General features: G+C 39.6%; 1 pseudogene; it reads right to left on the bottom strand.

The window, feature by feature from the left end:
* Window positions 1-40,366: 40,366 nt before the first annotated feature.
* On the bottom strand, window positions 40,367-40,843 carry LOC102412018 (annotated as a pseudogene).
* Window positions 40,844-72,089: the final 31,246 nt, after the last annotated feature.

Here is a 72,089-nt window from a genome sequence, read left to right as displayed (position 1 = left end):
ACCTAGGTAATTACCTTTCCCATTAATGCTAGAAAATTCTGTGCTCCACTGAGAAGTGATCGTGGTGCATAGTGCCTTCTGTGCTTTTACATTCAAACTGCAGGGGCCTTTATTTCATCAGCACAAACTGCAAGGAAACAGCGGCAGCTTTCCAGGTGTACTCTGCAAATTGGGGTTTAAATGTGGAAAACATCAAATTAAAATTCAATATTAATTATTTTGTCTTGCTAGGAGTCTGAGTGGTTTAAAGCAGCAAGGGTAATTGTCTAATTCATTGTGTGTGTCTACAGTGAACTTAATCATTATGTCAGCTTCCTAATAAAAGGTTATTATAGAAACAAAGATCCCAATTTTACATATGGTAGGCAAGGGAGGATTCGAAGAGCTGGTCTCTAAGGTAGACTTGAGGATCTTGACAAATGATGCCCATGCTGTGATCAGATACTTAACAAGAAATCTCGTTATTAACTAGGCCTGTACAGATAATTAGCACTTGAGCTTCAAATTTTAAATCTGGCTTGAGATGTATAATTTATCAAAAGCCTTAGCTTGCTGTCAAAGTCTGATAATAAGGTAGTGTTATTGATGAATTGAGATTAAGAGTAGATTGAAGAGAAAATTAGGCCACTGGTTAGCCTGAAAGGTCTGATTTCAATATTTACAGTACTAATTTGGTATTATTTTGGTAAATGGATGTGGTCCCCAAGTGCTGCCTGGTATAAAGGAATAAACTATGCATCATTATTCTAACAGAAAAAGTATTGTTTACTGTATACTGGATTTTGCAGCACTAGCAGTCTGGTTAATAGGCTGCTTTATAAGATGAGTGTACCTGTTTTTTATTGCATGCATTTATTATAACCCATTCAGCACCTAGGGCTTTTAGTGAAAATTAGAAAATGTAGCTTCTTTACATTAAAAATGATATTACATTAGACTAATTGCTTCAGAGCCTGTCTTCCTGATTTAACTCACTTTAGTTTATCTCTCAGCATTGTCTTCTAAACATTCTTGCCACTGGAATTTAGATAACTGCCATTTTATACATTCAAGCTACATAAAATGAGCAATCTTTTTTTTAATGAACTCTGGTAGCACTTCATTGCAAGTGATCTTGAGGGTGGGAGAAGGAATGGGATGTTCAATAAACCATCTATCTGCAGTGTCTCTTGTCTTTGAAGCATATTCTGAGTACACTTATGTGACCCTTAGCAACTTAAATCTTTTTGATGCATGTAATAAAATGTTGTTTAGGGCAATAGCTGATTTCCAAAATTATATTAGGCATAACATAAGGCTGTAGCAAATTGTCTCCCTATTTTTCCTTGCTCGAGCTCACAAATGGGATTGGAAAGTGTTGGGGTGTTTTATTGCATATCATATCAGGTATAAATAGACAGTGCTCTGCACCATAATATAACTATGTGTAGCTCATAGCAATATCTGCCCGTGAAATAATGGAGCACAGGACTATTGGTTTCCGGAAAATTGCTTGAAAATCCCTTGTAATGTATTATTGGCAGCAGCCCCACTTCTCCAGTCTCCAGCTGTCCAGCGGGGTGTGCCAAGTCACAGCAGGACCTGAGGACTGTTTGCGTTGAACGGTGGCACGGAGCTTTGTGGTGAATTTCCTTGTGTATTGTGCGCTTGCAGACAAGCAGGCTTTCTGAGACTCAGCAGGAGCGTTCTACTGTTTATGCTGAGGTGGTTAGCTAGTTGGCAAATTGCTATTATTCAGAAATGTGTGGCAGAGGAAAATGTATTGCATTACATTTTCTATCAATATTGCCTTAATGTTGACCAATAACTGGCCTCCGTTCAAGCTGACCCTTCCTTTTGACTTTTATCTTAGGCATGATTAGATTGAGTGGAATTTAGTGGGGAGCTTTTCTCTGGAGGAAGAAAGAGGGTTTTTTTTTTTGCCCCATCTCAGTTGCATCTCCCCAGCCTACCCCCACCTCAACTCAGCAAAACCCCCCCGCAAACACCATGCCCGCCTCCTAACTCCTGAAATAACATTAGTTTAGGATTCTGCTTTTGGAGGAAAAAGATTTGGTGTTTCAGCTGTTCCAATATATGTTGACTACTGACTAATGGATATTTATTCCACTTTATTGCTTTCTATAGGCAAAATTCAAACAAAAGGAATTGGATTTTGCTAATAGCAATGAACAGCATTGGCATTTTTTGACAATAGTCAGTATAACAATAACCCCATTCATAGAGAGAGGACTTAGAGCTTCTCATAGCACTTTTACTTACATCAGCCTCCTTGATCCTTACATATGACACAGGGAGAATAATGCCCATTCGATAGACGAGGAAAAACAAAACAAGGAAAAGGTTGTAGATTTAGCTTATAGCACAGCTGGGGACATTTTGGTCTTTGAACTTTCTGATTTTTGCCCTCTTTCCATTCCTCTGAATAAATCAATTCTATTCTTTATGATAATTTTTCTTTTAATCATAAAAGGTTGCAGAAATACTGACTGTATAGCGCATTCTTCCTGCATTTTAGAGTTTGAGAAAACAGTTGTCAAGAGCCAAGAGAGTGGGTACAGGAATGTGTTACTGCAGGTCTGTTCTTTGTAGGATCATTAACTGGCTCCAAGTGTGCATTCTAGAACTGTATTTGTGGGGCTTTTCCCAGCAGCCCGCAAAGGTACCACGGTGAAGCTTCATTCACTCTGTACCTACAAATCACAGTTTAAGAGGTACAAACTTCGAGTTACAAAACAAGTCATGAGGGTGTGATGTGCAGCATGGAGAACACAGTCAACAAAACGGCATTAACTTTGTGTGGTGACTGACTACTTGTGGTGACCATTTCCAACGAATACAATTCGAGTCACTAGTTGTACACACAACACTAACATAATATTGTGTGTCAAATAAACTTAAATAAGAGTTATACATCCAAAAAACAGTTATTAGTTCCAGATAGTTTAGGCAGCACATAAATTCCCAGAAAATCACCTTTAAAAAAAATTCAGGAAAGGTGGTGACAGGCAATAGCACTGGGATCAGAACTCAGGGTTTCCCTTCTCTGATGTCTACATCACTAGGCCTGTGGTTTTCTGACCTTTTAAAAATTCCAACATCCCACTCCCCTCCCCACCCCAGTCACACACAGAACTCAAGGCCAGGAATGCACTGTTTCCGTGCTGGTTCTATCAGGCTGCATTTACGGGGAACTTTGGAGGCAGGAAGAGGAACGTGTTTCCCCTGAAGGAGAGCTCTCTTCTCCAACACCCCCTCTCCCGCTTCAGCTTGCGGGACTGAGTCTGAGCTTGTCAATAAACTGTGCCGAGCTGCTGCAGCGGCAGTTCCATGTAGAGGAGTTAAAATATTTCCTTCCAGTTACATTGCACAAGCATGTGGGACAGGTTGGTACACATGGCAAAGAAATAAATGATCATCAATGATCACAATGTGAGAAAAGGAATTTGTATTTTATACGGAACTCACAGGTACTGGATTTTTATGCTCCAGACCCAGGCTCTCTCCTATGCTTGGAGCTTCAGCCAAAGGCAAGGAAAATATTGTGTTCTCAAGAGAAGGCTGTGTGTGTGTGTGTGTGTGTGTGTGTTTTGGGCAGGGGGAGAAGAGGAAGGGAAAAGCAGGAGAAATAGCAATTTAGCTTACAAAGGAAAATGATGGGGAAGAAAACAAGTATGAAAATGTTAATAACACCAACAACAAAGATGAATCAAGAACTCAATGTGTCTGTAAATTTTTTTGAAGTTTTTTTCCCCCAGTATTTTTGTTTAATAAGATGTATTATTAATATGCCAGTTAAGGGATATTTCAAGTCTCAGCACAAAGGCATTTTTTACCTGATAAATGACAGATTTTGCTTTTTCAGGGCAGTGTGGACAGCATGTGAGTTTTTAATCTTTTTAAAGCAGGTATTTGAAATAAATAGCTATCATACTCATGTTACCATTGTTCTCTAAAAAATTTTAAATGTAGATGTAAAAATAAAGAGGAAAAACACCAACCCATTCATGAACTAACATTCTCAGACAATCCTCCATCCCAAATGAATGAAGATTTATGGTGCATTTGGCATCATACAACACCTTTTACATTATAGGAGAAATTCTGTAGATGTGAAAACTCTATCTGTTGCCTGTTTTAAGCTGTCAAACTAATTTCAATTACACATTGAAGAATTAGTCTAGATGTTTGAGAGGTAATCATTTTTCATTATAAATTAATTTGTCCTTTATGATTTGAAATACAAATTTTACTTTAAGCATTCAGAGGTTCTAAACTAGTACCTTTTAAATTAAGCAGTGTATCTTTTAAGGGCTCTGCGAAAGCCTAGTTATTTCTTAAATTCTTATCACAGGAATACTTAAAGACAATACAATACTGTTTCTAAAGTTGGACATATGAAGTATGTAAGTTACTACCTAACTCTCAGGGAGGTTGGGACTTTGTGGATGCTCTGCCATATTTGATCAATATGTACTTATATAACAGCGATGCTGCATTTATCCCTGTTGTCTATTATCTACTAAAAATGAATCGCCCGAAAATTGCAGGAGGTCACACAGTGTTTTTCTAGTCATTTGTACTGCCTTCTTATTTCATGATGTCTTCATACAAACGCAAAGTTTGGTAAACACACACACATTTATTTTCACAAATGGATTAATCAGTATGCAAAAACTGTCCATGGCATTGCTTTCAGCTCTACTGGAACCCAAAGGAGCTGAATAGAAGCTCACTCAGTTTCTGCTGTGGGGCGTGGGGCTAGGCAGTCACTGCCTGCGTCTCACCAATAGGGGTCTCCGGTGTACCACAGAACTGTTTTTATAACTGCTCCATTATGATTATTTACAGTATGCTGTACATGCAGACAGAGGCATGGGGGCAGAACAGATTTATATGGGCTGGGCTGATACTGATTTATTCAAGGAGTGAAAGGATGACGTCACAAGTAATGAGGAGAAGCAAAGACATGTCTAGGTTTGGTGTGAGAACACCTTCAACTTAACAGCGCAGACACAATCTGACTGTTCCTCAAACGGAGGAAAGAATAGCCAGGCAGCTCTGCTGGTATTGCCAAATATCTAAGTATGTGTCTTTGTTTAGATGAAACATCCAAAAGAATGAGTGAATTTCTCTTTTCTCATTTGAATGTCTTGGAAATGAGTTGACTGTCTAAATCTCAACCCTGAAATTAGTTCCTAATAACATTTTATAAAGTTATTCATATTTTAGGAAATTGTCAGTGTGTTAACTTGTCTTTCTGCTCCTTTATTATTGATAATTAAAGTAAGAAAATTCAGAAAGGTCAATTATGATTTACTATAATTTAATGTTAAAATTTAGGTCATATTTAGAAGTAGGTTCATGATATATAAAGCGTGTCATAACATTTTTTCTTTTTATGCATCACGGAATTCCTTTGTGCCATCCATTCTGTGAAATTTTAGTTTTTTAAAACTCCCTTACCAACAAATTAAGATATTTCTTCATTTTTGGGATTAGATCTATTTGTGTAGAAGGCAACAGGTATTCAAAATGCTTTCCTCATTCATTCATTTAACAAGTATTTGTTTAGGTTGTGCGTTGTAAAGTCACTCAGTGTCTAAAGGAAAATCTCTCCCTTTAGGGAGTGCAGTCTAGTAAATGATAAATAAAAAAGAAATCCTAATAGAAAAACAGACTGAGGAAGGAGCTAGCATTGAGGCAAAAGTAAGACAGTGAGAGAGAAAAGAGGATTAAATGATTAATTCTGAGAGAGGGGGTTGTGTGTGGTTAAAAAATGAGTTGGCCTTTGAGATAAGTTGTGGATAGAGTTTAGGATTGTGGTGGCCAATGCAGGAGAGAAGATAATTTCATGTGCAAAGACTGGGAGGCTAGTCATGCAATGACAAGTAAGTACAGAAACGGAGTAAACAGTAAGAGATGTGTTGGCTTTCTCTTCCAGACAAGGGAAGATAGGTGAAATTATAAAGGATAAAGACAACTTTGGTGAAGGTGAATTGAATTCAGAATTCAAGGTTGTGATGGGATGGAAAGAAAACCAGATAAATATAGAATATTAATTTCCCAGAATCAGAGTCAGGAAACTTAGGGGACTGTCAAAAGTGACCCCACTGGAAAGAAGTACATAGCTGTGTAAAGGCTGATTTAATAAAACCCCATGTCACAGCACCACCTGTTTCACTTTTCCACGTTTAACTGTAGCCAATCTGCTTCTTCTCAGGTTTGGGGAGAGTAGTGGTTGCAATCCATTTATGTGACCCTAACTAGCTGGGTTAATCAGTTAGGGGGTAGTCTCTTTAGTCTTTTCCAGATTAATTTCTTAAAATTAATTTTCTATAAAATAATTTCTATTCAACTTAAATTAATAGATCATCTTCTGTAAAATAAGATGTATCAGCTTATAGCTGAGGTCCCCACCAGCTCTCAAGGATCCTGGGGATCAAAGTAAGACTGAAGACCCAGTAAGGCATTATCCCAAAGAGACACTGATGTATAGAACAGTCTTATGGACTCTGTGGGAGAGGGAGAGGGTGGGAAGTTTTGGGAGAATGGCATTGAAACATGTAAAATATCATGTATGAAATGAAAAAAAAAAAAGAGACAATGGAGTTCAGAAGAGCTGTGTATTTTAAAGGAAATATCAGTAAGGACACAGAAAACTATCTCATTGTTAATGTGAGAAAGATAAATGCTACCAAGGTACAACTTGACTTGACTAAATGAAGGCCAAAGAGCTCAAGTTTAGAAAACAATACTGTAAGATCTGAAAAATGAGACTAGGATATTAGACACGAATATTACAGCAGATTCTAAGTTTCCTGGGATCAACTGAACAAATGCAGCAAAACCATTCTTGGGCAAAACTGATTTCATATATAGCTTCCTTTCAGTGACTCTTCTTTTGATTCAGTTAAAATTAAGTGGCTAACATAAGGAAACACAGGAGAGGGCTGAGTGATTAATTCTAATTTGAGGAACCATGGAAGGCTTCCCAGAAGAGATGACAACTGGGCTGATTACTAATAGTGAATTCTGATTTTTATAGGATGAGAGTGGACAGAAAGGCACCTTGAGTTAAAGGGCTGGTATGTCAGAAGACAATTGGAACCACTGAGACTTCTTGGAATTGACAGGTTACATTTCAGAAACAGAGGAAACCTACCTGGGTGAATAAAAACCAAAAGTGAAGATTCTTCTAACTTGCTATTAGCTAGGCAGATGGTATTCCTTAGGTGCCAACTATTGATGTGCAATCTCTCTGAAATTCTTGGGAACTTAGATAATGGAATGGCACCAAGATGATGAGATAAAGTGACAAACAATTTGAAATCTAATAACCTTTCAAGCTGTAAAAATGGCTAGTGATAATTGAGACAACTCTTTATCGGAATACAATGTATGTAACGTACATGGGGAAAGAAACCGCAGATGAAATTTAGAAAATGATTCACTATGCACATTGGACAGGAAACAATGGGGTATAAAGTTGGACATGAATCAATAATACAGTTATAACCCTACGGGTCATGCTTTGAGGTCTCTTAAAAGGTGAGAGAGCTTTGAAAGAAGATGCTTCTGCCTCAGCAGTTTCAGATCCTTTAACTTAAGGCGTATGGTGGGCATAGCACTTACAATTTCCATTCTCTGGTAAACACCAATATGGAGAAACATGGATATCAAGCCAAGTTATAAGTTTGTAATTCAATTCGTTTAAGCCAAACATTGATTGTAAATATCACAGATGCTCTTATAAAATTTAACATAGTATTTAGCTGGGGATAAAGACGGAGTTGGAACATGGTGCAAAATAAGAATTAGGTTATCATTCTACACAAAACAAAAAGATGTCAACAAATGAAAATATTAGAAATTTTTCAAGGCACAGAAAATAGGTCCTCTGAAGGAACGTTATACTCACTGAGTATGTAATTCAGATGAAAGAGAAATGAAGGGTGTCTCAGTAGCACTCTGAAGGAAGACTTTTGAGAAAACTAGTGATCAGTTTTAGGTCTTCACCTGATTTAACTTGAAACACCCTCAAATTACAGGATTACAGTTATTGAAATTAGTTGAAAAATGCTGTTTTGCTAATAGAAATGATTATTAGATGTAGAAATTGGCCCAGGATAAGGGCTGGATGTCAGACTGCCTTGCTGAACTATGGCTCTTCTACTTGGTAGCTAAGTACTTAACTTCTCTGAGCAAAGTTACTTAGCTTCTCTGGGCCTCTATTTTTTTCAGTAAGATCAACATAAAAAGTGGCTGCTATCTCAAAAGATTTTGTGTGGATTAAAAGTACTAATGTAAATGAAAGAACTGAGAATAATTCTGGGATATAGTAAATGCTCAATAATGATTAGCTCTTATTACTACTACTTGAGCATAATTGGTGCTCATTGACTATCTATTGATTATCACAGCTAAGGTTGCCAGATTATCTATCTTGAACAATAAAGGCAGTAACTTTATGGGGGTGTGGTTTCATTAGAGCCCTGCTCGCTTGAATTATATACTGCCCTGGTGTTTTTCTTTGCTAAGCAGGTGTGCCATAGATGTGTACAAAATACTTCCGGATGTTAACAGGCAAGATTAAACAACAAAATGCTTTGACAACTCATTGTGAAAACAGGTTCTGATAATTAACTGAAGGTGCTGAATGCATTTTGAGGGGGTAGCCCTATATCTCCGATTGCAGACATGAGACAACTCTGCAGAGAGAGACAACTGTCCCAAAGCTTAGGACATTCTGAAACTGGAGCCCAGCTCCATAGACTGTGACAATGTGCAGTGGTTGATGAGTTAGTTCTAGAGGCTTCTGAATTTTAATGATGCTGGAGATGATATTGTGTGTCCTTCAGCTTGTTAGAGTGACACCAACACTCCATAAATCATAATACCTGTGTATTGCAAAATCAATAGCAAAGTGCTATTTCAGCGCTAACCCTTAATAAGTTTTTCAGTGCTCTAACAGCTTAAACTTTGCTGTAATGCCATTGGACCTGTAGGTTAGGATCAGAGCATGCTTAATTTGTTTCGTAATAGAGACTTTTCACTAATGAAGGACCGATTAGTTAAGCTTTGGTTGCCACTCTGGTGATCAGTTGGCAGAACAGCCTCTGCAATTAAACTCGTGTATCTCTGTCCTGAAGCAAAAAAGCAGGCTTAAACAGTCAATAAATGTTAATCCAGTCACAACCTGTCTCTCCCTTTGAAGGCTGCCCAGGAGGGTTTCCACCCTCCCCACATCACATTTTTTTCATCTTGTTTTAAATGTGGTGGTCCCCATGGAGTCGGGATGTGCGTACATGACCTCCCACGGTTCTGTAATAAGATCTGGCATGCTAACAACATTGTCTACAGATCTGTCATCTATAGGTCTGTCTGTCCCTCCCCCTCCCTTATCTCCTCGTCTTTTTATCCAAGGTTGAAGAGTAAATGAGCAATTGAAGCTCACGAGACTTACAGAAGAAATTGAGTAAATATGTATGCTAAAAGGAGGGTGTGCTTTTGTGTTGCTAGGACAAATATTATGGCCTCTCTCACTTTCACTACATATGTATGGCTGGGATGACGTAGTAAAGCCTCTTCCTTGTTTGCTTTTATTGCAGTGAATGTGGGTTGTAATTGTCACTGATGCTAGGAATGGAGGGCTTAGGGCAGAGCCAGCAGCCAAGTGGAACTACAAAATGATTTGCAGCATCTGGGAGGAAGGAGAAAAAAAGAAAAAACTGGGACATAAAAAAGTCTTCTAAAAACTATTTAGTATTCCGATGTTATCTCTGCTCTAAAGCAAAATTCCAGATATTTTTCATTGTTTAATTACTTATTTACATAAGAGAGAGAAGTAAAGACTGACGGCCACAGAAGAAAGTGGCTGATATAGACTGTGGCCCAACGACTGTGGATGAAAAGAGTGATCTGAAAACATAAATGATTTCTGTTAGATACGAGACCACATGCTTTGGGAGTCTAATGACATTTATTTTTCTTCTCTAACTAAGAACTTGCATTCCATAGGGTGGCCTTGGGGTCCATTTTACTTTATATAGTTTAACCTGTGTTCTTGATTGGAAGTTTCAAAGTTGTGGGGAAAGGAGAATGAGTGGGCGAAAGCAGTGGAAGTTAGTTTTCTAGGAGTCACAGGTATTGGGGTAGCAGTGCTGAAAATTGATACATGGTACAAATCAAAATAGTGGGAATCAAAATAGGGAGCAATAGGATTTAACTTCCTCTTAACCTGGTTGTGTAAAATTGTTCTTTGGTTGGCACTTAATTTATGATAAAATTTAATCATTTAGAATAAGGTAAATTAGCACTCAGTATTAACTTGATCTAACTATGCTTTTTAAAAACTTTCTGAAGCTGAAGAGCTCTTTTACAAGGGTCTTCTTCCTGAAATGCAAACAATATAAGATCTGATAGCTGTGCAGTAGGCAGGAATTAATCATGTCCCTATAAACTCATTTATTTTTTAAGAATCCCCAGTCAGTTCTCTGTGACTCATTGTTTTTTCGGGGAAAAGAGTTTCAAAGCACAGCCACAGAATATACATAAAAATAATATTGTTTTAGTAAAGGCAGACCCTTTCAATTATTCAGTTAACAGATATTTATTGTCTACTGTGTATTCCTCATTAAGCCAGGTACAGAAGAAACAATGAAAAACAAGACAAGAAAGGTCTCTGCCCTTGATCCTATGCCCACTGTTGGAAACTCTAAAAATATGCAAAGGAATACATTTAAAATAAAAAAGTCAAGCACAAATCATGAGTACTGGCAGCAAAAAATAATCAGTGTTACTCAAGTAATTTATGACTCTAATGGACACTAAGCCACATGCTGCAAGCCTTGTCATTCTTCCTGAACTCTCATTGTGTAAAAAGCACTATTAGATATTGCAGGTAATTTTCAAGAATGTTAAAGAAATTCAGCTCTCAAACTTTATAATTTTATTTTTCTCCCTCAAGAACATAAGATGAAATATGTTTCAGAAAAAAACTGTAATCAATTAAAGAGAGGTAACATCTATATTTAGACTTCATTTCCTTGTTTTACATTATAGACATGTTGTTGAAGTGGTGGCTATACAATGGTATCATTTGAAACACACATTTAAGAAATCCTGCTGTGATTCTTTTTACTAAACAGAGGAAAACCTTTTTAACACAGATAAATCACTAGATGTTTTTTGTCCTCTAGGTCTGAGTTTTGGTAAGTTGGGTTTTCCTGATCAACGGACGTGTGTTCATGCACGTATAAAGCCTCTCAGCGAGTCTGAGTAACCAACAAGGCAGGAAATGCAGGTAGACCCTGCCAGGGAATATTTAGGTAGAAGTGATTCTGCAGTTTGTGATCGGTGGGAGCCCCTTGCTCCTGGACTTTATGCACCCAAACACCACAAGCCAAGGACAGTCCATCTGAGTCAGCAGCAGACAGCAAGCAGGAACCAAGAGAAATAAATCGATATCATCATCAGTGTTGTTTAACATTTCTTTGTTAAGCTTTGCAGCCTAACAAATATTTTACAACTCTTTTGTTCCCTAGACTGGTTAACCAAGAAACAAATCCGGAAGGAAAGGAGCTCTGTTCCCAAGCTTCTGGGAGGGAACTTACTGTTCTCTTTAACCAATTAAAGGCCATTAAAAGCATGTGGTTTTTCCCTTAAGGCTTTAATTTAAATAGACAGACGCAATGATGTTGCTAATGGAGGTGCCTCTTCTTTCTTTTAAGCGTAGATGGCACAAATACCATCCCTGTGGTGAGGACTGTGGCCGGGATAGAAGAATGGTGTATGTTGAAATGCAAAGGTTAGTGGCAAGAGAGGAGCCTCTTGGGTCTCTTGGTCCTGCCCCACAGTCTCTTCCGAGCCAGAGAAGCACTTAGCTTCCCAGTTCATTCCCATTCTTCTCAGTATATGCAGTAGGAACAGCCAGAAGGAGTTCTCATAGTGCATTGGTCTCCAAAGAAGCAGATACAGATTGTGTAATAGATAGGCATAGCTTAGTGGCGGATTGTAAAGAAGGATAAATTAATCTCAGGGCAGAGCCTCTGAGGTTAAACAGACAGCGCAGGTGCAATGCACCTCAGGAAACTGAGACCTGTTTCTGCTCTCTGTAAAAACACTCATGTGGTTTTGGGGATGAACCTCTTCTGAAGAGGATCCAGAAACTTGCATTTAATTCTCAATTGTGTAAATCTGTCTAGACAGTTCTCTTGGAACGGGCCCCTTGCCTTTCTCTGGTAGAACCTTTCTGATACGTCATACTGTAAGGGTTGCCATGAGGTTTGGGCATACTGGGAATTGAATGTTTTGGATATTAAGCTCCATTCTCACCATTTTTTTCAGGATTAGAAAGTTCTTCCAACAACAAGCCAGGCTAATTTGAGAGTTGTTGTGGGTAGAAACTGAGAAAAGTATGAAGCAAACTTCCTGTAGTCCAATGAGTGAGGGAGGGGAAAGAGTTGACTACACCATAAATTACAGCAAGCAGGGTAGGATCTGAGGTCTGACACACTGCATTTGAATATCTGCTTTGCCATTTAACTTTGTGACTCTAGGTAAACCTCCTGGAGCCTTATTTTCATGGGATTGCTGTGAAATTTTATAGAAAACGCATATATAAAGCACCTAAAACAGCAGGCACAAAGAGCTGCTGCCCTAGACCTATTGATTTCCCTGTAGTTTTACTTTCTTTTGTTTTTTGGCTAAATTCAACTACTCATGCTTTTAACCTTTTAAGATAAAATGCCTACAAATGAGACAACACAATAATTAGAAAGGTTAAAACCTAAAACTCAAGGAGATATTTAAATTCATTTGTATATGGGGTGTGCTGTAGTTAAGTACATGGAGTTTGTGCATTTCCTATTTCCTCTTGCAAAGATGTAGAAAATGAAATGGCCATTTGTAAGGATTAATGGATAATTTGAAAACACTGGTATTGTTGAAAAGCTTCCCTCTCAATAGGCCCTGCTAATGTTTAGGATTTTATTCCACAATATGATGGTTAACATGCGCTAATCATGAAAAACCATTATTAATGACCCTATGATTGAAAGCACTGTATACTATTTCCAAATCGATTTGAACCACACTAAATCCTAGACCCACACTGAAACAAAACTGGTGTGTGGCAAGCAATTGTTTTTCCTAAGTCCCAATAACTCAAATATTTTCATTAAAATACACAAAACCCTGGACTTACTTGAAGCCTGGAAAGTGCATTTATTTTTTTTCCTTTTTATTTTAAACAAAGGAGCTGAAAACATCAGAAATAATGAAAGTGGCATATTTTTATTGCTCTCTTCTTACAAGAACTGATTTTTAATGAAATTTAGTTTAAAACCAAAAAAAAAATCCCGTTCCTGTGCTGAACCTTTTTGCGTGGCACATTCCAGCCTGGGGCTATCTTTTATTGGCCAAGTTATAAACCCCAGAAAAGGGGGTTTTATAGTGGAAATGCTGACAGAACCCGAATAGTGCTACTGGGTGCCTCTCTAATTAGTCTGAAATTCTGAAAGCCGAATTCCATAATATGTGGCCTGTACTGTAGTGAGATTACAGTGTGGGCCAAACCCCAAGCTTAACTGGACGTTTCATGTGCAGTCGGGGCTTCATATAGACTATGGTGGAGCCTTTTACAGTTGTAAAATGCTAGTACTTTTAAGCAAGAGAAGTCTTTATTGGTCCTCTTACTTACTTAAATGTTAAATAGGAGTGTTTGGATATTTTTTGATAATCTAGGAGTCCCTGGCCTGCAGACCCCACTTCCCAGACAAGCTTCCACCTGGGCCTGGATAGTTGGATTTCTAGGGATCCATTTTAACACTTATTTAAACACCTTCCATAAAGCCAGTTTTCATTTGTGCTCAAGTGTTTGGTGCTAATGTTGACAGAGAAGCATCCTTCCAGGGCGCTGAAGTGAGTAAACAATAGGACTTGTACAGCTTTATACACAGGAGTCCATTTTGGCTTGTCACCCTCTCTGCCCTGCCCCCATCTGACTCGCCTAGTCTTGGCTCCTTTGCCTGGAAAGATTAACAGGCGCTCAAACTTGCCCGGCACCGGTCTGATAGGACCCATTTTTCTTGCAGCTGTGAACCCCAGCCACAAGATCCCTCAGCTAAGGTGCCCTGGCCCTGGCCTTGAGCTGGGCCAGCTCTTCCCCCAGGGCCCTACCCAAGAAAAAACCAGGAGTTCCAGAATCACTTTAAGAGGGAGTGCCTGTTAGACAGGCCTACACCTTGTCAAGCACCCTCCCCCTTCCTCCATTGAGACCCTGATTTCCCTCTTATTTCTCCTTAGTCTTTTAATTGACTGGGTTCCTCTCACCATGGGTTTCAGTGTCCAAAGGTATTCCGCCACGTTCAAGAGATTAGGGGACACATGGAATGAGTCTCCTGTTAGCAATAGTCCAAGAGATACATGTCCCCAAAGTAAACAGCAAGGCTAACGAAATGTCAGAAAGACTGAAGTTCTTACAAGTACCATCCTGGACTACAACCTTGGTGCCTTATAGCTAAAGGCTCTACAGGCATAAGTTTGTTCACCCTGAAAACCTAGAGAACATTTTAAGTTTTTAAAATTTATTTTTAATTGGAAAATAATTGCTTTCTAATGTTGTGTTGGTTTCTGAGGTACAACAATGTGAATCAGCTGTAAGTATCCTATTTTAATGAAACTGGCAATCAAACTGCCTTTCTCTCGGAACTTGTTATTCCCTTGCATAGTATTTTTGGTCCAGACATTACTCCTTGTCAATTTTCAGGAACCAGGACTCTGCTTTATCCCTGCACTCTTGTTTCTTGACTATATTTCCCTTATTTCTACATTCCCTCACTTCCCTAATTAGGAATGTTTGAATCTACCCTTTGGAACCCAAGGACAGTCAAGGAGCCAGAAGCCTGTTTTCCTGCAAACAAGGGGCAGGAATCACAGGAAGGTTTTTCTACTACCCAGGAGCACCCCAGAGCCCTGCTTATTTGTGAACCCTATTCCCTCCCCACCCCTCACTCCTCTCTGTTCTAAAATTCTCCTTAATCTTGAGAGGAAGGGACATGAGACGAGAAAGAGAATAAAGCTTTGGAAAGAGAAGTTAATCATAAACTCAGCAGAGAAACTTAGCTTTAGGCACTGAACCAGGTTTGGTTTGCCTGTTGCTCAGTAAGTCAAAATGCTGAGACACCAAAGGCTGCCGCAAAGAGCGGAGACGGAACGAGCCTCAGAGCTATGTCCCTGAGGGCAAGGGGCTGGGGTTTTATAGGATGACTATAAAGAAGCAGGGCAGTCTGGGGCATGGGGGGCATGGGAGTGCAGGGAAAGGTGATTGGATAAAGGTGCGGTAGTCATCACTCTGCACAGGTGTAACTGAGCTATAGGCCTTTGCATCTGCTTAGCATGAGCTGAGGGTGGAGTTTTAACCCCTCTGATGTCAAAAGGTTACTGAGTGGACACTTGTGCATGCCCAGTTGCATGGTCCATGGTCCTATCCAGCCTTAATCAGCTCAGCAGGAACCGGGCATAGCTGACTCAAAGTTCCTGGAAAACAACTTGGGCAAACATCTTTTTGTTTAGGCTCTGTGCCGTTTGGAGGGCATGCAACTCTTTTGTACTGACGATTAAAACAACCTTGGTAAATGAAGGCAGGTTAAATGGATTTTGACTAATGATTAGCCACGGTTTCAAGAAGACATTTTAATAAAGAAAAGTTTGAGTAAAATAAGATTGACATCTCTCTAAGATTTAGCTGATTGAACTTACAACCAAGTAGGAAGACTCCAGGAAAGGCACTGGAGCAATGGCATACTAGTGGACTCATTTTCAGTGGGTAAACCGCAGGTAGAGGAAAGAGAGTGGTTGGAAGGGGACAAGCTGATCCCAAAGCTCGCATGAAAGATAAAGAATCAAAAATCATCAAGGTACATTTGAAGAAGACAGGAAGTGAGAATTCATCCTAGAAGATATCAAAGCTTCTTGTAAAGTCACAGTAATGAAGACATTGGGCTCTTGGTTGCAAGACAAGTAGACCAATGAAAGACATCACAAAGTCCCAAAATAGACATATGGGCATTGAGCAGTTCTAGAGATAGCATGAGATCTCAGTGACATGACCTTTTTTAAAATGATGCTTGCACAAATGGATAAAGAGGTAAAAATGTAGATTTCTTATTGCATATCATATATGAAAATGCATTTCAGAAGAGAAAAGGAAAACATTTAAACTTTAAGTATTAAATATGGAAAATATCTATATAAAATGGGATAGAGAAAGATTTGTTAAATAAAATGCACAAACCATAGGAAGAGATTGATCAAGTAGGTTAACTGAAGTTACACTGAGAAGCTGCAGACTAGAAGATATTTGCAATGTATATAACTGATAAAAAAGTAGACGCTGTGTGTGTGTGTGTACATGTGTGTATAGGCACACTTATTTATTCATGAGTGCTGGGAGTATAAATTGTCCAGTCCCTTTGGATAGAATTTGACAATATCCAATGTGGTTTCGGAGAAGGCAATGGCACCCCACTCCAGTACTCTTGCCTGGAAAGTCCCATGGACGGAAGAGCCTGGTAGGCTGCAGTCTATGGGGTCGCTCAGAGTCGGACACGACTGAGTGACTTCACTTTCACTTTTCACTTTCATGCACTGGAGAAGGAAATGGCAACCCACTCCAGTGTTCTTACCTGGAGAATCCCAGGGACAGGGGAGCCTGGTAGGCTGCCTTCTATGGGGTCGCACAGAGTCGGACACACCTGAAGCGACTTAGCAGCAGCAGCAGCAATGTGGTTTAAGTTGAGTATACTCTATCACACAGCAATTCCCAGTCTAGTGTAAGAAACTTTTGCTGATGTGTATAAGGAGTCACGTGTAAGACTATTCAATGCAGTATTGACATGACAAAGAATCAGAAACAATGTAAATGTTTATCAAGTTTTTAATAGAAAAATAAATTGTTATACAAATTTTGGCAACTACACTGTTGGTGGGAATGTAAACTGGTGCAGCCACTGTGGAAATCAGTATGGAGGTTCCTCTAAAAACTAAAAACAGAACTATCACAGGACCCAGTAATTCCACTCCTGGGTATATATCTGAAAGAAACAAAAACACTAATTCCAAAAGATACATGCACCCCAGTGTTCATAGCAGCATTAATTACAATAGCTAAGATATGGAAGCAACCTAAGTGTCCATCAACAGATGAATGGATAAAGAAGGTATGGTATATATAAACAATGAAATACTACTCAGCCACAAAATAGAATGAAAAACTTTCCATTTGCAGCAACATGGATGGACTTGGAGGGCATTAAGCTAAGCGAAGAAAGTCAGACAAAGAAAGGCAAATGCTGTATGATAATATTTACATGTGGAATCTAAACATAACAACAAACTAGTGAAGGTAACAAAAAGCAGACTCACAGATACAGAGAACAAGCTAGTGGTTACCAGTAGGGAGAGAGGAAGGGCAATATAGGCGGAGGGGGTGGAACAGACAAACTATTGCGTGAAAGATAGGGTCAAGGACGTATCACACTACAGGGGGATATATCCAATATTTTGCAATAACTGTAAATGGAAAGTAACTTTTAAAATAGTATAAAAAATTAAAGAATAGCTAAAAAAAGAGAAATTGTTGTAAAATCATAAAGTGGAATTTATACTATATAATGGTTAAAGCAAATGAATTAGATCTACATGTATCTCCACGGATACATCTCAAAAACATATAGTTAATTGAAAAAAGCAATTTGCATGGATATATACAGAATATATACACTTTGAAACTATTAATAATTTTTAAAATTCACTAGATACTTCTGTTATGGGTAAATATATACATTGCAAAGTAAAATGATAAAGTTATAAAGGCAATATTATATCTTTCAGATCATGATTTCCTCTGGGGAGCAAACAGGAGGAATAGTTAAATCTATATAGTTTTATAAGCTTTATAAAAATTTCTATTTGTATTTTAAATCTCATCCTCTTACTATTTTCCTTTTAATGTATAATTTACAATGTACATAGGCTACTAGTATATTAGAACACATATTATTAATACTTATGCAATCATTATACAATCACATGCAATCTTATGCAAAATGCTTGAGATACTTTTTCACTTATATATAAACAACTTATTATATCAATAAATCATTTTCTTCAATATTATTTATTTAACTAGCACCTTTTTGTTATATTTTTTGTAATATTTTCAATCATAACATTTATTTCTGATTATAAAAATAGACATTTGTTGTAGAAAATATAAAAAATACAGAGAAAAGTTTAAATCTCTCATTATCCTACCACTCAAAGAGAATAAAAATTAATATTTTTGTGAGTGTTTTTCTCCTTTCTGTGTGTTTGTAGATTTGCAATATGTAGACTATAATTCTAATTTTGGAAAAACTATTAAAAACTAGCATATGTAGCTTGGCCTTTTTTAACTTTATATTTTATCATAAGCATTTCTCCATATCATTAAATATTCTTTAAAACCTTAAAATTTAATAGTTATATAGTTTCCATCAAATAGATTGACCATAAATCACTTAGCCAGACCAACTGTTGGCCATTGATCATATTTCCAATTTGTCACTGCTGTGAATAGCACTGTAATAAATGCTGTTATATAGAAGTTGTGGTAAGCCTTGGCGATGATGGTAGACTCTGGGTCAAAGGATAAGAACTTTTGAAGGCTCTTAATACATATTGCCAAACTGCTTTCCAAAAAGAATCAGACAATATTTTATACCTACACATAAGTGATATGGGGATATATTAAAGACATTAAACATTTTATTTTTATATAATCTAAGTGGGCATGTTAATTCATGGGATGAATCTGTTCTTAAATTTGATAGAAGAATCTATACTTATGATTTAATTTGCTTGCAATCTGTGGAAAAAAGTAGTTCTTATAAAGATAAAATGTTTTCATAATCGAAACATTAGTCATCGAACTTGATAAATGTTCTTTTAGGACATACTGGAAACTAAAAGAAAAAATTCAATGTTTCTTTTTTGGTATAAAAACAAATGAATACATCTGGAAATACTATAAATTTACATATAAAGTTGCCTCAAAAATAGAGAAAAAATACACATGGAAGAGGAAAAGATTCAATGTTTTTTAAATAATATGTACCATAATTGGAGCTTATTTATAAAACATTTTCATTATTAAAACCAAAACATATGGTTGTTTTTCATGAGAGTTGGCAAGTGTTTTTATTGCTTTATAAAAAATTATTGAATTATGCTCTATAAATCTAATCGGCATATAGATTTTTAATAGTATATATTCTCTTTCATTAACTTAGAGCTGTTTTCCATAAATTCCAAATAGTCGTTAAAGCTCAAAATGAGAGCTTATGAGGTTAAATCTAGGTGTTAAAAATTTAGACAAATCAAATTTTGAAATATAATTTTAGAACATGTTCTAGGTCTTTTCAGATTTTCGTGGGAGGTGGATTCGAGTGATTTCTAAAGGAATGCTTTATTCTAACACCCACTATGAAATATAAATGCTATCAATAGAAAAGCAAAGACTTTGGGATATTAAGTATCTGTCAATTTCAGAAGCCAATAAAGGTCAGAGCTCTTTGACTGCAAAAGTGGGTTGTGTTTACTGCATTCATTCTTTTTAACACTCAGACAGACATGAAATTTCATGGATAATTTTTGCCAGTTTCAATCCAAGAAGGAAGACTGTCATGTAGATAAAGACCAAAACTCTCACATTTGCGCCTTAGAATGTGACAACAAACCAAAGTTACGTCGTATTTTGTTGAAGTTTGGAATTCAGTTCGAAACAGTTCCACTTAAAAAGTTCAGTCTATTAAAATAGTTTTTGTTTGTCTGTGCCACTTCCTGGGCTTCCCTGGTGTCTCCAATGGTAAAGAAACTGCCTGCAATGTGGGAGACCCACATTTGATCCCTGGGTTGGGAAGATCCTGTAGAAGGGAATGGCAATCCACTCCAGTACTCTTGCCTGGAGTATTCCGTGGACAGAGGAGCCTGGTGGATTACAGCTCATGGGGTTGCAAATAGTCAGACATGACTGAGCAACTACACTTTGGCCACTTTCTGCCTTTCATGAATGGATTTTGAGTGCTTCCAGGGATCAGTGACAATGCCTACCAGGCTTCTTTGGGAGATGGCTGGGGAAGGTGCACTCACCCGCTAGGGAGATGGGCAGTTCATGGGAAGGGATGGATGATTATTCTTCTTGGAGTTCCTAGTACCTACTGCTAGGCCCTAGGAGATCAGTGGGTGTCACGAATGTGCCAGAGGTAAAACAGGAATATTGTAATTTATTGAGTTTATATGATAACTTTCATTGTTGAGAGAAAAAATGAGTGCAAGAAAAAATAAAAGGAGTTTTATACAGACCCAAAGATAAACTCTTCACTGTTAATTCTAAACCAAAAATACACTGAACAGAGCAGAGTAGGTAAACAAGTCCAGATTTCTTTGTTTTTATTTTTGTTTTCTGGAAATAAATTATAATGCTGTTTCATTAGGATAAGATCAATTGGTGGCTCTAGTGGTAAAGAACCTGCCTGCCAACGCAGGAGATGTAAGAGATGTGGGTTGGTCCCTGGGTTGGGAAGATCCTCTGGAGGAGGGCATAGCTACCCACTCCAGTATTCTTGCCTGGAGAATCCCCATGGATGGAGGAGCCTGTTAGCCAGGCAGGCTACAGTCCATAGGGTCACAAAGAGTTGGACACAACTGAAGCAACTTAGCATGCATGCATGCACAATTTATTAATTAATACACATTGATTATGAATTTGAGCAAACTCTGGGGAACAGGGAAGACAGGGGAACCTGGCATGCTGCAGTCCCTGAGGTCGCAAAGATTCAGACATGACTTAGTGACTAAACAATGGCAACAATATATTGATTACTTACTATGTGCCCAGCTATGTACAAGTGAGACAAAGAGGCATAAGCCATGGTTTCCTGCATGTAAGGAGTCAGTTTATTTGGGGACCTTAAGGCACAGGACTGGTAAAGGTCAGTTTTCATTCCAATCCCAAAGAAAGGAAATGCCAAAGAATGCTCAAACTACTGCACAATTACACTCATCTCACATGCTAGTAAAGTAATGCTCAAAATTCTCCAAGCCAGGCTTCAGCAATACGTGAACTATGAACTTCAAGATATTCAAGCTGGTTTTAGAAAAGGCAGAGGAACCAGAGATCAAATTGCCAACATCCGCTGGATCATTGAAAAAGCAAGAGAGTTCCAGAAAATATCTATTTCTGCTTTATTGACTATGCCAAAGCCTTTGACTGTGTGGATCACAAGAAACTGTGGGAAATTCTAAAAGAGATGGGAATACCAGAGCACCTGACCTGCCTCTTGAGAAACCTATATGCAGGTCAGGAAGCAACAGTTAGAACTGGACATGGAACAACAGACTGGTTCCAAATAGGAAAAGGAGTACGTCAAGGCTGTATATTGTCATCTTGCTTATTTAACTTATATGCAGAGTACATCATGAGAAACGCTGAGCTGGAAGAAGCACAAGCTGGAATCAAGCTTGCCAGGAGAAATATCAATAACCTCAGATATGCAGATGACACCACCCTTATGGCAGAAAGTGAAGAGGAACTCTAAAGCCTCTTGATGAAAGTGAAAGAGGAGAGTGAAAAAGTTGGCTTAAAGCTCAACATTCAGAAAACTAAGATCATGGCAGTTGGTCCCATTACTTCATGGGAAATAGATGGGGAAACAATGGAAACAGTAAAAGACTTTATTTTCTTGGGCTCCAAAATCACTGCAGATGGTGATTGCAGCCATGAAATTAAAAGACGCTTGCTCCTTGGAAGGAAAGTTATGACCAACCTAGATAGCATATTTAAAAGCAGAGACATTACTTTGCCAACAAAGGTCCGTCTAGTCAAGGCTATGGTTTTTCCAGTGGTCATGTACGGATGTGAGAGTTGGACTGTGAAGAAGGCTGAGTGCCGAAGAATTGGTGCTTTTGAACTGTGGTGTTGGAGAAGACTCTTGAGAGTCCCTTGGACTGCAAGGAGATCCAACCAGTCCATCCTGAAGGAGATCAGCCGTGGGATTTCTTTGGAAGGAATGATGCTAAAGCTGAAACTCCAGTACTTTGGCTACCTCATGCGAAGACTTGACTCATTGGAAAAGACTCTGATGCTGGGAGGGATTGGGGGCAAGAGGAGAAGGGGACGACAGAGGATGAGATGGCTGGATGGCATCACTGACTCGATGGACGTGAGTCTGAGTGAACTCCGGGAGTTGGTGATGGACAGGGAGGCCTGGCATGCTGCGATTCATGGGGTCGGAAAGAGTCGGACATGACTGAGCGACTGAACTGAACTGAACTGAACTGAAGGCTCAGGGGAAAATGAGACTGGATGATTGCATCCTTCTTTTGAAGCTGACATTGCCATAGGAACTCATTCAGTTGATGACTCCTATGTGTTTGTAGGGTCACTGAACCCTTTCTACTGATTATGAAGCCAATAGTACAGATAGTTCTAGGCCCCACATCAGACTTTCCAACCTGAGGATCTGGCAAAAAGACTGGGAATCCATAGGGAACTTGACTTTGAAGGCCAGTGGGAGGTGATTACAGAACCTCCACAGGACTAGGAGAAACAGAGACTCTGGGAGGGCATAAACAAAACCTTGTGTGCACCAGGACCCAGGGAAAAGGAGCAGTGACCCCACAGGAGACTGAGTCAGACCTGCCTGTGAGTGTTTGAGGGTCTCCTGTGGAGGCATGGGTTGGTAGTGGCCTGCCCTGGGGACGAGGGCACTGGTAGCAGCAGTCCTGGGAGGTGCTTGCTGCCATAAGACTCTTGGAGGTCACCACAAGCCCCACCACAGAGTCTTCAGACTCCAGTACAGGGTTGCCTCAGGCCAAACAGCTAACAGGGAGGGAACACTACCCCACCCATCAGCAGATAAAGATTTACTGAGCATACCCCTATCCACCAGAGCAGGATCCAGTTTTCCCCACATCCAGTCCCTCCCATCAGGAAGCTTGCACAAGCTTCTTATCCTCAGCCATCAGAGGGTAGATGGAAGAAGCAAGAACTACAGTCCCTCAGCATCCAGAATGAAAATCACAATCACAGAAAGTGAACCAAAATGATCACATGGATCACAGCCTTGTGTAACTCAGTGAAGCTATGAGTCATGCTATGCAGGACCACCCAAGACAGATGGGTCATGGTGGAGAATTCTGACAAAATGTGGTCCACTGGAGATGGCAATGGTAAACCACTTCAGTATTCTTGCCTCAAGAACCCTATGAACAGTATGAAAAGCAAAAAGATATGACACTGGAAGACAAGCCCCCAGGCTGGCAGGTGTCCATTATGCTATTGGGAAAGAGCAGAGAAATAGCTCCAGAAAGAATGAAGAGGATGGGCCAAAGGGGAAATGACTCTGGATTGTGGATGTGTCTGGTGGTGAAAGTAAGTCTGATGCTGTAGAGAACCCTGTTGCATAGTAACCTGAAATGTTAGGTCCATGAATCAAGGTAAATTGAACATGGTCAAGCAGGAGATGGCAAGAGTGAACATCAACATTTTAGGGATCAGTGAACTAAAATGGACAGGAATGGGTGAATTTAATTCAGATGACCATTATATCTACTACTGTGGGCAAGAATCTCTTAGAAGAAATGGAATAGCCCTCATAGTCAACAAGAGAGTCCGAATTGCAGTACTTGGATGCAATCTTGAAAACGACAGAATGATCTCAGTTTGATTCCAAGGCAAACCATTCACCATCACAGTGATTCAAATCTATGCCCCAACCATTAGTGCTAAGGGCTTCCCTGGGTAGCTCAAACGGTAAAGAATCTGCCCACAATACGGGAGATCTGGGTTTGATCCCTGGATCAGGAAGATCCCCTGAATAAGGAAATGGCAACCCACTCCAGTATTTTTACCTAGAGAATCCCGTGGACAGAGGAGCCTGATGGGCTATAGAACATGGGGTCACAAAGAGTCGGACACTACTGAGCGACTAACACTTTCACACTTTTGATTAATGCCAAAGAAACTGAAGTTGACTGGGTCTATGAAGACTTACCATACCTTCTAGCTGCTGCTGCTGCTGCTAAGTCACTTCAGTCGTGTCTGACTCTGTGCGACCCCACAGACGGCAGCCCACCAGGCTCCCCCATCCCTGGGATTCTCCAGGCAAAAACACTGGAGTGGGTTGCCATTTCCTTCTCCAATGCATGAAAGTGAACAGTGAAAGTGAAGTCACTCAGTCGTGTCCGACTTTTAGCGACCCCATGGACTGCAGCCTACCAGGCTCCTCCACCCACGGGATTTTCCAGGCAAGAGTACTGGAGTGGGGTGCCATCGCCTTCTCCAATACCTTCTAGAACTGACACCAAAAAAGATGTCCTTTTCAACATAGGGGATTGGAATGCAAAAATAGGAAGTCAAGAGATACCTGGTATATAACAGGCAAGTTTGGCCTTGGAGTAGAAAATGAAGCAGGGCAAAGGCTAATAGCTTTTAATAACTGGTTGTAGCAAACACCCTCTTCCAACAACACAAGAGACAACTGTAGACATGGATATCACCAGATGGTTAACACCAAAATCAGACTGATTATATTCCTTGCAGCTGAAGATGGAGAAGCTCCTTGCAGTCATCAAAAATAAGACCTGGAGTTGACTATGGCTCAGATCATCAGCTTCTTATTGCAAAGTTCAGACTTAAATTGAAAAAAGTAGGGAATACCACTAGGCCATTCAAGTATGACCTAAATCAAACCCCTTATGAATATACAGTGGAGGTGACAAATAGATTCAAGGGACTAGATCTGGTAGACAGAGTGCCTGAAGAACTATGGACAGATGTTTATTAACATCATACAGGCAACAGTGACCAAAACCATTCCAAAGAAAAATAAATGCAAGAAGGCAAAGTGACTGTGAGAGGAGACCAAGAAAAGAAGCAAAGGACAAAGGAGAAAGGGAAAGATATATGCAACTGAATATGCAGAGTTCCAAAGATTAGCAAGGAGAGATAAGAAAGCCTTCTTAAGTGAACAATGCAAACAAATAGAGGAAAACAATAGAATGGGAAAGACTGGAGATCTCTTCAAGAAAATTCGAGATACCAAAGGAACATTTCATGCAAAGATGGGCACAATAAAGAACAGAAATGGCAAGTACCTAACAAGCAGAAGAGATTAAGAAGAAGTGGCAAGAACACAAAGTAGAACTAAACAAAAAATGTCTTAATGACCTGGATAACCATGATGGTGTGGTCACTTACCTAGGGCCAAACATCCTGGAGTGTGAAGTCAAGTGGGCTTAGGAAGCATCACTGTTAACAAAGCTAATGGAGGTGATGGAATTCCAGCTGAGCTATTGAAAATCCTAAAAGATGATGCTGTTAAAGTGCTGCACTCAATATGCCAGCAAATTTGGAACACTTAGCAGTGGCCACAGGACTCGGAAAGGTCAGTTTTCATTCTAATCTTAAAGAAAGGCAAAGTCAAAGAATGTTCAAACTAGTGTACAATTGTGCTCATTTCACATTCTAGCAAGATAATGATCAAAATCCTTCAAGCTAGATTTTAGCAGTACATGAAAAAAGAATGAATTAATGCCATTTGCAGCAACATGGATCAATCTAGAGAATATCACACTAAGTGAAATAAGTCAGAAAAAGACAAACATAGTATTATATCGCTTATATGTAGAATCTAAAAAGTGCTACAAATGAACTTATTTACTGAGAACTTCCAGATGTACAAGTTGGATTTAGAAAAGGCAGAGGAACCAGAGGACACATTGTTAACACCCACTGGATCACAGAAAAAGCAAGGGAATTCCAGTAAAACATCTGCTTCAGCTTCATTGACTATGCCAAAGCCTTTGACTATGTGGAACACAACAAACTGTGCAAAATTCTTAAAGAGATGGAAATACCAGTCCATCTTCATCTGTCTCCTGAGAAATCTGTATGCAGGTCAAGAAGCAACAGTTAGAACCAGACATGGAACAATGGACTGGTTCAAAATTGAGAAAGGAGTACATCAAAGCTGTACATTGTCACCCTGCTTATTTAACTTATACACAGAGTACATAATGTCAAATGTGGGGCTGGGTGACTCACAACCTGAAATCAAGATTGCCAGGAGAAATATCAACAATCTCAGATATGCAGATATATCACTCTAATGGCATAAAGCAAAGAAGAACTAAAGAGCCTCTTGATGAAGGTGAAAGAGGAAAGTGAAAAATTGGCTTAAAAGTCAACATTAAAAAAACTAAGATCATGGCATCCAGTACCATCACTTCATGGCAAATAGATAGGAAAAAGTGGAAAGAGTGACAGATTTTATTTCCTTGGGCTCCAAAATCACTGTAGATGGTGATTATAACCATGAAATTAAAAGATACTTGTTCCTTGGAAGAAAAGCCATGATAAACCTAGACAGCATATTAAAAAGCAGATATCACTTTGCCAACAAAGCTCCATAAAATCAAAGCCAGGGTTTTTCTAATAGTCGTGTACGGATGTGAGAGTTGGACCATGAAGACTGAGCACCAAAGAATTGATGCTTTTGAACTGCGGTGCTGCAGAAGATCTTGAGAATCCTTTGGACTGCAAGGAGATCAAACCAGTCAACTCTAAAAGAAATCAACCCTGAATATTCATTGGAAGGATGGATGCTGAAGCTGAAGCTCTAATACTTTGGCCATCTGATGGGAAGAGCCAACTCACTGGAAAAGACCCTGATGCTGAGAAATATTGAGGGTAAGAGGAGAAGCGGGCAACAGAGGATGAGATGGTGGGATGGCATCATGGACTCAACTGACATGAGTCTGAGCAAACTCTGGGAAATAGTGAAGGACAGGGAAGTCTGGAGTGCTGCAGTCCATGGGGTTGCAAAGTCCAATAGGACTTAGTGACTGAACAACAACAACAAACAGTTAAGCATCCAGAAAACACAGCTAACACATGTACAACAGTCACTGAAACTTTTGTGTAGGAAAGAGTGGGAAGACATATAGCATAATGGTCAAGAACTTGGCATTGGAGTTGCCAAATTAGAATCAAGATCAAGCACTTCGTGATTCTCCTAGCTATATACTTTGGGGCAGGTGACTTAAACATCCTGAATCACAGTTTTCTTATCTGTAAAATGCAGTATCTAGGTCAGAGAACTGTTGCAACAATTAAATGAGAGATGTATGAGAATGTCTGGGACATAAATATTAGATTTCCTTGACTTGAAGATGTTATCACCTGGACACTACACCACTGGCCAAATAAGAACTTTGGAGACAGAAGAAAGAATATTGAACACAAACATTAAAATAAAACCTGTTGGTAGTATATATATTTATGTACTCTCTTGTTATCATACTCTAAGTCTACAGTTTAGCTTTCTCCATTCTGAGATAGAGTCTGCTGAATCACTTTGGGTAATTAACAGCTATGTGTATGTAGCAAGTTAGTGACATGTGGCTTTCCCTAGCTGACACCTGTGATCTTCATCTTTTTAGCATCTCTCAGACTGAAAATAAAACTTTTGCGGGTTAGGGAAAAACCAGATTTTCACCTGCATTTCCTGTTTGGTTAAACATGTGGCATTTTCTCCTTAGCTAAAGAAGTTAAATAGCTTTTCTTGAAATGCAGATGCTTGAGAGATAATCCCTCAGGATGCGCAAATCAGTCACACTAGTCTCTCTCAGTTTTAGTAATTCTAAAGTGTAATCTGCTAGATTCAGCAAGTTCTATTGTCTTTGGTTCTAGTCCCAAGCGCATGACAAGCATTCTTTTCTGTTTCCAATAACTTTTTCTTTCAATGCTGCATCATAATGTAATGTTTCTGAAGGTATTTTCAGGACAATTAAGTATACAACTTTAAATAAAGTCCATCTACTTGTGGTGCTATCAATGCAAATAACTTATTTGAGATGATAATCAGGATAAAACAGATACTTCCTAAGCAAGCCTGATTTCAGATATACTCAGGCAATAAAACTACTTGCCTTGAAGCTAACAGTTTTCTTCTGACAACAACTGTAAGATTCCCACTTCCTCAGAAACATTAAAATGTGCTTCAGTGAAGGCAGGAGATGACCAGGTAGAGAAGGAGAGAGAGCACTTTCTAGGCAGAGGAGGCAGCATATAACAACAGCCTAGAGAGGAGGATGTTGGAACAATTTGGTGTGGGGAGAGTTTAGAGTGTTGACAAGAAACCAGAACAGATTGGGAGCTCAACCACATTTGCTGAGACACTGGCTTGCCACTTGTAGCCATTTGGAATTTAATAGTCTGAGAATCTATGAAAGGTTTCCAAGCAAAGAAGTGATACAACCTGGGCTTAGAAAAGACATTCTTTTGATGGGAAACTGCAGTGAAGGACAGCAGTTATATGGATCTATTGAGGCCTGGATAAGAGAAAATGCAAGCTTCAACTAAATGAGAGACATTTAGGAAGGAGAATTGACAATTTGATGACCAAATGCAAGGACTATTCGACTAATTAATTAGGTAGTCATCTAGTAGGATTTCTAAAACCAACATATTTTAGTTTCTGGGTGTGGGAAAAATAAACCAAAATATTTTAACAGGATGGATTCCTGTTCCAGGAAGATTCCACATGCCACAGGTACTCATGTGCCGTAGCTACTGAGTCTGTGCTTTAGAGTCCACGCTTTGTAACAACAGAAGCCACCACAATGAGGAGCCTGCACTGCAACAAAGAGTAGCCCCAGCTCTCTGCGACTAGAGAAAGCCCACGCACAGCCATGAAGACCCAGCACCCACCCCCTCCCAGTATATGTATATACATGATTTTAGAAAACAGTAACACTGGGTTTGTTCCACTTATCCTAGAACCCTGGATTCCATGTCAAGAATCTTTCTGATTCCCCTCAAGAAACAATGACTTTGGAGTTGATGCTTTTCATATACATGAGTTTATAAGGTCACTCAGAGCAGCAATAAGAATAAATAAAGTTTAAGAATACTGGGATTTTCCCTGAATTTTATAACCTCTGGATACAGCAAAGCTATGAAAGTCCCATGGACGGAGGAGCCTGGTAGGCTGCAGTCCATGGGGTCTCTGGGAGTCGGGCACGACTGAGCAACTTCACTTTCGCTTTTTACTTTCATGCATTGGAGAAGGAAATGGCAACCCACTCCAGTGTTCTTGCCTGGAGAATCCCAGGGACAGAGGAGCCTAGTGGGCTGCTGTCTATGGGGTCGCACAGAGTTGGACATGACTGAAGTGACTTAGCAGCAGCAGCAGTGTTGGGTTGGGAAATGTGTAATTTTAAGCAAATACCTAAGTGTAATGAAACATTGACATACATACCTTCTGAAATCTATTCATAACATGAAACCATGATGAGCTCTATTTCTATTCCCTATTAAGTCATTTGTTCTTTATTCTATAAATAGAAACCAATCACACAATTGCAATTATAGAGGCTTATAGAAATGGAGGCCTCAAAGGCAAGAGATGAAAGATGGTAGTATCTGAAGAAGCAGTGATGAAATTGTGATTTTTTATTTGAAGTGGAGGTCATGGAATGACAGACAAAATAGGTTAAAGAATAAAACAAGAGGCTGTAGAACATCAGAATCTTGACAACAACCAAGTTCAGTATCTGTGAATACAGCTATACAGTTCTTAAAAGAACCAGATTAGAGAATATTTATTAGAGTGTTTCGGAGAAGGCAATGGCACCCCACTCCAGTACTCTTGCCTGGAAACTCCCATGGATGGAGGAGCCTGGTAGGCTGCAGTCCATGGGGTCGCTGAGGGTCAGACCCGACTGAGTGACTTCACTTTGACTTTTCACTTTGATGCATTGGAGAAGGAAATGGCAACCCACTCCAGTGTCCTTGCCTGGAGAATCCCAGGGACGGGGGAGCCTGGTGGGCTGCCGTCTATGGGGTCACACAGAGTCGGACACGACTGAAGTGACTTAGCAGCAGCAGCAGCAGCATTAGAGTGTTTATGAACCATATAGCACTGTAGAAATTCATAATTATTTATATTATTATATTTTAGAATGAGAAAGAAAATACTTGGTAACCAATGTCCTCACACACCATTTAGAATCTTAGACTGATCCTTCAGGGCTCTAAGGGATCTTTTCATTCTTCTTACTGTTTTGGTGGTTTATGCATTTCCAGTTCTTACTGTTTCTATCATATATTCTTGAGAAAGAGAAAAGCATAAAAATATGATATGAAGGTAACATTTTAAAGATAGAGAGGGAAAAGGAATTATGAATATAAGGGAGAAAAATAAAATGGGAGACAGAAAACTAAAATTCAAAATGATTTATCATTCAGTGAGTTTAATCAACAAGTATTTAGTGAGTTAAATGCCTGTTAAATGCCAGGCATTGCTAGGGCTAGGGGATTCAAAAATGAAAACACAGGAAATTAAAAGTGTATTGTTGTCCTGAGCTCCTTGAAGGAAAATGATGCTTATCAGAAGCAGACAAAATTGACTATGGCTGGCTCAGAGTATCCTGACTAATATATTTTCTAGTACAGGGGATTCTTTCCGCTTCATGCGTGATCTTGAGACAGTCAGAGGTACTGTTTTCACACAAGATGTGATCTGTTAGGTCATTGGTCAAATGGTTGATCATGTGTCAGTAGCAGCACTTAGGAGTAATTTTACAGGCTTTTTTCTCCATCATGACAAAAAAATACACAGTGTTGAGAAATACACAACATTATTTATTTTGAAAAATGGACAACCCGGTCCTAGTCAATGGACTGAAGTAGTGGCATCAGGAATTTAATGGTGGCTTACTAGAAGAAGAGGAGATATGACAGAAGCCATGCATTTGTGAGAGCCGCAGAACAAGTGCAGACTGGGACTCTGCTGTCACTGGTCGGGGGTTGTGAAACATGCTTACTACAACCAAGCTGAATTGAGAATAGCTGAGGAATGCCCATCTGTGATTGATCTGTACTTTCAGGAAAGATTTTATTCAACAAAGATGTGAATATCAAATGTACGAAGTTCCTGTCTGGGTAACTGAGTTTTAGAAAGCAACTGAGTTTTAGAAGCAACTTAAAGGGGCAAAGGGCCTCGCAGCTCTATAAATGATACACACGGAGTATGCATCTGCCTAGGAAATTGCTGGCTTGTTTGTTTACACAGCATGGAATGGTACTCATTACCTTGGTGGATTTACCCGTCCCGGGGATGGCTTCTCAGTTTTACAAGCTTAAAATTGGATTTTTATTGGCTCACCAAGAGTGAATTCATCTCTCAGGACTGATTTCATGGTAACCAAGTTCATGAGACTGATGTATAAAACCATAACTTACAATTTACTAGCTTTATTAATAGTGAAAATGTATCTGTCCGTGGAATCAACCTATTCTCAGTCCAGAGATAAACTCCATTTTCCCTCTAGGCAATCAAATTGTGATTAGAAGCTGACTCCGTGAGTGTTGAAGAAAAACAAAGAGTTCAAAGAATCAAATGTTTAACTGTGTCAGATGAATGACATTTGATGCAAAAGCTTACAATAGAGGTGGCCCTGCCCAAGAGTTTTGGAAATCCAGTTTTTGGCTTGAAGCCCTTCTGCCATGGATACTGTCATCGAATTTCTATCTCTGTGATATCTCATATTCTTTGTTTTCACTGTTAACCAAACCCCTCTGGCTTATAAATTGTCAGATGGCATCACTGACTCGATGGACGTGAGTCTGAGTGAACTCCGGGAGGTGATGATGGACAGGGAGGCCTGGCGTGCTGCGATTCATGGGGTCTCGAAGAGTCGAACATGACTGAGCGACTGATCTGAACTAAACTGAACTGAGAGAACTGCAGGAGAATTAGATACTGTTTTTTTTTTTTTTTTAGAGGAAAAACTTAGGGTACTGTGGAAAGCATGTGAGGAACTATTATATCATTTGGAGGTGATTTTGTCAGCACCACCCAATTTCTTTGAATTACTCTGCATGTGTAGGTCACTTGGCAGCTGGTACATGGATGAGGTAGTGGTGATCTAGAACTGATGAAAGTTTCTGCTGCTGTGACTGGAAAACCCTGAACAGCGTGTCCCACACAATCATGCCTTCCGTCAGGCAGACACTATGCTCAAGTTAGCACAAAAAAAAAAAAAAAAGCAATTGAATGAAAAAGATTATGGGATAAAGAGTCTGTCACTATTAATAAAGGGTCAGGTGTCTCAGCAGAAAAGTGTCTTCCAAAGTGATGTTCTTTGGTTCTTGCCAAGCATCTTTTGAACTCCTTTCTTACCCTGCACCACCTCAGCCTCTGCAGTGCAGAATCCTCAACACAGTGATAAACCTGTGGCGTCCTTCATGCAGCTCACTCTACTCAGAGAAGCTGAGTTGTAAAAATGACTCTCTGAAACTAGGACAATGGACAGTGAGGAAGAATGCAAGGCAATGATGCTGCCTTTTCATAAAGCTTTTAGGTCAAACCACTAAGAGTTCCAGGAAGAAACATTTCCTCTTGGAAAGTCTTCCTTCGTGCATGTTCAATCTGAAGCCTTTAAGTAGGTCTTCCAGGCACTGCAAAGACGTTAGCCAGCATATTTTATCTAATGAATGCTGGCACAGCACAGCCTCATAGGAGGAGCTGGCTCTAGGAATCAGGGAGTGAGCTAAATTAGCCCAAATGCTAAGCAGACCCTATTGTTATTATGTATATGAAGTTTGGGGGTTTAGAATTCTCCTTCTAGAAACCTATTTTATTGCATTATCTCTCCAATAGACCCTGGCTTTGTTCTTTTTATGATATTCTGCTGAAGCATAAATCAAGTGGTTGCTGCCCCAAAGGCTGACATCAACAATAGGGCAAACAGAGTTGATGGAACTTAAGCTGGAGGACAGGATAAATTACAGAGTGAATGCGTATAGTCGCTTTCCTTGTGGCTCAGCTGGTAAAGAATCCACCTGCAATGTGGGAGACCTGGGTTCAATCCCTGGGTTGGGAAGATCCCCTGAAGAAGGGAATGGCTACAGTATCCTGGCCTGGAGAATCCTATGTACTATATACTCCATGGGGTCACAAAGAGTTGGACGCAACAGTTTCACTTTCACTTTTCACTTTCACTTGTGTATTTAGTCAGGCCATGATTTCCTTCTAGTTAATTATATGTAACTTGTCAATGATAGGAAGTGGGAGGGGGAGGGAAATATTCTTCTGCATTTTTGTCCCTCCCTCCTCCTTCTTTCTGTTTCTCCTCCTTTTCCTTCTTATTTTCCTCTCCTTTTAGTTTCCTCCCCTCCTTTCCATACTGACAGACCTTTACGGAAATGTTATATTCAATTTTAATTCCTTAGTAAAAACAAAATGTGGAAAATTCAACAAAAGGTTACTTACTGAAAAAGTGTCTTCTAAAGTGTATAGAAGACCTCTGCTTCCCAAATCCTCTCCTGACATCAAGAGCTGCTGTTCTCTGAGAGTGAATTTTGAGTCATTTTCAACTCTGCTTCCTTTAGCTCCTAATTTCAATCAGTTCAGTTCAGTTAAGTTGCTCAGTCGTGTCCAGCTCTTTGCGATCCCATGAATCGCAGCACGCCAGGCCTCCCTGTCCATCACCAACTCCCGGAGTTCACTCAGACTCACGTCCATCGAGTCAGTGATGCCATCCAGCCATCTCATCCTCTGTCGTCCCCTTCTCCTCTTGCCCCCAATTCCTCCCAGCATCAGAGTCTTTTCCAATGAGTCAACTCTTCGCATGAGGTGGCCAAAGTACTGGAGTTTCAGCTTTAGCATCATTCCCTCCAAAGAAATCCCAGGGCTGATCTCCTTCAGAATGGACTGGTTGGATCTCCTTGCAGTCCAAGGGACTCTCAAGAGTCTTCTCCAACACCACAGTTCAAAAGCATCAATTCTTCGGTGCTCAGCCTTCTTCGCAGTCCAACTCTCATATCCATACATGAACACAGGAAAAACCATAGCCTTGACTAGACGGACCTTTGTTGGCAAAGTAATGTCTCTGCTTTTGAATATGCTATCTAGGTTGGTCATAACTTTCCTTCCAAGGAGTAAGCGCCTTTTAATTTCATGGCTGCAGTCACCATCTGCAGTGATTTTGGAGCCCAAAAAAATTAAGTTTGACACTGTTTCCACTGTTTGCTTAATCAACCCATCTCTAATTCCTATTGAGATTCCATTTCTTTAATTCGGCCCTTCCTGTTCACTTTCCCCATCATGATTATCCTGTCTAGAAATGACTATAATGGTGATTGGTCAGTGGTAACTGCTTCTGGTCTCTGCTGCTGCTGCTAAGTCGCTTCAGTCGTGGCCGACTCTGTGCGACCCCATAGATGGCAGCCCACCAGGCTCCCCCGTCCCTGGGATTCTCCAGGCAAGAACACTGGAGTGGGTTGCCATTTCCTTCTCCAGTCTCAACTTCAAACATGATTTTTAATATTCCACTTTTCTAAGATAACTCCTTTATTGCCTTTGGTAAATTAACTGTAAGTATTTCATCCTTTTTGAAATTAATTACTAGGTATTATTTCTAGTCATCTTATTTGTACCCCCAATAAGATGCACTTCCAGAATTAGGAAGTAAGATCATGAAGAATCATGATAACTAGAATGAAAAAGTCACATAAACTATGTTTAGCAGTTTTTAGAAATCATCCTGGAGCAACCCACCTTTTCAGGAGACTTGCAAATACATTACTGGTAAGATTGGAGTATTATTCCCAAACACTCAAATCTAAAATTGAATAAAGATAAAATAAGATTCACTCAAGTAACATGAGACAAACACATGACATATTGGTAACATGGAAAAGAGGCACTTCATACAAAAGATGGTCAGTAAATTCTGTCCCAGATGTCCTGATTCTGCAAGGTTATTATATATGCTTAGTCAGATACATTATTATTAGAGTCTGGGGTAGAGTAATGTGGTTTGGTACATGGTAGAAATATCTGTCAAAGACATTCAGTTCCCTGTGCTCTCATTCTGAGTATACTACATGACTTTATGCTAAATAAATTCATAAGAGACTTGTTGCAAGCTAGGAACCAACTTATCAATTTTTGGTTGAAGCTACACATGGTTGACCTGCGAAGAAAAACCTGCTTTGTGCATAAGGCACTCCAGGTGAGCGGGTGCACTCAAAGGGGAAGGGTTAGAGTTAGGAGGAGGGTCCGGATCCATAAGAGTTGAACATTTGCAGACTGATTTACCTAAAAAGAGGTAAGAAAATAACACTTATGAAAGTGAAAATGCTGGTCTCAAGACAAACTCTTGGGCCTGGAAGACGACATACCTTTAAGCCAAGCAATATTTCTATACAAAATTCTGAAGGAAATTTATGCTGTTTCTAAATGCTTATGCTCATAAAAATCATCTGGGAAGCCTTTTTAAAATGCAGGCTTCTGGCCCCACCTCCTAAGGTTGTGCGGCAGATGGTCCACTGTCTTTACTGCGAGAAACACTGTTTGATATAAATCCTTAAATCTAGCCACATGCATTTAGTATTTTTCTGTTTACAAACCATTCATTCTCAGGACACAGCTTTGCATGCAGCTGTGTGTGAACTTGCTCTAGCTTATGGAAGGCAGAGGTGCAGCAAGTGGACGGCAACTGTCTCTTCTTGGGTCCAGAGCAGACACCATTAGCGGATTCTAACACTTACCCTACTGAGCTCTGTTATGATCTCAGAATCCTTCTTAATGCTGGTTCCCAGAAGCTACTACTAGTTGATAGAATTTGGCATGGAGTCAACTATGTTGCCATCTTTATTCTAGATCAGTGATCCTCAAGCCTGGTTGCTGTGAGAAGGATCCTCAGGCTCTACCAGGCACTCAAGAGATACCTGGCATACTGCCTGGCACAGAGTGGGTATTTGAGATTTCTTCATCGTCACAAGAGTTAGGGAAGATGTTCACAATCTCCTACTCCTTGGCCTGCAACTGAATAAATACCTTAATAAAACACTGTGAAGCGCCCTAGTGTCCAATTAAAGGGAGAAGAGGATTCTGGAGAAGAGAGTCCTTGAAGTTCCCATTCTGTTTGGGAGGATGATATCCAGGCCAGAGGAGTAACTTTGCTCTTGGGGTCAAGGTCACTTCAGGCTTTAGATGTATAATAGGGTGTATCAGGTAATGTCATGACTAGAACTTAGTGAAGGGACAAGGCTCTGAAGAAACCCCATAGTTCTCAGCTGTTAATTTTTCACCTAACTTTTCCTTTGAACCCTGGGAAAGTATTTCTTACAGGTATATGTTCTCCCTTTTCTGGTGGATAATCATTTAGAACCGTTGCTATAGGGGATGATTTTAAGTTTCGTGTATAGAGACTTTCTATGGTTGGAAATGTTAGAATTTAACATAGTTATAAAAAAAAAGTAATTAAAATCAGCTTATTATTATTTTAGAAAAGTGCAACTCCATGGAGGCCAGTGAAATAAAAGTAGTCATATAACAGAAAGGTGGAATTTACTAAACAGTCCACACACCTCATTTCATGTGTTAAAGAACATTTGCAAATGTGGCAGAAGATCTATCATGCCTGATGTATTTAGGGATTCCGACTATTCGTGTGTTCAGGTGGAAATACCATAAATATCATCTATATACGGCCTTTGCTCCTCTCCCTAGCATCTTCAGAAGATTCGGCTGCTGAGGTGCAGGGTCTGCCCTTGACCCTTCTGTGTCTCCTTCCTCTCTGTCTACATTTAGTTTGCTTCACTCTGTATTTTCATACTAGGCTTTATTTGTGTTAATGGCTCCACTATTTGCATCACTTTGAGATGTCTTGCTTGTCAGTCAAGTGCCTGACACAGTGATGGGTCACAAAGGGTAAACTTAGCAAACATTTCATAAATTATCCACTGATTCTTTCTTTTTTTTTTTCTGAGGCTTTCTTGGGAGACCTGGTTCAATCCCTGGGTTGGGAAGATCCCCTGGAGGAGGGCATGGCAATCCACTCCAGTATTCTTGCCTGGAGAATCCCATGGACAGAGGAGCCTGGTGGGCTATAGTCCATGTGGTTGTAAAGTCTGGACATGACCGCTGAGCGACTAAGCTGTTGTTGCTTGGGTTAAGAGCTGGAAAGTGGTCTCATACGTCTAAGGTGGAGTGACAGAGATTTCTGTCATGATGACTCACAATGAAAAGGCCACATTCCTTCTATTAATATCTTATATTCCTAATGCACATATATGTTTAACATTATTTTCATTTAGCAAAGTAGAAATAAAATTTACCCTAAGATGATCAGTGGATGTATTCTTGGGGTTTTGTTCTTCATCTATAAATATTTTGTGTGTACAGTGGTCACAATTCCACTGGGGAATAAGAGTAATTTCCTATCTCAGTTTAGCCTGATTGAATACATTTATTTTGGAAGTTCACATGACCAACCTTTTCTTAACAGACAATAACATCATATAGCATCATATAATCCAACAAAATTATTTGTTAGACTATTAATTCCTAGTCCTTCTGATAGCAGTCTAGTTTGTTCTCAGCTTCACCACAAATTTAAGAGGAACTAAAAATGAGAAGAATGAGTGTGTAGTTTAGAAAAATTTAGAAATGAAATTTGATTTGTAGAATCAATGAATCCTGATGTTCCAGGACTGCTTAATGACCTCAGAAGTCATCTAATTCAACTCCCTGATTTTGTAAATGTGCAAACTGAAACTGAAATGAAGAAACCTGTTGGATACTCTGTAGTTTGTTGGGGTCATCCTCTGAACTACATGGTCTCTTCACCTTCATTCTCTTAACTCAATTGGAAATAAATATTTAGAATTTATTCTTTTTCATCATCATTAGTTAACTTCTCTATACCCACAGGAGGCAGAGCTAAACTTAAGTGCTTCTTATACTTGATGGATTCAAACTGGGAATGGCTTGATTACTAGAATTTTAAAAACCTCAATTAAATGATATACAAAGTATTCCAGACAGAACTTGGAAAATAGTAGATGCTCAATAAAGATTTTTAAAAAATTCTTTTTGTCTAAATTCCAATTCAGATATTTGACATTTAATTATTCTTGTCAGTAGTTTTACTTTTAAAACAATGTGACTGGAACTGTAGATGTATCCTCTCTTTCCCTATCACATCCTTTATAAGGCTGTTTGTATTAGACAAAAACAGGTAGGAGGCGGAGAGTGAGGTCTTGGACTCATGGGGTTTTGAGCAAGATTCTCCGAGACCCTGTGGCACAAGGGTGTTGCTGACTCTTGTAATTGAGAGACTGGGTTATAATTTGTGCTGAAGCTACATGGGTTTTTAGCGGCAGGTTTTGTACATAACAGGGAGTTTCTGGATCTTGTTAGCTTAGGGCAAAAAGTCATGCTTTAGAGCAGTTACCCCAGCAGGAGGAGAAAAGATGATGGTTGGTAATTACATCAGTTTTGCACTGTTGAGCAGATGTTCTTGCAGATAGATTTTGGCTGGCATTTACAGAAGATCACTGGTGATTCTCATGATAGTGTCAGGGCTGCTTCAAGTGGAGGAAACTGCAGGTCTGTGAAACACTGTGAGAAGCAGGAAGAAGGAACCAGATAGCTGTCTGGAAGTTAAAAAGGCAACTCTTAAAGAGAGCTCTAGTGACATTCATTTGGAGATGGTAGCTTTGCTGGACTGGATAATTAGATCTAATACATATCTGATAAGTTATTTTGCTATTTAACTTTGAGAGTAATTTGGTAGTTCATCAGTGTTTGAAAAAATAGATTATTTCTTCTTAAAGTAAGGGACAATTTAGAAAACAGATGAGGAAGCTTTGATTAAAACATACAATTAAGCAGCAAGATCAACTATATAGTGAGCAATGGAAAAGAATGACCACAGGAGCTGTTAGCAAGCAATGCTATCCATCTGGATGGAAATTCTGGCCAATTTCAAATGAGGCAGAAATTGGGATGGTCAGCAATGTGGTACTGCTGGATAACAAAGTGTCTTTAAGGAAGAGTGTTTTTCCCTTCTTGGCTTAAAGTCTTTCCAAATTTATCCCATTAATTTCTTTTATATTGACTTTCTCTTTCTCTATGCTCTGGAATATATAAGTATACTCCTAGTGTTAGACCTTGGAATCTTCTTTTGTTGGTGTCATACGTAATTATAAAATTTTCTCTATACATAGTGATGAGAAGACTTTTTAGTTTACTTACAGGCAACATTAAGTTAAAGATCAATTCTAATACATCCTAATTGCATTGGAATCCATACCATTTCACTTTCCCTTGCCATAAGAATACCTTAAACACTGCTACCTGCTGCCATAAGTTCTTCCAGGTAAATGATCCAAAAATAAAGAAAAGGAAGGAAGGCAGGTAGAGAGAGAGAGAGGAAAGAAGAACGAAAGAAAGGAAGCAAGGAGGGAGGGAAGGAGGAAGAGAGAGAAAAAGAGAGAAAGAGGTACCAGTGGAGATGGGGAAAGGAAGGTGAATATGGGAGGGCCTAGTAGAGCATCTCATATACACTCATGCTTAATAACACGTCAATGGATTAATCAATGGATAAATGAAATGATATAAGATTCCAGAAAAGTAATTTTTGAGCACTAAGTTACCTACTATAGCGCCACCAAAAGAACTCTCTTTTGCAGAGGTAGTATGCACTTGGGCATGTACCTTTTGGAAAGCAGATGCACCATTATTTTGTGAAGCAAATATTTAGTCTCAGAATTGATTGATAGTATCAGGAGAGCCACATTGCCCACCTCTGTGGCTCTAAAGAGAGGACCCAGTGTTCCTTCCTCACTCTCTTAGTTTACAAACAGCTCAGATTTGGCTTTTGTGAGATGTGTTAGTTTCATCCTGTTAAACATTCAGCGATGTCTATTTTTCTCTTTCACAAAGTGTCTATTTCTTCTTCTCCATAAGATGGGACCACAGGAAGTTACTGTACCGTAAGTGGATGTTTTCAATTAACAAAATATCACAGGCATATTTTCACATATTAAACATTCCTCTACAATATTTTAGTGGCTATACAGAGTGTGTTCCATTGTGTAAACTATAGTTCTTGAGCATTCAAGTTTCATTCAGTGTTTTGTTATTATAAACTATGTTGTCATGAAGAGCTAAATCTTTGTCATACCCATGATTATTCCTTAATATAATTTCATAAAAGTGGAATTACTGAGTCAAAGAATGAGATGAATCTTAAATGGCAAACTTCAAGCACAATGGCAAGTGATTGGAGAGATGTTTGGAAATGTCAGGATTTCCTCCGCAAATGCCATCTAGCTCATGGATAATTCTTGGCAAAACTGTAAAATGGAATTTTTGTCTTTTTTTTTTTTTTGATTTATATATTTTTATTTGGAAATGTTTATACCAGTACAGTGAAACTAAATTTTAGACACTGGATGTCATTAGCTTGGATATCATTAGTTTATTATAAAAGAGAAACATGGAAATTATTTACATGATGAAAGATTTCAGAACTTCAGTGGAATGGGCAGCTTCACGTGATGCCATTTCAATAGTGACTTATTTCAGTCGACATATTTCCCAAGAATGTTACCATCTCTAAATAAGAAATAATCCTTGTCATCTAGAACTACTTTGATGCCTCCATATTCTGGGAGAAGAACTTTATCTCCAACCTTCACACTAACTGGTTGAATCTCTCCACCCTTTCCTTTAGAGCCTGATCCAACAGCTACCACCGTTGCTTACAATACTTTTCCTTGTGATTTTTCTGTAAGCATAATCCCTCCTTTGGTTACAGTTTCAGCCGCACTTCTTTCAACTAATACTCGGTCAAAGAGGGGAAGAAACTTTCTAAATGCCTGTCCTACCATGACTCCGGCTGCCGCAGTTGGTACTCTGCTCTCACGCCACAGGCAAAAGGCTGGAATTTTTGTCTTAAGGCTCCTTTTTATGTTTTCTTTTCTCTCATCATAAACCCATTTTCTTTTTCTTTCCCAAAGCACTCAGTGTATTTTAGGTTATAAAGTCATGAAGCTTATTCTAGGAAAGGATCCAATAAATCCATCTATGTCAGGATCTAAGTGACTGATATGACATTAATTCCAATTTCCTTAGGGACTAAACCTCTGTTTTGGTAAGTCAAAGGATGAACAGTCAAGTATGTGGCTGGGATATCCCCTGGAGAGGTGAACAAAAAAAATCTATCCAAATGCCCTGACATTATACCTCATTGGCAGGCAGACATTCACTCCTATTCAGGAGGCCACCTCTCATTTATGACATCATGTATCTATTTAGTATTTGTTCTTACTGTCATCTCCATGTGATGTTATAGGACCTATACCTATATAGTCAAGATCTCATTTCATTCAGGTCCTTAGGGGCTTATAAAAGAAATACTCTTGTTAATAATGATAATCCCTGAAATTGAATTAAAAAAAAAATACAGGAAGCTCTTGGTATTTAAGGATAACTGTTAATGGAAAAAGGGCACTTGAAATAAATTTACGTAAAATGAGGAATCAAATTACACAGTATTTTATCAAATATGAGAATCTCTGGGGCTTCCCTGGTAGCTCAGATAGTAAAGAATCTGCCTGCAATGTAGGGGACCCAGGTTTGATCCCTGGGTTGAGAAGATCCCCTGAAGATGGGAATGACAATCCACTCCAGTACTCTTGCCTGGAGAAATCCATGGACAGAAGAGCCTGGCAGGTTCATGGGACTGCAAAGAGTCGAACACTACTGAGCGAGTAACACGCACATGGGAAACTCTAGCTTAAAAATAAAACAAAAGTTATAAAAAATAGTTTTCTCTTAAGTTTGACCACCTCATGCTTGCAACTACGTGCCACTTCTAAAAACAAAGGACCAATCAACCCATAGCTAGTTTTTGGGGTTTTTTTGGTATAATTTTTCTGATGTTACTGTGAAAACATGACTCAGTGTCCTTTATGGCATTTTGACCTTTTCAGTGTAAATGCGAAATTGTTTAGTTTACAAAAAAAAATAGTCTAGGGTTTCATCCAACTTGCCAAAGTCCTCATTTTATTCTTGGATACTTACATCATTGTCTTTTGAAATGTCGGCTGTTGTCGATTCTTAGCTGGTCTAACTTGGCCAAACTGTCATTTGTGAATGGCTTTTCTTCAAAATTTGAGCAGTTCTAGGCTAATGTTGAGAGGGTACGTGTTTTTCAAAGAAGTCACTTCTTCAGTGAATACATTCATGTTCTGGTGACTTATGTTTTCCTACTCAACTTTATAACTGTGTAGGGATTCAACCAATTAATACTTGGTTAATGAGCAACACCCTGTTCTCAATTTCTTGGTGGATGTTTGGTGTCAAGATATTTGTGTTAAACAGCCAACGGTCATTCATTCCATTCTACAGATGTGTAAACTGAGGTAAAGATGGCACCAAGCAGCGTCCTTAAAGTCAGAAAGGCGAATTTGGGGTGATACCGGTTCTCTCTCCGTCTTGTACTCACCCACAAACCCAGCTTCATTCCTCTACATGGTGAGCCCTTATTTAGGAGTGATGTTGCTGGCAAATGGGAATTTGACCATAAGAAAAAGAGCATCTTTACCCTGGCCTATACCATAATAAACTGAATGACAGAAAAACAAATGTCACTTATTAGAACGTTGAGGTTTACTGTTCAAGTGATTAACTAAAAATCATTTGTATGATTAAATGCTGGAAAATAATTTGCTTTCTCCATGAACCTATAGCTTAGATCTCATTACACAGAAGTGCTGCATATTAGTTGAAGCAAATTAACATTCAAACACTTTCTGGAGTGGCTGCTAATCACAGGCTGTTAATTACTGTCATTACATTAGGCTGCAGCAGAGACTACCCAAAGAATCATTCTCATGATCTTGGTATTTGAAAGTGATCTTCACCAATAAAAACACATGTCAGACATACAGAAATTGCAAATTGCTAAAACTGCTGACGGGGTTGAAAATTCCGCTGACTGTAAGTACCCATCTAGTGATGGATGCATTCTTGACACAGTTTCAGTGTTTGGACTTAGGAAATAATGAGTATCAATGTCCTAGCAAGGGAATATGCAAAGATGAAGGAGCCCTTTTGTATCCTTAATTAAGGAAAGTAGTAGCAGAACTCGTTCACAGATAAGTGACTGTACATAATAATCATGTATTTATGTAAGGGACTGCTATGCTATATTACTGGAGTGGCAATTAGATTTTCACAAAGTCGTTTTAATAAAAGACATACTTACATAATAAATAAACAAAACCGCTCATTTTCATGGCAGGCTCTCTAATTATACACTGGCTTAAAATAAAATGCTCAGCAGTGCAAAGTTAAACATATAGACTCTAGCTGCCTTCCACAATGTGCCCCCAAATCTATTTTCACCCACCATCTCAGTCACCCCAGAAACTCTCCTAAAAGAGAGAGTGAAACAGTATTTTGTGTGTTTTGCTTGTTTGGCACAAGGGAGGAATCATTTGAGAATTTAGAGGTCAAGGCTTCTGATATCTACTGACCTGACTTTCTCTATTGCCCAGAAAGTTTGCTACCTACCCTGTGACCGCCAGTAATTGGGACCACACCAGTGCCAGTCTGGTGAGAGCTGAGGTGACCAGCACAGGCGCTGGCTTTGTGGGCAATCCAATTCCCTGGCAACACTATGTGAGCGAAGCCGAAGCCATGACCTTTTGAGGATGCATTTGTAGGTCTCCTGATCTGGCTTCTCATTCTTTCATTAATTCACTCAACAAGTATGTTTCAAATACCTTGCTTGTGGAAAATATTGTCGTGGGTGTCATGGGTATGCAAAGATGAATTAGATATGAATCTTGACTTCAGAGAATTTATAATTTAGTATGGGTAAACATCTTATCTGGAGAAGGCAATGGCACCCCGCTCCAGTTCTCTTGCCTGGAAAATCCCATGGATGGAGGAGCCTGGTAGGCTGCAGTCCATGGGGTTGCTAAGAGTTGGACAGGACTGAGCAACTTCACTTTCACTTTTCACTTTCATGCATTGGAGAAGGAAATGGCAACCCACTCCAGTGTTCTTGCCTAGAGAAGTCCAGGGATGGGGGACCTGGGTGGGCTGCCATCTATGGGGTCGCACAGAGTCGGACATGACTGAAGCGACTTAGCAGCAGCAGCAGCAATCATCTTATCAATGTAAGCCTCTGGACCTAGGGGGACGGGAGCGGGGTTTGGATGGATCTGGGTAAGTCTCTCTTCAATTCTGTAACTGCAGAACATCTCAAAGGAGTGTGGTTACATTAGTGTCAAAGGAATCTCTGTCCCTAAGTTCCCAGGCAGAACACCATCCCCTAAGGACTAATGAAGACACATTCACAGCTATATATACTTCCTTCCTTCCCGTGTTTCTTTCTTCTGTATTTATGCAGTATTTGCTATGTGCCAGCTTCTGCAGATTTGAAATGAGCATGATGCATATTATCCTGCACTGTGTCCCTCATAGTCTAGTGAGGACTAGAGAGAAGGAGACAGGTGCTCCCAACATCTGGGGTCGCACAGAGTCGGACACGACTGAAGCGACTTAGCAGCAGCAGCAGTGCATGTAACATGCTAAGACTAGCTCATAGAAGGCAAGGAGATGGAAGCAATGAGGCCTGGTGCCAGAAATACGGGACTTGTAAATAACAGGAAAGAATTTAAGATTTATTCCAAATATTTTCTAAGAGAAGCTATTGACATTGTAAAATAGGAATGGCATGATCAAGTTCCTGTTTTAAAATGATCACTCTGGATTTGTGTGGAGAATGAATTGCAAAGGGGCAAAACTGAAGGCAGAGAGAGCAGTGAGGACGCAATCACTGCGGCTGACAAGGTTTGGGTGAGGTGAGAGCAGTGGACGTGCAGCTTGATTAGATAGGTATGTGTGTGTGTGCGCGCGCACGCGTTGTGTGTGGCCGTGTGGCTGGTGTGTTGAAGGCAAGAGAGAAGTCAGGGATGATTCCCAGGTTACGTGGTTCATGGTGTTCTCATTCATAAAATGAGGTACACAGTAGGTTTGGTGATCAATTTGGTTTTGAATGTTGTTTATGAAGCCTGCTTTAAGGACTTACCAGTGGAAATGTCCTGTTGATAGTTAGTTGGATGTGGACTTCTGGGGCTCAGAAGAGAGAGCCAAAGTGAAGAACGGTCCTTACCAATGTCCTTTGTGTTTATTTGCTTTTAGTTGCTTGGTTTCAACACATTTCATCAACAGAGGCAGGAATTAAAGCCAGTGTTTTACCGAACAGTGTTTCTCTCAGCATGTGTACATACCTTTTAATTATTTTGCTTTATGTATTATTAAATATAGGAAATTGTGGTTAGATATCATGGGCTTAATTTAAACTGACAGAAGCAAAAGACATTATAAATTAAAGTAGCTATGCTTCCCTTAAATGTCTTTTAAGTTTTCATCTATTAAAAGGAAATTTAAAATAAGAAGTGTTTATGTTCTTTTCCAGAAGATGTATTTCTAGAACTTATCCAACCTTGAGGCAATTTCTTGACATGGTGTTAGAAGGGTATGTAATAGACACAAGTCAGCTTTGTGTGGATTTATGAAATACTTTCCCCCTTTGACAGGAATAGTATCACGTATAATAAGAAGACATTCCAAGCAGCTCAAAAAATTGGATTTCATCTGGTCTAAGGGCCTTCTCTCCATTTCTTTCTCCATGGAAGGCTCTCTCAGTATCCAACAGCAAACCAGTGATGGGAATTTTTAGCAAGGCTTCCTGGGGAAAATGGAAGAGTTAAATGGGTGGGTGGGATCAAGATCTGCCTGCCAGCAAAATGAGAGTAAAGTGTTCTCCCCTCAGAGCAGCGTGATGAGCGTGTGAGACAGCAGACAACCACATGGCATGAAGTAAATCCCACCCACTGTCTGAAGACTGGAGGCCTAGTGTCCCCAGAACTACTCATCAAAGGAAAGCTACGGTGCAACTCGTCTGCTTGTTCAATAGACCAGATTCTCCTGGCATAACTCTATTTGGTGAGAGCTCCTAGAATTGCATGGAACAATGGCATATGCTCGCACTTGACAGGAGAGTCTCAGCCCACTTTGCAGGCTTGAGATGGCTCCATCTATCCTCACTCTTTCTCACCCCACTAACCCCTGGTAAATTCACATGAAAGCCACTGAACAGAGCCAAGCTCACTGAAGGATCAACTTCCATTAATTCAGAGCCACGCGGTGTTCACCACACCAGGATTATTTGGCCACTCTATGTATTTTTCCAAACTGAAGTGAAATCTGGCTTAAATGAATATGAAAATCAGCAGCATTCAACTGGATTCAGATGACGGGTGACTTAAATCTCAAGGGGTTATTCGTGGGAGGCAGAGCTCAGTGGTGGGGTCTGTGGATATATGGGCTATGAAAACATACAGAAAGGGGCCATTCCCAGGAGTGAGAAAACAAGAATCCCTTTCCAGGGTTCCAGGTCCTGGGAGAAGATTCACAAATTTGAGAACACTCTGGGGACTGTTCTTGGCAGGGCTGGAGTTAGGTATGAAGTGGTATAAAGGCAGGATATGGTGGAAGCAGGTTATGGGTAGAAAAGGGGAAGATCCACAATATCAATAGGTGGCAGGTTCCAAGTGTGTTGCTGCTAGATACATTGGAGAATCATCTAGGTCCACAAATTATAAATGAGCACCACAGTAGATCTGAGGGCTGGTTTTAATGCCAAGAGCCTCCTTTACCACCTTTGGCCATGTCTTCTTACATTATGCAGCCTCCAAAGAGCTGGTATTTCCCTAAATTCATACCCAGATCTATCACTACCATGTACTTTATCCTAATGATGACTAACATGCTTACCAACAAAGTTACTTAGCCAATGACTGCCAAAACAAGCTGAGTCTCATCCATAACAATTATATTTCTACAGAATGAGCAACACACACCTATTTGAATGGCAGGCTTCAACAGGGATATAAATCTTAATATACCTCTACTTTCCTGTGACATTGAATAAGGCATTTGTACTTCAGCACAAATAATTTATTAGATCAGATTTACTCTTTGTTGTGCAGAATTAGAGTAATTAGTGTGTCCTTACAGATGAGTATCAATACAGAAAAATTTGCATCAGTTCAGCTCAGTCGCTCAGTCGTGTCAGACTCTTTGCGACCCCATGAATTGCAGCACGCCAGGCCTCCCTGTCTATCACCAACTCCCGGAGTTCATTCAAACTCATGTCCATCGAGTCGATGATGCTACCCAGTCATCTCATCCTCTGTCGTCCCCTTCTCCTCCTGCCCCCAATGCCTCCCAGCATTAGAGTCTTTTCCAATGAGTCAGCTCTTCAAATGAGGTGGCCAAAGTATTGGAGTTTTAGCTTCAGCATCATTCCTTCCAAAGAAATCCCAGGGCTGATCTCCTTCAGAATGGACTGGTTGGATCTCCTTGCAGTCCAAGGGACTCTCAAGAGTCTTCTCCAACACCACAGTTCAAAAGCATCCATTCTTCGGCGCTCAGCTTTCTTTACAGTCCAACTCTCACATCCATTCATGACCACTGGAAAAACCATAGCCTTGACTAGATGGACCTTTGTTGGCAAAGTAATGTCTCTGCTTTTGAATATGCTATCTAGGTTGGTCATAACTTTCCTTCCAAGGAGTAAGTGTCTTTTAATTTCATGGCTGCAATCACCATCTGCAGTGATTTTGGAGCCCCACAAAAACTAAAGTCTGACACTGTTTCCACTGTTTCCCCATCTATTTCCCAAGAAGTGATGGGACCTGATGCCATGATCTTAGTTTTCTGAATGTTGAGCTTTAAGCCAACTTGTTCACTTTCCTCTTTCACTTTCATCAAGAGGCTTTTTAGTTCCCCTAAATCTTGGTGTTTCTATCCCCAACATGCTGGAATGGTGCTACTAATGATTCTTTTTTTAGTCTTTTAATTTCAACTTTCTGAATACCAGCCTCTCTCTCTTTCAAGTCTTGGCCAGTTTTTCAGATGAGTCTTCAGGTGTATGGCAGTTCACACACTCTCCAAACTCACCTCATTAATTTCCTGCTTGCCCCCTGGTCCTCCAGCCAGCACTGTCTGGCTCTAGACTGCCTGCACACCTCTACTTCCACTAAGGCTGAGAACCTCCTTCTGGGTTTCCAGTTCTCAGCCTGTTCCCACGCTGTGTTCCTACCACCAAGGAAACTTCAGCAAAGTTACACCTCTCTCTTCTTTCACTCATACCTTAGCATGGATGAGAAGCCCTATTCTTGACCTTCCTCCCCTCTAGACATCTACAAACACATCATTGAACTTCAGCTGAGTATCAGAACAAGACTTTTCTGAGAGCTCTGGGTTAATGGAAGCATATCACAACTCTTTACAATTTGTTCTTTGAGGAACTCCTCCAAAGCCTATAGACTCTTGCCTGTTCTCATGGAGTTCCTGTAAAATCTACCTCTAGGCTCACCTGTAGGTCTTCTACCCTTCCCAATAGAGAGAAACATTTTTTTGGCCAGCCACAGTACAATCTCTAGTCCAGCCCACTCCTGGATGTCTCCTAAAATGAAGCCATGTTCTTTCCAACACCTAAGAGTGCTTCTAGCATTTCTAGACTCCTAGGGTTCAGGTCTAGATTCCCAACTAGTCCAACCACTTGATCACCCATTAGGGAAGAAGCATCTTTCCTTGCCTTGGTTTAGGCTGGCCTGCCTTCTCTACCTCCTCCCAAGGATTTCCCTTTATTCAGGATGATTATTAGTTCAAATATGCATTTGCTCGTATTAGTAGAAAAGGTGTATAAACAACAGCTGTCTTTTCCTCTCACTTTTCCCAGTCACAGAGAGAAAAGATGACTGCTTTTATTTTTTATAGTTCCCAATACTGGGGTTATTGTTTTTAAAATAAAACCTTGTCAGGGGCAGGGAGGCCTGGCATGCTGCAGTCCATGGGGTTGTAGAGTCAGACACGACTTAGAGGCTGAATGACAGCAACATGTCCACACCAGACCAGGCTAAACCTCTCAGTCCACTCAACTGAGTTTCCATTTTACAGTCTTTTCTCCAGTGGGAGTTGAAAACCAGGCCTACAAATTCTTGAAATCTTCTTGGTCTCAGTACGAGTATGTTCATCTGCTATGAACAACCAATCAATCAAGGTGAACATATTCCCACAAGAACCCACCATCGTTTGAAGGCCCAGGGCAACCTAAACCCACAGTCATCCACACACTAAATATTTATTGGTTATACACTTTGATCTAAGACCCATGTTCAAGGTCTGCAAAGATACAACTCTGTCCAAATCATAAACAAGGTATGAGGTATCCCCAGGTTACCCCACTATGCCATACTGCTCAAATTCAAGTAGAACTTAAAATATGAACCTCCTGTGATCTCTGCTTCTCAAAGATCTCTATTTCCAATTATAAGATAACTTTTCCAAGTATAATATTTATTCTGGTAGTTAAAAATACAACAGTATATTCTTTCAGGACAGAAAGCACTTGTATCTTTTGAGATGACAGCTTTCTCCCACCGTCCTTGGAGCAAGTTTCAGTTGGACATCCTGATTCAGCAGGGCAGGTGGTATGCTGCAGTGGGGTGAGTGCAGTCTAGGCCTGGAAAGCTGCGCCACCACTTCCTATGGTGTGGCCTTGGGGCCAAGCTCAAGGGAAAGTACTTCATGTCCTTGAACCTTAGTTTCTGTATCTGTGAACTGAAGACCTGATGACTAACACAGAGGAATTCTATAAGGACTGAATTACTGTGCCTCTAGTACCTGGAAGGCAGTTTGTATGGACGAAGTAGAGGTGCACTGTGCCAGCTGATGTTAGAACCCAAACCCAGGAAAAGATAAGCTTAATTCTGACAGCAATGCTCCTATTGGATGCCAAGGTTACAGCCCAGAAAAATGCAAATTGTAATGGAAAGACTTATAAGAAGAGCTAATTCCATTCTGGCTGAATGTAAAAAGTCTAGATATAGTCCTAGGCCAAAATCCGACACTCTTTCAAATGCATTATATAATGTGCATTTTCAAAAAATGTAAACAGCACAATAGATTCTATTTACTTATTAGTAACTCTTAATTTTGATGTAGATATAACAATAGTACAAAGAACATTAGTATATTCTTCAAGCAAAAAATATACATATATTAATGTTTTGTTTCTTTTTCATCCATTTGCCTTATCATTTCTCTCTCTCAGATTAGTAGATATATGGGTGTAGATATAATTTTCTGAACCATCTGATGGTAACAGACATGCTTCTTTAACCTTCAATATTCACCATTTACTTCCTAAGAATGAAGACATTCTTTATACAACCATAGTACAACTACCAATATCATGAAATTTAATGTTAAATATAATACAGTTATCTAGTCAACAGTCCATATGGAAGTTTTTCCAGTTGCACACCCTCCTACCCTGATCCAATCCAGGATTCTTAATTGCATTTAGTTGTCACTTCTAATCTTAGTTTCTTTTAATCTGGAATAGTGCCTCAGCCTTCTTTGCCTTCCACAGCCTTGAATTTTTTAAAGTGTACAGGCCAGCTGTTTTGCAGAATGTCCCTCAATGTGGATCTACCTGATGTGCCCTCAGAATTGGATTCAGCTTATGTATTTTGGGCAGGGATACCACAGAGGTCATCTTGTCCTTCTTAATGAATCATATCAAGAATCACAAGATGCCAATTTTTCCAGTATCTGCAGTGATTTAAATGTCAATAAATTGGTTAAGATGGTGACTGCCAGGTTTTCTCTTGTGAAATTGCTATTTTCCCCTTTGCAATTTATACATAGCTTGTAGGGAGATACTTTGAAATTATCAAAATATCCAGGATTTCATCCATTATTATTACCATTTATTGATAATTCTTGATCAAACCAACTATTGCTATGATTGCAAATGGTGATTTTTAACTCATTTTTCTACATAAGTTTGCATTCTACTGTAAAGATAAGCTTTTCCTTCTCCCTCATTTACTTTTCATTTATATATTTATTCAAATCACTGTGAATTCTAGGCCCACATATATTCTATTATTTATTATTCATTATTTATTTTGATGCTCAAGTTGTCCAAGATTTGGCCACTTGGAACCTCTTCAAACTGGCTCCTTTATCTTAAGACATGTCTACATTATAATTTGATCACTTTCTTTCTGACCAAAATTATTTCAGATGTATATTGTATTTTTGCTACCCCAGTCATTTCTCAAAGGAGTTCCAATTTTTTCTAGTGTGAAATGTTACTTAAGATCTAAGCATATAAAACATTTTAAATAAATAGTAAACAATGAATGTAACCATGTACTTTCTCTCACCTAGAGATGGTGTACTTTTTGAGAGATTATGGGGAATTATGGCAATAGCCATAAGTATATGCCCCCAGGATGGAGTCAGGTGAACAGTCAGCTCCATATTGGTTAGTCGAGAGGTGGATAAAGGGCGAAAAGTGAAAGTCTGAATATTTTGTTGTTTCTTTAGCCTTTCCAGTCAAGAAAGAAAATTTTCAATAATTTCCACACAAAAACATTTTTCTTCTTTCCTAGCCAGTTGAGTTGCTGAATTTACCAATAGCTAATACTTAGCTTAACAATCGGAGAAGGCAATGGCAACCCACTCCCGTGTTCTTGCCTGAAGAATCCCAGGGACAGTGGGGCCTGGTGGGCTGCCATCTATGGGGTGGCACAGAGTCGGACACGACTGAAGGGACTTAGCAGCAGCAGCTTAACAGTGGTATAGAAAACTGTTCCATATAAATGAGCAACATACAGAAGAAAATATACATAAAGGGTTGATATGTAAAGAAAACCTCTGTATTTCTTAGTTCATTTTACACGTGAAGAAACTGAGCCTCGTGGAGATTACCTGATTTGCTAAAGACCAGATTGATAGGGTCAGCAGCAGGATTTGTACCATGTTTTGCCAGTTTCTAAGTTTCCTCATTAGACTACCTTGTCCAATTTGTCTTCAACATTTAATTAATATTTTAAAATATACATTCCCCAGGACCTTCAGACTAGAACTGGTCCTTTGGGCCTCCATTTTTAACTGTAGCACAACAGTCTTTAAAATAATAATAATAGTGAATATTTCTAGAAAAATTCCTATACACTTTTATGTATTACCTTATTAAACCTCCAGCAACTCTAGAAAATGACTATCACCATCATCATCATTCATCCATCCATCCATTTCATTTGTAAATGAAGGGAAAATCTTGCCCACAGTAAAAGCTTGCCACTGGAGGAACTCAGATTTGAACCCTGGCTTTTTTTGTGTGGAACGCTAAGCTTATGTTTTTTAATCATTGTGCTCACCAGTACCCCTTAAGGGTATTTCCAGTGATCCAGTGGTTCCCTAAGACATGCCACATAGGCTTACTGGTGGCAACATACTTCTGGTGATGAAACAAATGATTTCCCTTTCCTATACAGTCAACTCTTAATTAAGCAGGTAAAGTAAAGAAGCAGTAGCAAGATAGTTCAAAAGTCATGGATACTGTTTTGGAGTGTACAATGATATTCCCCCCAGCAGATCTGCCTCTTAAATCTGTTTCTGACAAAAATGTTCATTTTTATCAAGAGGAAATAAGTTGCTAGTTGGATGTGAGATAGAAAATTAATATTAGGATGTTATTGTAGATAAACGATTAAGTAGAGTTTGCACTGACAAACAACCCAGAGCTCACCACATTAAAGAAACCCAGTGGAGACCAAGTCCTCCAACCATGGCAAGCAGGAATTAGGAGGCAGGCTAAATGGTCGATAGAAATGCGGGCTCTGGAGTTAAACTACTAGTGTCTGAATCCTGGCTTTGCTAGTTCCTAGCCATGGGATGTTGAGCAAGTTAGTTAAACTCTCCTTGTCTCAGTCTCCTTGACATGTTGTTCTTTCTGCAACACTAGCCGCTCCCCCCTCCCACCTGCCCCACCCCGGCAGTCCCCCTCCACGGCCCCCAACCTGGCTTTTCATGCTAGGAATTTGAATGAGAATCTGTTGGGCAAGGGAGGATCAGAGCATGCAAATAGAAAGGTTACCTAGGAAGTCATGATACTCCTAACTCCATTTCCTTTTCCCCCCTCCTCCTCCCTATACCTGTATGAGAAGTGAAACTGCTCAGTCTTGTGCGACTCTTTGCAATTCCATGGACTGTAGCTTACCAGGCTCCTCTGTCCATGGACTTTTCCAGGCAAGAGTACTGGAGTGGCTTGCCATTTCCTTCTCCAGGGGATTTTTCTGACCTGGTGATCAAACCCAGGTCTCCCACATTGCAGGCAGATGCTTTACCCTCGGAGCCACCAGGGAAGCCCATACCTGTATGGAGAACTACTTATCTAATGAATTGCTTGGATAACTGTATATTAGTTATAATACTAGAAGCAATAATCAACATATCCAATAATGTATAGTAGCTAAATATGATACATGTCTGCTTTTTTTGTGAAGCTCAAATGAATGTTCCTCTTTTGTGGTGACTCAGAGACTCTGGCTGCTTCCAACTTATGACTTTATTTCAGTCTTGACTTCCAAGACGACTGTGCTCATCTGTATCAAGCTGGCAGAAGGGGAAAGGACATGCAGGGTGCATCTGAGACATTTTTATGAGTTAGGCCTGGAAGTGGCTTGCACCGCTCCCACTCTCATTCAGTGGGCTGGAGCTGAGCTGCATGGCCATTTTTATGTGCAAGTTAGATTGGCAGATATAGTCCAGTTGTGTGCCCAGGAAGATGAGAAAATGGGTCTGGTGAAGAGCTAGCCAGGTTCTTCAGTCGTGCCCGACTCTTTGTGACCCAATGGATTGCAGCCCACCAGGCTCCTCCGTCCTCAGTCCATGAGATTTTCCAGGCAAGGATACTGGAGTGGGTTGCCATTTTCTTCTCCAGGGGATCTTCCCAACCCAGGGATCAAACCCGGGTTTCCTGCACTGCAGGCAGATTCTTTACCGACTGAGCTACAAGGGAAGCCCTCTTCTATGAATAGCAGTAGCAAAATTAAGAACAGAAGTTTAGAAGAAAAATAGAGCTTATGATTTGCAACTTGTATTAACAGTCAGTAACACAGTTCTATACCTTTTTCATTTTGATTCCAGCCCTTTATGTTGGATCTGCTGATTAGTCAGTCTCATCTGATTTGTGAATTTCTAAAATGAAGTTTTAATAATGTGATATTGCATAAATTCTGCAAAAAATTGACCTCTGATCATAAAGACGGTATAGTGAAGTAATAGTGAAGTCACTCAGTCATGCCTGACTCTTTGCAACCCCATGGACTATAGCCTGCCAGGGTCCTCCATCCACAGGATTTTCCAGGCAAGAATACTAGAGTGGGTTGCCATTTCCTTCTCCAGGGGATCTTCCTGATCCAGGGATTGAACCCTGGTCTCCTGTATTGCAGGCAGACTCTTTACCATCTGAGCCATCAGGTAAGCTCAAAGAAGGTATAGATCAGCACATCAACAAAATGTTACCATTGCCAGAGTGTGCCGAGGCCATTGTGAAATTGTTACTGCACAAACAGCCCATTGAGAGAAGTTAAATTTTGTATACTCCAGTGAGCATAAAATACATGGTTGCATTTGACTCTAATATGTGTTAATTATGAAAATCAGCTCCAAGCAAGAAAGCCATAATAATTAAAAACCATCTTTTCATCTTAAAAAAGCCTTCTTCCCCAAAGTATTTATGCACTTTAATGAAACAAAAATAGTTATGGCAAAGCCAAAATAATAACCTCTATTAAAGTAGTATATATACTCCATAATATGTAATTATGTTGCACTTAAATAGCAACAGACATAGAACAAATCCATTTGTGAAGAGCAACGGAATAGACCCTAGATTTTGTGCATGTTACTATTTCCTTTATTGTTCCTTTCTAGTTTCTAGTACATACATATAAGTTATGAAAAAATACAACCATGGTATAATTCTCATCCTGTCTTATGCATTTAAAAATTTCAGAAGCTGAGATTCTGGGCCAAAGACATCAAATAGGACTGATTTTTTTCAACCAATTGGAGTGGCTGCTTGGAATACTGCATAGAATTGTGTGTCTCTGTCCAAACTCACTGGAGAAAGTGTCATGACCAGTTAGTTATATCTGCCTAGGCTGGAAGAAGCACAAGCTGGAATCAAGATTGCCGGGAGAAATATCAATAACTTCAGGTATGGAGATGATGCCACCCTTATGGAAGAAAGTGAAGAGGAACTAAAAAGCCTCTTGATGAAAGTGAAAGAGGAGAGTGAAAATGTTGACTTAAAGCTCAACATTCAGAAAACTAAGATCATGGCATCTGGTCCCATCACTTTATGGGAAATAGATGGGGAAACAGTGGAAACAGTGTCAGACTTTAGTTTTGGGGGCTTCAAAATCACTGCAGATGGTGACTGCAGCCATGAAATTAAAAGACGCTTACTTCTTGGAAGGAAAGTTATGACCAACCTAGATAGCATATTCAAAAGCAGAGACATTACTTTGCCAGCAAAGGTCCGTCTAGTCAAGGCTATGGTATTTCCAGTGGTCATGTATGGATGTGAGAGTTGGACTGTGAAGAAAGCTGAGCACCGAAGAATTGATGTTTTTGAACTGTGGTGTTGGAGAAGACTCTTGAGAGTCCCTTGGACTGTAAGGAGATCCAACCAGTCCATTCTAAAGGAGATCAGTCCTGGGTGTTCATTGGAAGGACTGATGTTGAAGCTGAAACGCCAATACTTTGGCCACCTCATTCGAAGAGTTGACTCATTGGAAAAGACTCTGATGCTAGGAGGGATTGGGAGCAGGTGGAGAAGGGGACGACAGAGGATGAGATGGCTGGATGGCATCACCGACTCGATGGACATGAGTTTGAGTGAACTCCGGGAGTTGGTGATGGACAGGGAGGCCTGGCATGCTGCAATTCATGGGGTTGCAAAGAATCGGACAGGACTGAGTGACTGAACTGAACTGAACTGAGGCATAGGAATAGGGGGTGGTGGCATTCCTTTCTAGTGTTTCCAAGCATGGTTACATATTCATTAAACAGACCAGAGATAAAAGAAAAAAGAACATAAGGAAAGGTCAGCTTGGGTCCTCAAATTGGATATATATATCCTTCTGATTTTAGTGTGGAGTGTGAAGTCAAGTAGGCCGTAGGAAGCATTACTACAAAAAAAAACTAGAGGAAGTGATAGAATTCCAGCTGAGCTATTTCAAATCCTAAAGGATGATGCTGTTAAAGTGCTGCACTCAATATGTCAGCAAATTTGGAAAACTCAGCAGTGGCCACAGGACTGGTAAAGGTCAGTTTTCATTCCAATCCCGAAGAAGGGCAATGCCAAAGAATGTTCAAACTACTGCACAATTGTGCTCATCTCACATGCTAGTAAGGTCATGCTCAAAATCCTTCAAGGTAGGCTTCAGCAGTACGTGAACCAAAGAAATTCAGATGTACGAGCTGGATTTAGAAAAGGCAGAGGAATCAGAGATCAAATTGCCAATGTCCACTGGATCACAGAAAAAGCAAGAGAAGTCCAGAAAAAACATCTACTTCTGATTCACTGACTATGCTAAAGCCTTTGGCTATGTGGATCACAACAAACTGCAAAATTCTTAAAGACATGGGAATACTAGACCACCTTACCTGTCTCCTGAGAAACCTGTATGCAGGTCAAGAAGCAACAGTTAGAACCAGACATGGAACAACAGACTGGTTCCAAATTGGAAAGGAGTAAGTCAAGACTGTAGGGACACTGCTTATTTAACTTCTGTGCAGAGTACATCATGTAAAATGCTGTGCTGAATGAAGCACAGGCTGGAATCAAGACTGTCAGGTGAAATATCAATAACCTCAGATAAAGCAGGTGACACCATCCTAATGGCAGAAAGCAAAGAGGAACTAAAGAGCCTCTTGATGAAGGTGAAAGAGAATGAGTGAAAAAGCTGGCTTAAAACTCAACATTCAGAAAACTGAGATCATGGCATCTGATCCTATCACTTCATGGCAAATAGTAGGAGAAAAAATGGAAACAGTGACATATTTTATTTTCTCGGGCTCCAAAATCACTGTGGATGGTGATTGCAGCCAGGAAATTAAAAGACACTTGCTCCTTGGAAGAAAAGCTATGACAAACCTAGACAGCATTTTAGAAAGCAGAGACAACACTTGCTAACAAAGATCCATATAGTCAAAGCTAGGGTTTCTCTGGTAGTCATGTATGGATGTGAGAGTTGGACCATAAAGAAGGCTAAGCGCCAAAGAATTGATACTTTCAAACTGTGGTGTTAGAGAAGACTCTTGAAAGTCCCTTGGACAGCAAGGAGATCAAACCAGTCAACCCTTAAGGAAATCGACCCTCAGTATTCATTGGAAGGACTAATGCTGAAGCTCTAATACTTTGGCCACCTGATGCGAAGAGCTCATTCATTGGTAAAGACGCTGATGCTGGGAAAGATTGAAGGCAGGAGGAGAAGGGGGCAACAAGAGGATAAGAAGATTAGATGGCATCACTGACTCAGTGGACATGAGTCTGAGTAAACTGCAGGAGATAATGAAAGACAGGGAAGCCTGGTGTGCTGTAGTCCATGGGGTCACAAAGAGTTGAACACGACTGAACAACTGAACGACAAGAACAAATTTTAGGAACCAACTGGGTAAATAGGCAAATCTTAGAGCCAAAAGCAATATATAGTGTATAAAATGACTTAAGCTGCTTTTGTGTTTGTTTTTCTTTGCTTATTAGTTTTATTTCCCCAGCCCATCATAATGTAGATGCATCACTGTAATGCAGTAATTTTTCATAACTTTGAGTTGCATTTCTTAACTCTTTGGCTTTCATAAATAAATGCAAAGTCAACCCTATGTAGGGAATGACTGTTCAATATCAAGAAAAAAACATTAAAAATTCAAAAATTCACTTGTTCAAATTATTGAGAAACTAAAAGGAATTTCCATAAAAAAGCATAAATTGTGATTCAGAGAAAATGATAAAACCCACAATTTTTCTCTCCCACTTATATGGAAAATTCATCATAGTTTCCTTTAGAATTAAAGCATTTCTGAGGCAAAGCCATAAGTGATTTCAGTGCTTCAGGGGTTCAGAGCAGACTTGCTTCAAAATCGGTTAGAGTGGGTGTTACTGGCCCCCTTATCCCTTAGAAGAAAGAAGGCACGAATGTGTTTGCTTTTTATTGTTTGCTTGCTGTATTTGTTGGGGGACAATCTGAATTTAATCCTAAATGAGTCACTTCTTGAATCCCTCACCGCCCACTTCTTTCCCCTCAGTGAACCGGTTTTGCCTTAAAGTTGGTTCTTGGCTGCCTGCAGTTTGACTAATTGCATTTATCTGGATGATCTGTTTCCTAACCTCTGCCTGTGCACTGGCCCCAAGGCTTTCCTTTTCCACAATGAAGGTTTCCCAGGCACACAGTCCTGCATACTCACTCTAGTACTGATCTCTTGCTGACCTTATGGCTTAAGCTGTAGAAAGTTTATTTTCATTAATTTGCTTAGTATTTTCATTTTACCATGCTAACATATCCCCAGATGCTTTATTTTTAAAGACAGAAATCACTCCTTCTTTCCTTCTCACTTGAACCTACATTTTAAACTATATTTAAGTAAACTAGAACAGCTTTAGAACACACGTATGGAATGGTTTCTACACAATTTATTGAAGAAGAGAGATTTTATTGTCGCATGTTCTTAAGTCCCGCCATTCTTTATTTTTACAGCTTCATAATGGTCCACAAAGCTCAAGATCTGATTTTTCCTTATTTCACATAGCAGCTGAGTTATTCTTTTCCTATTGTGGAAGGAAAGACTTGCCTTCAGGCTCTTTTCCTCAACCCCAAGAATTAGTTTAAATGCGTTTTAAACTTTATCTTTTTCATATGGACAAATATAAATAATGACGTTATGAGGAAAAGTTATTGGGGATGATTATAAGTTAGTTGGTAGATTTAGACAGTTCTGTAAAAATTTAAGTTCATCCATCACCAAAATATCAGTCTTCTCCCCACAGCAAGACTACAATTGGCTTTTTTCCCCCACTGCTTCCAGTCACTCAAAGACCAAAAGATAACTAAAGTTTCTGACTCCTGCTGAAAATTTGGGAGCCTAAACCAGGCAACTTGGAGGAGATAAGACTCACTGCAGGTCAGAGTAGAAGGGGTGTTGCACAGTACCCCTGCTCAAGACCGTGCTGGAGCTCTTTTCTCCTTGATTGTCCTGTTTGGTTTATAAATTTATATACATATAAATTTATATTTATTGCTAACTAAGCTCTAATTGCCTTTCCATATTAAATCTGCCTTTGAATAATTGATTTTATTTAATTGCCTATTATTTACCAGTTTGTTTTTTATTGATGATTTGATTTACTACAGGAGTGGGGACCTCTGTAGGGCAGGAGGTATGACCATCTGTAGAAGTACTAAAGAGAGACCAATTGAAGAGCCAAGGGTGAGCTAGAGATCAACCAGCAAATGGTCAACAACACAACAGACGGGAGGCCTTTATCACCTCCGGGCACTTTCCAAACATACAAATCAATAACAATTAAAGCAGATTATGAAAAGGCAATACTGGATTGTTAAATCTTTGGACTTGATTTAAACTGGGCTAAATGCTTTCACATGGAAATTTACTCCACAGAGAGGATGTGAAGCTTGCCAGGAAGGTTAATTTAGGGCTGTATATTGTGGTAAGGCTTGGAAGCATAGCTACTTCTCTCTCACCATCATAAATTATATACATACATATATACAAACACAGATGTATATTTCTGGCATATGAAGATTGTGATAGATGGATGTCTAACAGAAACTGGCATAGCAAGATAAACTTAGATTGCGTCTCAGAGTGCTGGTGTGCCCTTTCCTGCCCACCCATAATGTGATAGTTATTGGTGGGTCCTTGGAAAACTCTGGAGCTGGAACTCAAAGCAAATTGCTGACCTCACAAAGTCTCAGGGAAACTACAAAACAAAACTAAATAAAAATGAATCACTTATCCAGGTTGATGTCCTACAAAAGGGCTTGAGCTGCATAACAAAGACGCACTACTGTCTTAATGTCTTTGCACAGTGTAAGGAATTTTCTGCAAAGATTATGCAAATTTCAGTTTACTAATAACTACGTAACTTCCATATCTGGGAAAACCAACGCTTCAGTGAAGGCAATCAAGGCAGAAGAAGACAAAAGGATCTGGTGAATCAGTATCTGGATCAGATGATGGAGTTCGGAAAGTCAAGCGGCAAGAAGCTGCTTGTAAAGAAGTTGGAGGAGACTGTGGCAGTTAAAAAGGTGACACAGCCATCAAATTCGATTTAGTCCTTCTGCTTGTCAAAAATAAGAAACTCCAAAGGCCACATGAGTGAAGGGCAGGTTGACCTTGAACTTTGGAGAGAGGCAGATTGTTTACAAATAGCTCTGGGACCAAATGCAAAACAAACATGCTTGCAGGGGAGACCCTGAACGGCAGGGCGGACCCAAGGTGTGTTCTCATGGTCCCACCCTGGCTTCCTAATTCCTCTCCTCTATAATAACTTGCCTGGCTATGGTCCCCAGCCCAGTCCCTCCCGCTCCCTCCAATGTGGTTGTCCTTCTCAGTTTATCCCGCATACAGCTGAGTGCAGGATCTTCCTGTAGATCTCCCAAGCAGAGTTAGTCTCTTCCATCTCTGAGTGTTGTGGCTCCCAGGGCCAACTGCTCCTATAGCCCTGCACGGTCACACTTGCAGAGTCAGTCTCTGTATACACACCTGTGGTCCCCACCCTCTAGTTGGTTCCAGAAAGGCAGGGGTGGTCTCATATACAACCCTATGGCCCAAGTGCTTCATGCACTCACCTCTGGGTTCAAAGTGGCTGTTCCATCCTCCCACAGTCTTTCCCAATTCAGGAAATGGTCACTTAGTCCTAGTTATTCAGGTCAAGAAGCCAGGGGTCATTATTTACATATATATATATATAATTTTTTTTCTCTCTCTCCCAAGCTGTTTTGGATCTTGGGACAGAATTAAAACTCTAGACAGGCATCATCTAAACCAGAGGTCTTCAACTCTGGCTGCACAATAAAAACACTTGGGAAATTGTGTTTAATTTAAAAACATTAAAAATAAAACAAAACCGATGCTCTGTCCCCACACCAGATCAAGTACAGGGCAGGGATGGGGAGCTCCAAGCATGGGTATTAAAAAACAAAATAAACAACAATTCCTTAAAACTGACCTAAAAGGATTCCAGTGTGAACAGGGCTGAGAAACTTGAACTCAGGTGCTGTACTGGGGATGCGATAATCCCCATCCCTCTCTCCCTTCCTCACACTTCCCACCTGATAACTGTCCACTGCACCCACTATGCTCTCCTAGTGCTTATGGCCATCTTCCTCTGGCACTGTGATTCTGCTGCTGCTGCTGCTAAGTCACTTCAGTCATGTCCGACTCTGTGCAACCCCATAGATGGCAGACCACCAGGCTTTGCCACCCCTGGGATTCTCCAGGCAAGAACACTGGAGTGGGTTGCCATTTCCTTCTCCAATGCATGAAAGTGAAAAGTGAAAGTGAAGTTGTTCAGTCGTGTCTGACTCTTTGGGACCCCATGGACTGCAGCCTATCGGGCTCCTCCCGCCATGGGATTTTCCAGGCAAGAGTACTGGAGTGGGTTGCCACTGCCTTCTCTCACTGTGATTCTAGGTCCTGCTTACTAAGTGCTTACTCTAAACAAGACACAGGGCAAGGCACTGTGTTATCTCATTGAAACTCCTTAGGAATCCTATGGGGAAGGGCTAATATACCCATTAATCAGATGAGGAAACTGAGGCTTAGAGAGGTAAGGTAATTGACCCAAGATTAAAAAACTAGTCAAGTAGCCTAGATAGGATTTGAAGTCAGGTTTTTCTTTTCTGTTTTTTTTTTTTTTGGTGGGGGCAGGGGGAGTCTCTCTTCTTAACTACGTCACTAACTTATCTCAGTCTGATCAATTTGGGGCTTCTAACATCCAGTCCTGGTGACCCTTCTTTTCCGAATGGTTTGTCTTCCTCAATCTATTAGTCCCAATGATTGCTCCTTAGTCCCAAGGACTCCTTTAATGTACTTCTGGGTGTCCATTAAAATAATTTTATACCATCATGATTTGTAGCTGATAAGCACAAAATGAATAAATTCTCTCAGTAGTGCCCACTGTGACCTCATAATTACTGAGAAGCTTCAAGTCAATTACTCTAGATTTGATGTCCTTTTAGAATCTACTCATGGGCTTCCCAGAAAAGGAGCCCTTGGGATAATCTGTTTACTATGGATTTAGGAAGGTTAAAGGGTATCTTGGGGCACCATTCTCTGCGGTTAGAGAAGGAGGCCTTCTTTGGAGATGCTGCAGCTCTGACTTGCAGAAATGGCATGGTCCTCATTACAACAATTCCTTTCCTAGATGGAGCCGTTTTTAGTTTTAAAGGTTGCTGCTGGCATTGAAAAAAGGAAAAGTGAAAAAGTGGAGCTGATCTACAAACAACTACAGCTTTGTTCCTATGATTCCAAGACCACATGAATGTCAAAATAAAGCCAATGCTAGAGAGTTCAACCCAAGTTCATCTCTTTAGAGGACACATGTCACTTATTCTACTCCAGCCTATTCCTCCACCCTCTCCAGGGGGACTTGCCTTGCATTTCACATCCTATTGAAGCCTTGCTCCTTCCAGTCCAGGCCCAGCTCTGCTCCTCCCTTTTCCTTCCTGGAGATTTATCTAGGCTGCAAGTTTACTCTACAGCTTATAATCTGTGAATAATGGGTTGTGCTGTGAGAAGTATGGAGGCTAAACATAAAGGATGCATTTAAAAGTCCTGAGTTGTGCGAGCTTTGTCTATGATGCTATGGTCTCACTTTGGGTCCTGGTGAAAAACACAAGAAGCTGGTGATGTAGGGAATGATGGCTGTCAGGGAACAAATATGCCGGCAGCGCCTCATGGCTCATCTTCAGGGCAGCGTGAAAAGTATCTTATTTAGATGTCCCCTTTGGCCTTCTCATTTCTTCCTGTGCTTAAGCCTGTTACAATATACATTCAGGACTGGGACCATCAGTTTACTGGCGTAAGTCAGGTGCTTTAGGTGGAAGTGAGTTTTTGGAGCTAAAAATGGGATTCCTGCAATTTGTTAGTCTCCACTGTGCCTTATTGTCTCCTGTGGCCAATGATGAGCCCCTGCCGACCCTGAAACACCATGTGTACACAAGATTGTCTTCACCGAGGCTAGTTTCACTCACGACACCCCCCCACCACCACCACTAGCCATCAGCTCCGTGAGCATACAAGAACAGGGCCTGGAATTTCACCCCCAATGCTGAGAACAATGGCAAGCATGCAGAAAAGGCTCAAGAGAGACATAGATTGTAAATGAATAATAAGTGAAGGAGGAAGTTCAGTTCAGTTCAGTCGCTCAGTCGTGTCCATTCATCAAAGTGAATGAGGGAACTAGGATATAATTCCTGCTGATCTCATCACCTCATGTCCCTAAAATACTACTTTGGGGCTTTATTTCCAAAGTTCCTTGATTTACCCAACTGTCTTGCTGTTCCATGGTTAGGGAAAATTTTCATTCTAAAATTAGCTGTGAAAGGTATACAAGGCCAATGGCCTGGTAGAGGTAAAACATGAAAAATGAGCTGGTTTCAGACAAGTGAAAACAGCTATTCTCCTGTTCTGATATAAGGAGAGAATACTAGAAATGCTGGAACACACTGGGATTCTGGACTTAGGAGAGATGCGATAGAGATTTAAACAAAAAGAAGCTGACTATGTTCATCTTCACTGCTGCTGCTGCTAAGTCGATTCAGTTGTGTCCAACTCTGTGTGACCCCATAGGCGGAAGCCCACCAGGCTCCCCCATCCCTGGGATTCTCCAGGCAAGAACACTGGAGTGGGTTGCCATTTCCTTCTGTGCACTAAAAACAGAAATTGTGGGAGGAAGTGCTTTGTGTATGTGCTACTGCAGAGGCCTTGATTTTGAAAGAATTATACTTGGCCCTAAGTTTGGCTGCTAACCAGTTGTGTAGTAGAAAGATAAACTGGATATGAAATGAAAATGATCTGGCCTTGAACCCTGGTTCTGGCATTTACTGGCTGTGTAACAATGAGCAAATATTAGTCTCAGTTCTATATCTGTAAAACAGTACATGGAAGGTGATGAACAAATACTGCTAACCTACTGGTTGATTGATTCACACTTAATGAATGGATATATAGGTAGTTCTCTGTTCATTTCCTAAGCCTGTCATAACATAATCTTGTTATGTTAAGTCTGCCACAATCTTGATGGCTTAAAACTACAGAAATGTTATCCTCTCATAGTCATGGAAGACAGAAATCACAAGTCTCTGTACCAAAGATGGAGTAACAGGGACCAGATTTATCTTCCTGCTTAAAACAATAAAAAGACAAAATACGTAATACAACAGTTCTCAAGACACTGGGCAGCAGGGAATGAAGCACAATAATCCTGAGAGAAGGGAAACAATGAGGAAAGCCCTGTGATTTTCCAGCTTACTCTTCTGCCTCAAAGAGATTCCAGGCTGTGGTGAGGACAAGGAGGACCCAAGCGGAGCCCGCCAGACACCTTGAGCGGAGGAGATACAACAGAGAGCCCAGAGATCAAGGTGAGGGAAGTCTGCAGGGCTGAGTACTGGGAGAAGAGAGCTGCGCAGAGGGAGAACCTGGAGAACTGTAGCATGTCCCCCTCAGGTATTCAGCACAGTGCTGATCAGTGCATGTATATGAGGAAATTGCTTGAAGCCGGGGGAAAATACATCCAAAAGGATTAAAGGGAACAACTGGCTCTGCTCACACAGGACCAGGAGTAGTGCTGTTGCCAACAGCCAGAATGGAAAAACTTGTAATTCACAGAGCATTGGGTAGAACACTGAGGAAGGTCTTGCCTCAATATGGAAAGTAATCATTTCCAGACTGAGGCCAGCTCTGGAATCACTAACAAATTATAAAAGCAAGACCTGAGAGGATCATACAGTTTTCAAACAACTGTATCCCAAAATAAAGTTCAAGGTAAAATTGATAATTTTGATCAATGATTACCAGAAATGTAAGGAAGAAGGATGACATGACCTTAATTTGGAGAATTAGCAACCCATTGAAATTGACCCTGAACAGATACAGATGTTAGAACCAGCATCAGAAAATATTAAAGCAGTCTTTATAACTGTATTTCATATGTTCAAAAAGTAAGTAGAGATATGGAAAATATTTAAACCCCAAATTGAACTTCTAGAGATGAAGAGTATAACTGAGATGAAAAATACATCAGAAATGGCTGTCAATGTCAGCAGATTAGACATTGTTGAAGGAAAGATGAGTGGACTTGAAGGCACAGCTATAGAAACTATTCCCAAGACAACTTGCACAATAAAGAGAATCCAAGCAAAAGAAAATAACCTCAGTGAGCTGTGGGACTACATCAAGCAGCATAATAAATATAAAATTGGAGTACCCCCAAAATAAAAGGGGGCAGAAAGAAAAAGAAAAATATGTAAAGAAAAAATAACTGAAAGTTACCAAATTGGGTGGAAAAGAATCACATGAACAAGCACAAGAAACATGAAGAAAACTATACAAAAGATAAACCATAATCAAATTTCTCAAAACTAGTGATAAAGAGAAAAATCTCAAAAGCAGCCAGAGAAAAAAGGCATTTTATGGACAGAAAAAAACGTAAGAATTATTGTAGACTTCTTTCAGAAACAACACAGAAAAGAAAACAGTGGAGCAACATTAACAGTGAAAGGAAAAATTGTCAGCTAGAACTATACCCAGTGAAAAACCTTTCAAAAATAAAGGTAAAATAAAGAAACTTTTCAACATATAAAAAGTGAAACAGTTCATCACTAGCATTAAGAAATGTTAAAAGAATTCCTTCAGGCAAAATAAAATGGTACCAGATGGAAATATAAGTCTATACAAAGAAATAAATAATAAAGAGTGCATTAAGAAATGGTAACTACGTAGCTAAGTGGATGAATTTCTTATTATTTAAATCTCTTTGAAAGATCATTGACTGTCTAAGTAAAAAATAATACAATATACATATGCATAGAAAAAACATACAACAAGCAATGAAAAATTGGGAGAAACTAAATGAAAAGTAAACTCTTTTCAGGTTCTTGTCCCTAAAGACGTAAAATATCATTTGAAGGCAGACTGTGGTAAATGAAAGATGCATACTAGAAGGACTAAAGCAATCACTAAAATAACAAAGAATTAATGCTAATAAACAAACAAAGGAGATTAAATGGAGCCATAAAAATACTGAAGTAATACAAGGACACTAGAAATAGAAAAGCGGACCAGATGAGACAAATAAAACAAACAGCAAAATGATAGACTTAAATCAAATCATTTCAATAATCACATGAAGCATAAATAGTCTAACCAGGGGTTGGCAACCTTTTTCTGTTAAGAGCCAAGTTTGGTGGCCACATGGGTTTCTGTGGCATATTTTTGTTTTGTTTTGTTTCAATGGTGCTTAAATCATAGAAACTATTCTTAGCCTGGAAGCTGTGCAAAAACAGGTGGCAAATTCGACCTAGAGGTTGCAGTTTGCTACCCTCCTCTCTAAGCATTCCAACTAAAGGCAGAGATTTTCAGATTAGATAAAAAAGCTTCAGATTGGATAAAAAAGCAAGATCTTATTCTGTCTGCTGCCTACTGCACTTTAAATATAAAGACACAAATATTAATAGATTAAAAGTAGAAGGATGGAAAAGGATATACCATACTCAAAAGAAAGCCAAAATGAACACATTCTTATCAGACAAAGTTGATTTCAGAACACAGAACACCACAAGGATAAATTATTTTTTAATCATAAAGGGATCAATTAAGAAGATACAGTATTTATGGTCCTGATAAAAGAGCTTCAAAATACATAAAGTAAAAACTGAGAGAACTGCAAGAAGAAATAGACAAATTCACAGTTATAGTCAGGAAGTTCACCACCTCTCTCTCAATAATTGATAGAACATGTAGGCAGAAAATCAGCAAAGATATAGTAGACTTGAAAATACTGTCAGCCAAGTTGACATTTATAGAACAGTCTACTCAACAACAGAGGAGTACACATTATTCTCAAGGGTGCATGGAACACCTACCAAGATAGAGAATATACTAGGCCATATACTAAGTCTCAATATATTTAAAAGGATTTAGTTCATACAAAGTATTTCTCTGACCACAGTGGAATGAAATTAGAAATCAGTAAGATAACAGGAAAGTCCCCAGGTATTTGGAAATTAAATATTTCTAAATAATGCATAGACCAAAGAAGAAAACAAACAGGAAATTCTAAAGTATTTTAAATTGAATGAAAATAAACATGCAGTATATTTACGGGAAGCCACTAAGGCAGTACTTAGGGAAAAAAACTTACAGCATTTTTCAGTTTGGTTGAAAAGGACAAATTCTTTGAAAGACACAAACTACTAAAGCTTAGTCAAAAGAAATGGATAACCTAAATATCCTTGTATTTATCAAACAACTAAAAAACTGAATTTGTAGTTAAAAACTTTCCCATATAGAAAACTCCAGGCCTAATTGTTCACTGGCAAATTCTACTAAAAATTTAAGAAATATGCTATAAATGGACCTTGAAAACATTATGTTGAGTGAAAGCTGCCAGTCCAAAAAGACCATATTGTATGATTCCATTTATATGAGATACCCAGAATAGGCAAATTTATAGATATAAATAAAGTAGATTAGTGGTTGTATAGAGGCAGAGGAAAGGGGATAGTTTTCTGAGGCGGAAAAAAATTCTCCAAGTGCAGTGTGGTGAAGTTGTTGAGTTGTGTGCTTTAAATGGGTGAATTGCATTATATGTGAGTTGTGTGCTAAGAAAAAAACTATAACACTTCCTTAAACCATGTGTGTGCTAAGTTGCTTCAGTCATGTCTGACTCAGTGTGACCCTGCTAGGCTCCTCTGTCCATGAGATTCTCCAGGAAAGGATATCTCAATAAAACTGTTTAAATCAAGATTTAAGGAAGAAATAGTACCAACCTGTATAAGAAATGAAAACTATAGAGACCACTGTCCTTTGTAAACATAGATGCAAGAATTTTGAACAAAATGATAGCAAATCAAATTCAGTAATACATAAAAAGATAATATACCATATCAGTTGGGGTTTTTTCTGGGAATGCAAGATTGGTTTAACATTAGAAAATTAATCAACGTATTAACAAAGTAGAAATGAAAAAACCACATGACCATCTTAATAGACATAAAAAATTGTTTGACAAAATCCAACATTGATTTCTCATAAAAATTCTTAATAAACTAGAAAGGGAAGGAAACTTCTTTATTTTGATAAAGGCATCTATGAAAGACCTACAGCTAACATCATATTTAGTAAAATAGGCTGAATTTGGGGCTTCCCTCGTGGTCTTGTGGTTAAGAATTTGCCTTCCAATGGAGGGAACATGGGTGTGAAACCCGGTCTGGGAAGATTCCACGTGCTTTGGGGCAACTAAGCCTGAGCGTCAGCAAGTCACAACTCCTGAAGCCCTCATGCCCTAGAGCCCGTATTCCACAGCAAGGGAAGCCACTGTAATGAGAAGCCTGTGCACCACAGAGAGAGAGTAAACCCCTCTTGCCGCAACTGGAGAAAGCCCACGTGCCGCAATGAAGACTCAGTGCAGCCAAAATAAAATTAAGTCTTTTCAAAAAAAGATTGAATTCTTTCCCCTAAAATCAGGAACAAGACAAGAATGTTTGCTCTTGCCCCTTCTATTTAATATTATAATGCAGGTCTTAACAAGCGCTATCAGTCAAGAAAAAGAAACAAAAGCCATCTTCATTGAAAAAAGAAGAAAAAATCTTCTTTTTGTCTTCATTTACAGTCTTTGTCTTCATTAACAAACACTGTAATTGTTTACAACGATTCAATGGAACCTACAAAAAAGTTACTAGAACAAGATAAATAAATTTAATAACACTACAAGATACAAGATTAATATATAGGCATACTTGATTGTATTGTACTTTTGCAGATATTATATTTTTTACAAATTGAAAGTTTGTGGCCACCTTGCATTGAGCAAGACTGTTGTTTCCATTTTCCCAACATCATTTGCTCACTTCATGTTTCTGTGTTACATTTTGGTAATTCTTGCAATATTTTGAACTTTTTCATTATTAGATTTGTTGTGTAATGGGTATTTAGTAATTTTTGATATTACTATTATAATCAATTTTTTGGTTTTTTATTTTTAAATTAAGATGTACTTTTAAAAAGACACTGCTGCTGCTGCATCACTTCAGTTGTGTCCGATTCTGTGCGACCCCATAGACGGCAGCCCACCAGGCTCCCCCGTCCCTGGGGTTCTCCAGGCAAGAACACTGGAGTGGGTTGCCATTTCCTTCTCCATTGCATGAATGAAAAGTGAAAGTGAAGTCGCTCAGTTGTGTCCGACTCTAGCGACCCCATGGACTGCAGCCTACCAGGCTCCTCCGTCCATGAGATTTTCTAGGCAAAATTACTGGAGTGGGGTGCCATTGCCTTCTCCGAAAAAGACACTATTACTGTGCAATTAATAGAGTATTATATAATGTAAACATATCTTTTATATGTACTAGGAAGCCAAAAAATTCATATGACTCACCTTACTATGATATTCACTTTGTTGTGGTGGCCTGGAACTGAACTCACAATCTCTAAGGTATGCCTACATAAAAATCAACTGAATTTTTACATACTAACAATAAAAATTTGGACATTTAAAAAATACCAATAATTTAATGAAGTAAAAATGTCAGTAAGACATAGATATAATTTATAATCTACTTAGCAATAAGTATGAAATGATGTATGATCTGTACACTGAAAACTAAAATGTTGGTGAGATAAATTGTAAGAGACTTTAATAAATGGAGAAGAATACCTTGGTTGTGGGTTGGAAGACTCAATATTCTTAAAGTGTTACTTCTTTTCAAATTTTCTATAGATTGAATACAATCTCAATCAAAATACCAGCTTACTTTTTTGAAGATAGTAATAGGATGAGTCTAACATTTGTATGGAAATCTAAATGACTTAGAATAGCCAAAATAAGTTTGAAAAAGAAAACCATAGTTGGAGAACTACTGCTACCTCTTATTAAAGCCTATTATAAAACTAGAGCAATCAAAACAGCACGGTACTGGTGTAAAGATAGACAAATAGATCAATGGAACAGAATAGAGCCCAGAAAATAGATTTTGTTACATAAAGAAAACTGATTTTTGACAAATGGACATAATATTTGAACCGACACTTCAAAGAAGTTCAATATCAGTAGTCATTAGAGAAATAAAAGTTAAAGTCACATAGATATTGCTATACATTTATTAAAGAGGCTAAAATTAAAACAGGTGACTATATCAAGTGTTGGTCAGGATGCAGAGGAACTGGAACTCTGAAATACTGCTGGTGTTAATTTAAAAAGGTACAGCCACATTGGAAAGCAATTTGGCAGTGTAATCCAGCTATATATTCTTAAGTATTTATTTAGTAGAAAGAAAACATGTCCGTACTAAGGGTATACATTAATGTTCACAGCAGTTTCATTCATAACAAAAAAAACTGAGGATAAGCAAAATGTTCACCAACCAGTGTGATAAATAAACTATGGTATATACATATAATGGAATGTTATTTGACAATAAAAAAATTACTGATACATGCAAAAACATAGGTGAATCTCAAAATCTTTCTGAGTGAAAGAAGCTAGATACAGAAAAAGAGTACATAATAAATGAGCTGAGTACATAATAAATGAACTATATAAATAGTGCAATTTATATAAAACTCTAGAAAATGCAAACTAAGCTATGGTGACAGAAAGTATTTCAGTGGCTGCCTGGGGAAGGAGAAACAGGGAAGTGCGGGAGGAAGGGCTTACAAATGGGCATAAGGAAAGCTTGAGGGTGATGGCCATGCTTGGTACCTGACTATTAGGCTGGTTTCACAGGCGTATACAAGCTTTAAAACTGTATACTTTAAATAGTGCAATTATATAAAATAAATAGTGCAATTACACCTCTTTAGAGCGACTTCACTTTCACTTTTCCCTTTCATGCATTGGAGAAGGAAATGGCAACCCACTCCAGTGTTCTTGCCTGGAGAATCCCAGGGGCAGGGGAGCATGGTGGGCTGCCGTCTGTGGGGTTGCACAGAGTGGGACATAACTGAAGCGACTTAGCAGCAGCAGCAGCAGATTGTTTTTAAAAAGTGATAGAAAAGTTAGTGGTATAATGAAAGACTGAAAACAAATGCACCTTTGATCCTGATTTCCGTGACTGATATCTAGGTTGCCTTGATCCTAACTTTGCAGCCTCACATTGGGCCCTGGGTCATCTGCCCCCTTTCCCTACTGCAGGTCCCTCTTGGGTTGCTTAATTTTGGCTCACTCTGCACTCATTTGTATGATATTTAAAGCATTTATAAGGAACTGTGAATGAACAGTCTGTTAGGTGACACATGAAAGTGATTTGCATAAGAATAGATTCTTGTTAGACAAGCAAGGGGTGGGGAGTGACAATTTGATAAGTGTCTTGCTCCTGGTTTCAGCTGTGAAGGTCTTGGTAATTTGGGGGTAACCTAAGAAAGCTAGGAAATATCACCAAATCTGATCAAGACTAGGTCATATTCATACATCGTGTCTGACTCTTTGTGACCCCATGGACTGTAGCCTACCAGGCTCCTCTGTCCATGGAATTTTCCAGGCAATAGTACTGGAGTGGGTTGCCATTTCCTTCTCCAGGGGACCTTCCTGACCCAGGGATCGAACCTGGATGTCCTGCATTGCAGACAGACACTTTACCCTCTGAGCCATCAGGGAAGTCCTATAGTAAATTCATGATCACTTGGTTAACTATAGTTTGTAATAAAGTTTTTAGCTGCCATGTGTGAATGTCAAAGGTTCTCATCAGTTCAATTCAGTTCAGTTCAGTTGCTCAGTCGTGTCCGACTCTTTGTGACCCCATGAATCGCAGCACGCCAGGCCCCGCTGTCCATCACCATCTCCCAGAGTTCACTCAAGCTCACGTCCATCGAGTCGATGATGCCATCCAGCCATCTCATCCTCTGTCGTCCCCTTCTCCTCCTGCCCCCAATCCCTCCCAGCATCAGAGTCTTTTCCAATGAGTCAACTCTTCGCATGAGGAGGCC

Source organism: Bubalus bubalis, chromosome 2 (genome assembly GCF_019923935.1).
Source record: "Bubalus bubalis isolate 160015118507 breed Murrah chromosome 2, NDDB_SH_1, whole genome shotgun sequence".
Classification (NCBI taxonomy): domain Eukaryota; kingdom Metazoa; phylum Chordata; class Mammalia; order Artiodactyla; family Bovidae; genus Bubalus; species Bubalus bubalis.
This window is presented reverse-complemented; position numbering and strand designations above follow the sequence as displayed.